General features: G+C 44.4%; 2 protein-coding genes across 3 annotated transcripts; both read right to left on the reverse strand.

The window, feature by feature from the left end:
• Positions 1–38,377: 38,377 nt before the first annotated feature.
• On the reverse strand, positions 38,378–40,514 carry LOC125513203 (glycine-rich RNA-binding, abscisic acid-inducible protein-like). 2 transcript variants are annotated; one of them, XR_007285744.1, is made up of 3 exons: positions 40,252–40,514; positions 39,695–40,167; positions 38,378–38,566 (listed from the first exon to the last, which is right to left on the reverse strand). XR_007285744.1 is itself a non-coding variant. In XM_048678235.1 (2 exons), exons 1-2 carry the CDS (start codon positions 40,366–40,368, stop codon positions 39,796–39,798), a joined length of 489 nt encoding a protein of 162 aa, XP_048534192.1. In that variant the 5' UTR covers positions 40,369–40,514; the 3' UTR covers positions 38,727–39,795. The 2 variants fall into 2 exon arrangements, 1 of the variants encoding a protein (XP_048534192.1); XM_048678235.1 differs by lacking the exon at positions 38,378–38,566 and having other exon boundaries at positions 38,727–40,167.
• A 3,351-nt stretch (positions 40,515–43,865) lies between these two features.
• LOC125513204 (tRNA (guanine(37)-N1)-methyltransferase) lies at positions 43,866–49,650 on the reverse strand. The gene is made up of 11 exons (XM_048678236.1): positions 49,438–49,650; positions 49,189–49,286; positions 47,919–48,023; positions 47,558–47,620; positions 47,388–47,461; positions 46,051–46,573; positions 45,872–45,958; positions 45,523–45,669; positions 44,932–45,038; positions 44,697–44,771; positions 43,866–44,314 (listed from the first exon to the last, which is right to left on the reverse strand). Exons 1-11 carry the CDS (start codon positions 49,539–49,541, stop codon positions 44,246–44,248), a joined length of 1,452 nt encoding a protein of 483 aa, XP_048534193.1. The 5' UTR covers positions 49,542–49,650; the 3' UTR covers positions 43,866–44,245.
• Positions 49,651–72,089: the final 22,439 nt, after the last annotated feature.

Genomic DNA, 72,089 nt, shown 5'->3' on the forward strand with positions numbered 1-72,089 from the left:
CGCCTGAAATGGTAGACTGACCCAAGTTAGGCGACTTGCAAAACAATATATGTTTTTACATAGCAAAAGATCCATAAAAACAACAACATAAAGAAAAACTATCACTGCTCGCGGAACGAGACAGCCTCGTCGTCTTTGTTTGCCGGCGCGAACCAGCCGTAGCTGCCGATGTGTGTCTCCGCACCGTGGTTGTCCTCGGCCTCCAGCAACTCGTTCACGCGGAGCGTGTGGGCGCTCTGCACGGACGAGAGCACCACCCGGTTCAAGTCGAGGACGTCCGGTTCTGCCTGCAGGAGGGCCTCGATGGCAGCGGCATCTGCACGCTCCGCGTCGAGTCGAGCCTCCGCCGCCCGGTTCAAGTCCAGGACGTCCAGTTCTGCCTGCAGGAGGGCCTCGTTGAGAGCGGCATCCGCGCGCTCCGCGTTGAGTTGAGCCTCTGCCGCCTGGTTCAAGTCCAGGACATCCAGTTCCGCCTGCAGGAGGGCCTCGATGGCAGTGGCATCCGCGCGCTCCGCCTCAAGCTGAGCCTCCGCCGCCCGGTTCACATCCACGACATCCGGTTCCGCCTGCAGGAGAACCTCGATGGTAGCAGCATGCATGCGCTCCGCGTCGAGTTGAGCCTCTGCCTCCCGGTCCTCCTTTAGTATCGCCAGGTTGAACCGCTAGTCCTCTTGCACCATGGGGGACTCGGACGCCGGCACGAAGTCGACGTCCATCGTCTCATACCCATCGGGGGCCTTCTGTGCCGCGACCTCCGTCATGAACATTGGATCGGCTTCCTCCTCCTCGTAGCTTGGCTCCAGAGAACGGAGGTCTGTGGCGCCGACCGCCGCTGCGATTTCTGCGCGGCGCTCCAGCGTCAGCATCTTGTAGTATGTGATCTTGCGGCACATCATGGCTTTCCGGTGAACTAGGGGATGCTTGATGCGGGCTAGGGGATCGAAAGGTGGGGAAAGGGGCTGGAGATTAGGTGTGGTTTTAGGGCAGTGGCTGGCGTAGGCCGAGCAGCGAAGGTTCTGGTGTGAATAGTGGTTCCGGTGACGACCGGTCAATCGGTTTTGACTGTACATCGCTCTTGTCGCGTTCGCGTTGCAGCCCGGCACGCTGGACCCCTCCACGTCGCTCACCAAATGGAACACACTTCGTCTTGCGTTTTCGCTCGCTTTGTGGGACCGCAGTTGAGAGCAAACCGACGTCCCTCCCCCTCCCCCTCCCGCGTCATTTATACTACCACTCCCTCTGTTTTATGCGTAGTAAATAAAAACAGAGGGAGTATACTACGGATGAGGATCCCCTGACGTGGCCGAACCCATTGAGTAACTGATGCGGGGCCTAGCGAGCATGGGGTCCACCGGTAAGTGACCGAAAGAGAGGGTAAGGCAGGGATACCTATGTCAGAGGATCCACTTCCACTACTACTCCCTCCTTCCATTTACTATACAGGGCCTAATGCGTTTTTCAAGGCTAACTTTGACCAAATGTTAGAGTAATAATATATGACATGCAACTTACACAAAGCATACGGTCAAATTCGTATGTGAAAGGAGCTTCCAATGATATAATTTTCACATTATACATCTCATGTACTATTAATCTTGTCAATAGTCAAATGCGGTTTTGAAAAACGCATTAGAGCATGGTTAATAATATACCCAGTCGATGGCTATAAGGAACTGCCATGTCATCTATAGCCATCATCTATTATATGCACTCATACAGTAGTGTGGGCTATAAGGTTGGCTATTTCCCGCAAAAAAAATTATAAGGTTGGCTATTGTATTAGTACTTTTTTCCATCTCCTCTCCATCTCTTTCTTCATATTTATTGTATTTAACTAGGAATGTGTATATAGCTAGGCTCTTGCATGAGAGATCACTCCCCTTACTTTTTCACATCTCTCTCCTCCACATAGGCCCTATATAAATGGAAGGAGGGAGTACTACTATGAGCACTGCATACTCTAGTACAGATGTTGTCAGTACTCCACTAGTACTATTGGACAGGAGCTTAAAAAAGTTACTATTGGACTGGCTATACGTGGCGAAATCCTAGTAGGAAGAGCATGCGCGAGAACAAGCACATTCATGTGGTTGAAAACAAATTGGAAACCATCTCGAGTACAAATCTAGGAGTACGTACGAATCTAACAATATTGATTGGGTGTTGTTGAATGTTGATACTTTTTTTATCAAAGTAGAGATACTTTGACTACACATAAAACTTATATGTAAACTAGAAAGGATAGGAGGGAGTATATTGTACGTTCAAAAACGAAACGAACATTGAATACCCTTTATATATGATTTGCGGATGCTATGATCACCAGTTCAAAATTTTGAATCTGCCTTAGGTATCACACATGCCCCCACTCGTTCTCTCTCGATTTCATCTCGGGGCGAAGATCGATTGAAAGAGGACTAGGGTGGGTACAATACCTTTGTTTCGCTTATGAACGTACAATATACTCCCTCTGATCCCCCCAGACCCCCCCCCCCCCCCGCAGGTCATTTCTATCATAGAAATGGACCAAACCTTTATCTCCTTGAATGACACGCAATTGATCTCTGAACATCAGTCGATCTCGTCAACATGTGTCGGGGCAAGAACCGAATGGGATGTCAAAACTAAGACGCGAAGCGACACATAGTGGAGGCAAAGTGAAACTTTAAACGAACTGTTTGTTTGTATGCATGTCGGACAAATTACAAGACATTGGAAATACAAGCATGGTCTAGGTCCACATGCAAATGATACTCGGCGGAATGTTCAAATGAGGCATGCGGGAGGATGGACTCGACCGGAGGGCGACATGATCGATGGAGAAGAGGGTTGGAGAGGAATGAGAAATAAGCAAACGCCACATGATTATACTTGAACGACTCAAATAAACAATAAGTTGTCTCGCTTGGCCTACATAGTGAAAGGCCTAATGCGCAACGCGGAGCACTGACGCTCGAATATGGTCGGGAAAACGGGGAAACCGACATGTGGGGCACACCTATCGGGACAACGTAGCGTAGACTAGTCCAATGGAGGAGCTGCCCCATGACCTCCTCGCCACCGGCAACCGTTCATGTGGGTCGTGGGGGCCAACAACGTGGCGCAGCTCCAGCACCGCCTCTGGACACGGCGACACGCTCATCGTCGCTAGACACGGTCGGTTTCAGTGTGCCGAGGGTGGCGTTAGTGTTGTGGCACGACCAACAGTATGTTTGGTTTGTGCCCAAGGTTGCCCCATCAAAGCATTGGGTAGCCAAAACTTTGGTTGAGGTTTTGGTTGCCCATGATTTGGCCAACATTGGCAAGAAAAATGAACTAGAGTTGGCTAGAGTTCATTGGCATGCCAAAAAAATGGCAACCATCCAAACAAAGACCAATCTTTGGGTCATGACCAAAATTTTGGTAAGGTGCACTTTGGCCACAATCCAAACACACCCCAACACCCGGCTCGTTGGGGATGCACGAGGCGCCGGGACACGTCCGCGGAGTGGTGTAGCGTGGCCAACTGCATCCTCAGGACCTGAGGCCATGTCGGGTCGTCTTGCTTTTTCAATGACATGCGTCGATCGCATGTGAGCAAAGGGCATATCCAACGTTGCCACGACCGCAGCTGACTACCCTGGCACACCAAAAACCCTCGTCCCTCATGCCGTCGTGCGGTGCGTTCCCAGCCGGCGCCAGCTGCCCGCATTCATGCCATACGTCTGTATGCCGTCGTTGAGAGGCTAGGTGCCCGAGGAACCAACTCCGGCGACTTAATGATGCACCAGGACGCTTGGCCTCACCGGAATGTGCTACTTAAAGCGGCAACGCCCAGCTAACCTCCACACTATAGCGCATCATCCTCCTACCTGGCACCAAATCCGTCATGACCGCAAGCACGAACACTCTGCGGGAGAGCTTGTCTTCGAGGATGAAGCTTGAGGTCACCGCCCTCGTTCAAGTCGCCTCTCATGATGCAATAGCGGCGTAGCCGGACGCGGACGCGACCGCACAAGCGGTGGCCACGCTGGCGGCCGACGACGGGAGCACCTTCAGCCACGCATCCTACTTGCCACCGTCCAACGTCCGGCACCACCAAGGTCGGGGACTCCTCCGAGGATGAGTGGGGCATGGGAGGCGGTAGGGCTTGGTGTGCCAACTGGTCGGTCCGTATCCCGTGTTCTACTCTTTCTCGCCGGAGACCGCACCTTCACTTCACGGGTCTTGAACCCCGCCCCTGTACATAGAGATCGCAGATGGAGGACGTCGGTCGCCGCCGTAGAATAGGTTTAGGGTCAGGTTTCTTTTATTTTTCTGTCCTATAAAAGTTCGAAATGTAATGAAAATCTGCCGTGTTTGCATTAATCTCGGCCGGTGTATATGAACTTTCATGATAATATAGTATATTGTAGGAGTACTAGCAAGATGCCCGTGCGTTGCACGGAAGATCAAGATCTTGTGGGAGAAAAGGATGAACGAGGGAAGGCCTTATCTGCAAATGTGGAGAGGAGTGCGGGTAAATTGTCATAGTTTCCTTCCTATCCGTTAGATATAGATCGGACGGCCTATATTGCAGGATGACAGGCACACCATCATCACCAACTCTGCTTTTTATTGAACCGAGACAAAGCTAACATGTGAAGTAAAATAAACACATAGGGTATATACATACACAATTTATCTTAGGCCCTCCAATAGTACGTCCACTACACATTCACGCATTTCACATCTTTCTACATCTACGGGAACCTACAAAAGGGTTAATGTAAATTGCCTCTCTCTCTCCTTCCCTGATTTTTATGGTGGTGGGCCCCTCCCTCCCCCCAATCTACAATCAACAGCTCACACGTTTCACATTACGTTAATTACGTAACTGGGATTACATAGGTGTAGCATTACTCGTCCTAAAAAACCCAACTAAGCCAACCTCCCAGCATATCGCGCGGGAAAAGACCCGGCCGCGCCGTTTTAGTCGGGATTACCGGATTACTAGTAGTAGTATCGATGGATCACGCGAAGCAACAAGTTTTTTTAGGGTGTGAAGCACCTAGTTTAAAAGGAAAAAAGACGGTACACTCATAGCACCCCTGTCGCGGTCGCATTGCACCCCACACACGTTCGGTCCTGCACATGGCTCACGCAAACGGAACGCACTTCGGCTTGCCTCTTCACTGACACGTGGGACTGCACTTGGAGAAACCGACCATGCGCCAAACTCCCCCCACCCACCGCACGAAAATCCTCCCCCCCCCCACCCAAAAATCCCCCCCAAATCCTAGATTCAACCGCCCTTCGGCCAACTAGCCAATAATATTCCCCAAACCACCACCCCCCGGTCCCCCTCCACTCCATTCGCTCCGCAAAAGCTGCCCTCCCCGCCGCACCGATACGTCGGCGCCACAGTTCGTCGAGGGGGATGCATGGCGATCCTCTTGCTCCCACAGTATGCTCTCGTAGACTGCCGTCCTCTAGCCGCGCCGCCACCGCTGGCGACGTTCTTGTGGAGGCACACGGCGGTCAGCGCCGCCACCGCTGGCGATGTTCGTGTGGAGACGCACGGCGGTCAGCTTCTCCCACGGTACGCGCATTCTATACTGAGGCCCCGTGCATGTCGGTGTAGCACTGAATGTTAGTTGATAAACGCTGTTAATCTCACGGTTTGCCGAAGTAGTTTACAGTCAATATGCTCTGCTTAAGAAGCTTCCTTGCCCTATTCTGCACTCAATCTGCTTAGCTGAGATGGCATGCCAAGGCCGATTAGTTGCTAAAATATCCTGCCATATATTTATTGTGACGTAGATTGCCATGGTCTAGTAGCCAATATGTTAGGTGAAATAGCTCTACACCGTTTTATACTCGGTCTTTGTTGCTGCGATGGCCTTCGATAGTTCGATGGCTGTGTGCTTGTAAGTGCATCTAGTGCCCCTTAGTGATTTTGGTGTATTGAAGACTTATAGGTTAAGGGACTAATGCGTTTGTGAGTGTACACAGGTCTATAAGTCTATGAGGAGTTTGATATTTACAGAGAAAGTCGACCCCTAAAAATGAAGTTCTTCAACTGAAGACTTTGGATCTCTGAAGACTTTGAAAGTGAAGAAATTGGTGTGACCTTGAAGACTTGGTATTCATTCGATGAACATGAAGCGTGAAGACTTTTGTTTTCGTAGTTTCATTTTCTCTTTCTTGAGTCATAGGATACACCGTACTGTTAAAGGGGGTCAAGGAAATACTAAGGAAAAAATTTCCATGTGATGCTCAACTCAAAATCCTACACCTACCAATCCCTTCGAGTGAAGCCATTGGAAATCTCATACAATCCAGTCATATTCTTCAGTGACAGAGACGAAGTTCTTCTGGTCTCTGAGGAATTTGTTCTGACTGAGGAATTAGGAATTCGCAAGTGTGGATTACCTACACACTGAGGAACATGATAGCCCTGAGGATTTTGCTACTCAAAATTCCGACCGTTGTTGTGCTATGAGCCAGCTGTCCCAAAATATCTATCCACCTAACGGTCATATCATTGAAGGGCATTTATGTCTTATCATGTTGGGCTGCTCCCTAGGCTATAAATAGTCGCCCCCTACAACCACTAGCTGGTTGGCTGCTCCGAGAGAAACTGACACTTGTCATTTGAGAGCAACCCATCCTCCAAGGACTTTGAGCGAAAATCATCAAGTGAGGAAAAACCCAAACCCAAACACCTACAAACCCCAAGTGATTGAGCATCACTGAAGAGATTGATCCTGCGTGGATCCGACGCTTGTTACCTTTGAAGACTGTGCTTCTTCCAGACGGTTAGGCATCATGGTCTAGAGAATCCAAGAGGAATTGTGGATCGCCAAGTGACCAAGTTTGTGAAGGTTCGGAAGTCACCTGAAGACTTACCACGAGTGATTGGGCGAGGTCTGTGTGACCTTAGCTCAAGGGGAATACGGTGAGGACTGAGTGTCCTGAGCTGCGTGTTCAGGACCGGGTGTCCGGGACTGTGTGTCCTCAGGTTTAAATACCTAGCCGCCCTAACCAGACGTACAGCTGAGACAGCAGTTGGAACTGGTCTACAAAATCATTATCTTCACCAAGCTTACTGGTTCTATTTCCTCAACTCGTTCATTTCCTCATAACTGTGTTGTGTACCCGTTCATATCTGTGCTTGAAGGCTTTGACTGAAGTTTTTCTCAATTTCCTCAGTTCAATTTCTTCAGTCTATTTGTCTTCATCATGTGTTATCTTGTGCTTACGCTTCCTGTACTCTGTGCCTGTCTTCATTTCATCATGATGACTATGCTTGTGTTCTGTTATGTTTACTTTTGAGTACTTATTCCGCTGCTAGCAGTTCTTCGCTAAGGAATTTCCTCACCTGCAAATTCCTCAGTGAAGAATTCAAAAAAATCACCTATTCACCCCCCCTCTAGTCGATATAACGCACTTTCAGTGCTCGGCCTCATTGACTACTGAAATAGCCTTCCATAATTTAGCACTCAAATCTGTTTGCTGAATTAGCTTTATATATATTTCGTTACTTAGATCTGCTCGTCCAAATAGCTTGCCATAGCTTTAGACATCGACCTAGGTATTTTCTGGACTTCATAAAAAGTATATATGTTTTTCCCGTAATATCTAGTAGAAAAACTAATTTGTATGTCTAATAGATGGACAGGACTTGGATAACTTCTGCTCGAAGATTCTCCGTTGCATATGTCGAGGGGGTTGAAAACTTCATGAACTTTATCAGAGCTGAGTACGGTGGTCCGAAATCAGATGTGCTCTACCCGTGTAGAAGTTGTATGAATTCAGTTACAAGACCACAGTCAACTGTGCAAACTCATCTACACTTGTATGGGATGTCGGTCACATATACTAGGTGGGTTCATCATGGTGAAGCTGTGAACGTCAATGTTATTGACTACATGGAAGCAGCAGATCACCATCTTGATCTGCCTAATGCTCAGGTGGAAGAGGAGGAGGAGGAGGTGGTGGCGGAGCCAGTGAGTTTGACCAACATTGAAACAATGCTACGAAATGCTCGTGCATTCCGTGAACTTTCACCTGCAGAATAAAAACGGTGGGCCCGCATGTTGGAACAATGCAACGTGGGTGTCACCCGAGGAAATAAGTTGTCAGTATTATTAGCTATGGTCACCTTTCTTCAGGTGAAGACATCTGAGCGGATGACCAACAAATCATTCGATGCGATGTTGGCTGCTTTCCGCAAAGCTTTCCCAGATGCGTTTGAGCTGCCACACACCTACAGTAAAATGAAGAATTTCCTTCGTGCAATTGGAATTGGATATGATATGATCCATGTTTGTAAGAATAATTGTGTTCTGTTCCGGTAGGATTATGTCAACTTAAGTGAATCCCCAAAATGCAAATCATCAAGATGGAAAGATGGCGATGATGTGAAGAGGATTCCTCATAATGTTCTGAGACATTTTCCAATTACACCAAGATTGCGGAGGTTGTTTCATGATGCTGAAACAAGAGAGGATGTACTGTGGCATTCTAGGAACCAGGAGTACAGAGATCAGAATGTAATGAGCCATCCATCACATGGTAGTGAATGGAAAAGCTTCAACCAAAAACACGAAAAGTTTGATGCTGACCCGAGAAACATTAGAGTTGGCTTAGCTTCAGATGGATTTAACCCATTTGGCCACCAGAGCGCCACATATAGCATGTGGCCAGTGCTTGTTATCCCTTACAACATGCCTCCAAATGGCTGCACCAAAGAATCAAACTACAAGATGGCCTTGCTCATCCTAGGTCCAAAAAGTCCCGGAAAGGATTTTGATTTGTTCATGGAGCCTCTTGTGGAGGAACTTCAACAGCTCTGGAGGGGTGTTCTCACTCGAGACCTATATAGCAGCCCACCAGCTGATTTCTTTCTGCGCACTGTTATAATTTGGTGCATCCATGATTATCCGGCTTTGGGCATTATGTCAAGGCGAACGACACATGGTTACAATGCATGTGTTCGTTGTGACAGGAATTCGCTGTCATACGCAATACTTAGCAAGATCTGTTACATTGGACACCGTCGTTTCCTTGCCAAGGGCAGGACGCATCCTAGAAAATACCGAAGACATGTGTTCAATGCAAAGCGTGGAAACCGTGATGTTCCAAAGAGGCTCACTATCGATGAGTTGCAAGTGGAATTAGAGAAGGTCAGGCATATTACACCAGGAAACCATCCTGGTAATGGTAGCGGGAAAAGGAAGCGTGGCAGGGCAGAAGAGAGATTATTGTTTACCCGCAGGTCCACTTTGTGGGACTTGGAGTATTGTAAAGATTTGGATCTGTGGCATAATCTTGATGTGATGCACATCGAGAAAAATATATGTGACAACATTATCGGCACACTTCTTAATATTGAAGGCAAGACTAAAGATACCTTAAAATCTAGGATTGATTTGACACACCTGGGTATCAGACAGGATTTGCAGGTGCAAGATGAAGGTAAACCACAGGATATGGCACTAGCTGTGTACCTCTTGGACAAGGTAAAAAGAAAAGAATTCTGCAAGGTCCTGTCACGTGTGAGATTCCCACATGGATTTGCTTCCAACCCTGAAAGGAGAGTCAGTGCAGATGGAAACAAGGTACAAGGGTTGAAAACTCATGACTGTCACATCCTACTTCAAAGGGTTTTACCTGTTATCCTTAGAGGATTGGGCCGCCTTGACTTATACAGAGCAGTTGCAGAGTTGGGACAATTCTTCATGGAACTCTTCAGTAGAAATATCAGGATAGATGCTTTGGAGCGTCTTAGAGACAAGATACCAACTATCCTATGCGACCTTGAGAATATATATCCTCCAGCCTTCTTTGATGTGATGCTGCATTTGGTTGTTCATCTACCTGATGAGGCACTACTTAGAGGTCCAGTACAGTATGGCTGGATGTACCCTATTGAAAGGCGGCTAGGCACTTTCAAGGGCTATGTTAGGAACAGAGCTAGACCCGAGGGTTCCATTGCAGAGGCCTACATTGCTACAGAAGCGTTGACATTCTGCTCAAAATACATTGAAACAGCTGATCAGCTTAGCAAAGAGGTGGATGAAGACAATCCTGGGCTCAATGTTTTCGATTATTCTGTTCGAGTTACAGGGAAGAGTCGACAAGAGGACAAACCTAAAGATTTGGACAAAATGGTTTGGTATTTGTTGAATAACTGTCCTGAGATACTACCTTATATCAAGTAAGTGCTAACTACTACAGCTTATACATCATAATCTACTAAACTTGCAGCACATTCTTATATATTTAGATGTTTGACGCGATCACTATGTTGTGCAGCATCTACAAAAAGGAGTTACTGCCACAAAATCCAAGAAACATTGACAAACTGGTTATGGCAGGATTTGCGAAATGGTTCAAGAGCCATGTAAGCTTTTGAATTGCACTATCAGTTTTTTAATATATTGAGTACATAAGATGATCGGCTTGTCTATTTTCTAACCATAGGTTAAGAAGATGCGGGAGGATGGGCATGCAGTTGATGATGCCCTTTACTCACTAGCAATGGTTCCTGATACTCGGGTAAGACATTATGAATCTTGCGTTGTTGGAGATGTGCGCTACAACACCCTTGCACGAGACGAAGGCGGGAAGACACAAAACAGTCCCATCATGAGCACGGATATGTATGACAAAGAGACAACTGAAATGTATGCTAACATAAAAGATATTGTTCAGTTGCAGTATATCTCCAGTTTCGAGGATCATCGATGTGTGGTTCTGTTGTGTTGTCGTTGGTATAACCTGTTTTCCAGGATCGCAAAAGCCAGAGCTGATGATTATTTCAAATCCATCAATGTCAAGGCGGCGTACCAGACCAACGAGCCTTTTATTTTGGCAAATCAAGCAACACATATATTTTTCTTGGAAGACACATTTGCACGTAGCGATGACTGGAGAGTATTGCAAAGGTTTGAGCAGAGGAATTTGTTTAATAAAGTTGCACAACAAGATGATGCTTACACTGCTCCTGATGTACAAGATAACACAGATGTTCCTAATATCTTTGAGAACCACCACGTCAATGACGCCGGCAAAAATATTGCCTGTCGTGCTGTGGACATACAAGAGTTGATTAAGAAGAAGCCAACGTTCGAGGACGTTGAGGACGAAGAACAAGATGACACCGTGGGGAATTACGATTTCAGACTGATACACATGGCGAAGATGTTGACGCTGCTACTGCGGATGATGATTACATTGCTTTTGTCGTATTTACCTGCCAGAAGACGTTTTTTATCTACTATGTGAAATTGTGTTTGCTATGACAACTGAAACCTGATGAACATGTTGTTTAGTATTTTCCTATGAGAACATCACTTGTTATGTATGTTGGTTTGTGTTTGGTGATTATATGACGACTAAAGCATGATGACATTGTTGTTTAGTTGTACTCATATTTGGCTGTGAAACTTGAATTTGATGACATAGTTTGCTGTTGGACTGCAATTTGCTCGACGTCTTCGAATGAGAACAAAGCTGACCCGATAGGGCCTCTGCTAATTTATTTATTTATTACCAAAAGGACCTATGCTATTTATTTATTTATTAGCAAAAGGGGATACCCCATGATTTCCGTTAATAGAAATCATTAGATGTTCACAACACTACGCCCAGCCTGCTACACAAGTTTCATTCATTACTAGTTTCAGCAAAGTGCTCATGTCATAGCCACTGAATACATCATGAGTGTTACATACATTGCAAATAAAGAGACAATCATCCTATAGAGCACATCAATTTTGCCCATTATCTTCACAAGCTCTTTCATCTCCTCATTGCTATCAAGGCCATTCAGCAGCTGTTGCTTGGCCATGATCAGAGGAACTGCATCTTTAACCTTTTGCTCTGCATCTTCCTCTTCTGTCATTCCTTCAGTTACTTGTCCAACACCCCAACCTGCTGGTATTGGGATTCCTCAGCTAACCAAATAATCAGCGTAGTTGCACTCCCCCACATCAGCAACTTCCCAGAAATGCAAATCACATGAATCTTTCCTTTTCTGCACGAATCAAATTGGAAGATCATCAACCAAACTATTAAAAAAATCAGCAACTAAAAGCAGCAGAACAACACTTAAACATATTATTACCCCATGATTTGGGCATTTGTAGAAGACTCGGCCAGGGTTGAGGATTGTGGTTGAGACGCGACTGATGACTCTGCATGATCTGCAGCAGTGGCACCACACCAATGGCAGCGGGCTGCGGTGCGCGTGCCGGCGGGGGGGTGATGAGACCCACAGGCGATGGTATGGGTGGTGACTTGGCGCATATTTGGTTGTTGCCTGCTGAAGAGCAGGTGGACGAGCAGCCAGCGGACATGGTTACTGCGGCCAGAGCTTCTGATGCTAGGCAGAGTAAGTAGAGAAGAGGAGAAGGGAACGTTGGATATGTCAGTTTCATTACTTGTAGAGTAGCATAGCACCATATATATAGTCATAGTCTAGGTTTGGATTCGAACCAGCTACAGGAGCACGTCTCTCTTTTTTCTAAAACTCAGCAACGTCTCTTTACTGGTACACTAGCTTGTTCTGTATGTCTTCTCAAGTCTTTGATTCCTCCACCTGACATCTGGGACCCACCAGAAGGTCCTCTGTATTTCGAGAAAAAAACGTGCCCCCGCTGATAGGTCGGACCACCAGCAATCTTCGCACGCAAGGAAGTGCCTCCTTATTACGCACAAAAAAATGAATACTCCCCCTGCCAGCTGGAACCCAGCATAGTGGGAGGCTGACTTGTGGGCCTACCAAGTTGACGAGGACGGAGGGCTTTGTCAACTTAGTCAATATGAATGATTCTAGCTCCAGTTACCATACGATGTTCATCCAACGGCCGTAGTGCTTCTTCAACCTCTGGTCTTCTTGCTCCAGCCGCCCAAACCAGCGCCAGTAGTGTCGCGTGCCCCTGCCTCCCGTGGCCGGCTGTGATGCCGCGGAGGCCTCACCGCCCCCTACTACTCCCACCACTGGCCAGGGCATCCCTCTACTCAACCCACACCCCTTGTTATTCTGCGGCGATGGCAGCCTCACACCGCAGTCGAACCAGTGAACCCTCGTACTCCTCTCCGCGTGGGCATCCACTGCCGCGTCTTCCCCGGCTCCACGTTGTCCCTTCTTAGGCCTCAACATCGTCCACCGCCTTGGTGCTCTCGGCGCGGCATGGTCAATGTGGTTAACGACCGACTTCCATCGGAAGAGTATTGTACGTGGAGAGGCTGACAGCTGGGTCCACGGCCGCAGCTGGGTCCACGGCCACAGCTCAGTTTTTTGGCGATTTGCCAAGTAAGTCGCTTTGTCAGGCTTGTTGGGCTGCAAATCTTTCAAGACGAGGAGAGTTTCATTCGGCTGGCCGAGAAAATGGCCTATCAGTAATGAGAAATGGGTTGTACATTTTTAAAACACATCAAACCGGCAATTAGTTTCAAATTTCTTTTTTTCATTTCGAGATTTTAAATTACATTGATTTTTATGCATGGACAATTTGTTGGATTTTATATTGATATACATTTATTTTCAAAATTAGTTTGAATGTGACTCGAAATTTCAGGATTAAAAATAGTTCGGATCGCACCGAAATATGCAAAATTTCGTACAATTTTTTAACTGTGGCCACAATATGGGCTGTAATGCTAACAAAAAGAATATGGGCTCCAAAAAAAACCTTAAGAATTAGCAAATGGGCTGTAAATTATTAGAAATAATGGTAGATCGGATGTATGTTGTTTTCCACAGATTTGAGGCTTTCCTAAAAAAGGTTGACGCACAAGTAGTGACTGTTGGATGTCCATCCAACGGCTGTCGTGCTTCTTCAATCTCTGCTCCATCCGCTCAAACAAGCGCTGGCAGGACTGCCTGCTCCCTCCTCCCCGCGGCCGACTATGCTGCCGCGCAGGCCTCACCACCCCATCATACTCCCATCGCTGGCCTAGCCATCCCTCTACTCACCCACACTAGTTGTTATTCTCCGGTGATGGTAGACGAACCAGTAAACCCTCGTATAGTCGTACTCCCCTCTACGTGGAAAACAACTGCTGAGTCTTCCCTGCCTCCGTGTCATTCCCTTCCTAGGCCTCACCGTCGTCCACCGCCCTGGTGCTCTCGGCGCGGCCTTGTCAACGTGGTCAAACGACCGACATGCATCTGAAGTGGACTCTACGTGGAGAGGCTGACAGTTGGGTCCATGGCCGCACGCAGGGAAATGCCTCCTTATTACGCGCAAAATAATGATTCCTCCACCTGACATCTAGGACCCACCGAAAGGGCCTCTGTATTTCGCGAAAAAAATGTTACCGCCGCTGACAGCTCAGACCCACCAGCTACATCTTCGTACATCAGGAAGTGCCTCCTTATTACGCACAAAAAAATGAATACTCCCCCTGCTAGCTGGAACCCACAATAGTGGGAGGCTGACTTGTGGGCCAACTAAGTTGACGGGGATGGAGGGCTTTGTCAACTTAGTCAATATGAACGATTCTAGCTCCAGTGACTGTACGATGTCCATCCAACGGCCGTAGTGCTTCTTCAACCTCTGGTCTTCTTGCCCCAGCCGCCCAAAGCAGCGCCGGTCATGCCTCGTGCTCCTGCCTCCCGTGGCCGGTTGCGATGCCGCAGAGGCCTCACCGCCGCCTACTACTCCCACTGCTGGCCAGGCCATCCCTCTACTCACCCACACCCCCTGTTATTCTGCAGCGACGGCAGCCTCACACCGCAGTGAACCCTCATACTCCTCTATGCGTGGGCATCCACTGCCACATCTTCCCCGGCTCCGCGTCGTCCCCTTCCTAGGCCTCGCCGTCGTCCACCGCCCTGGTGCTCTCGGCACGGCGTGGTCAACGTGGTCAAGGAACGGCTTCCATCGGACGTGGACTATATGTGGAGAGGCTGACAGCTGGGTCCACGGCCGCAGCAAGGAAGTGCCTCCTTATTACGCGCAAAATAATTATTCCTCCACCTGACAGCGGGGACCCACCGGACGGGCCACCGTATTTCGTGAAAAAACGTTTCCCCTGACTACTGGAACCCACTAGCTACATCTTCGCATGCAAGGAAGTGCGTCCGGGCAAAAAAAAACGATTCGCCCCCGTGACTGCTGGGACCCACCAGCTACTTCTTCGCACGTAAGGAAGTGCCTGACAGTCGGGACCTGCTACCTCTTGAGCACTGCGTTGGTTTTCCCTTGAAGAGGAAAGGGTGATGCAGTAGAGCAGCGTAAGTATTTCCCTCAGTTTTTGAGAACCAAGGTATCAATCCAGTAGGAGGCCACGCACGAGTCCCTCGCACCTACACAAATAAATAAACTCCTCGCAACCAACGCGATAAATGGGTTGTCAATCCCTTCACGGTCACCTACGAGAGTGAGATGTGATAGATATGATAAGATAATATTTTTGGTATTTTTATGATAAAGAGAAATAAAGATGCAAGTAAAATAAATGGCAAAGGAAATAACTAAGTAATGGAAGATTAATATGATGGAAAATAGACCCGGGGGCCATAGGTTTCACTAGAGGCTTCTCTCGAGAGCATAAGTATTACGGTGGGTGAACAAATTACTGTTGAGCAATTGACAGAATTGAGCATAGTTATGAGAATATCTAGGTATGATCATGTATATAGGCATCACGTCCAAAACAAGTAGACCGACTCCTGCCTGCATCTACTACTATTACTCCACACATCGATCGCTATCCAGCATGCATCTAGAGTATAAAGTTCAAGAGAACAGAGTAACGCTTTAAGCAAGATGACATGATGTAGAGGGATAAACTCATGCAATATGATATAAACCCCATCTTGTTATCTTCGATGGCAACAATACAATACGTGCCTTGCTGCCCCTGCTGTCACTGGGAAAGGACACCACAAGATTGAACCCAAAGCTAAGCACTTCTCCCATTGCAAGAAAGATCAATCTAGTAGGCCAAACCAAACTAATAATTCGAAGAGAGTTGCAAAGATAAGCAATCATACATAAAAGAATTCAGAGAAGATTCAAATATTGTTCATAGATAAACTTGATCATAAACCCACAATTCATCGATCTCAACAAACACACCGCAAAAGAAGATTACATCGAATAGATCTCCACAAGAGAGGGGGAGAACTTTGTATTGAGATCCAAAAATAGAGAAGAATCCATCTAGCTAATAACTATGGACCCGTAGGTCTGAAGTAAACTACTCACACTTCATTGGAGAGGCTATGGTGTTGATGTAGAAGCCCTCCGTGATCGATACCCCCTCCGGCGGAGCTCCGGAAAAGGCCCCAAGATGGGATCTCGTGGATACAGAAAGTTACGGTGGTGGAATTAGGGTTTTGGCTCCGTATCTGGTAGTTTGGGGGTACGTAGGTATATATAGGAGGAAGGAGTATGTCGGTGGAGCAACGTGGACCCCATGAGGGTGGAGGGCACGCCTGGGGGGGGGGGTAGACGCGCCCCCCTACCTCGTGCCTTCCTCGTTGATTGCTTGACGTAGGGTCCAAGTCCTCTGGATCATGTTCATTCCAAAAATCACGTTCCCGAATGTTTCATTCCGTTTGGATTCCGTTTGGACTCCGTTTGACATTCTTTTTCTGCGAAACCCTAAAATAGGCAAAAAAAACAGCAATTCTGGGATGGGCCTCCGGTTAATAGGTTAGTCCCAAAAATAATATAAAAGTGTATAGTAAAGCCCAATAATGTCCAAAACAGGATATAATATAGCATGGAACAATCAAAAATTATAGATACATTGGAGACGTATCAGGACCCACCTGGTCGAAGCGTACGTAGCGTTGTCATTATGGTCGTGAACGTGTACGTACATACTGGTCAATGAAGAGGCGCGCATGTGTCGTAGTAGAGGCGCGCACATAGCATGTACACGTACGTACAGCGGCCAGTGTGCAAGAAAGAAAATACGGCCACGTACGTACATACGGGCGGGGTCTCGAACGCCTACTCGCGCATACGTACGGCCAGGGCTCGTGTACATGGCTGGGTCGGAACGAAGAAACTGCATCGTCGTCATGTTCATGGGGAGCCAACCGGCTGGGTCGGAATGAAATGCGTCGTCGTGTTCGTCAGGAGGGCTTGGATGGAACAACCGATGGAAACGAGGCCTGGCATACCGCAGAATGGAGGAAACGGCCTTGTGTTCGACCGGCCACGTTCAAAACGGGATCCTGTTCATCGGGAGGGGTCTGGCGTATCGCAAAACGGAGGAAATGGACCTCCTATGATCAAAACGGGGTTCTGTTGATCGGGAGGGGTGTGGCGTGCCGCAAAACGGAGGAAAGGGACTTGTGTTGGATCGCTACGGTTGAAATGGGGGTCCTGTTCATCGGGAGGGGTGTGGCGTACCGCAAAACGGGAGTCCACGAGATACTGTTCATCTCCACCGTCGACCCCCTCCAGCCTCCACGGGCTACTGTTCATCCACCGTCGACCTCCTCCAGCCTCCACCTGTGACTGTTCATCCACGAGCTCATGTTCATCCAGCCTCCACCGCGCGCTACTCCACCGGCTACTGTTCAACCAGCCCTCTCCACGGGCTCCTGTTCAACCACCCCTCCACGGGCTACTGTTCATCCAGCCCTCCAGCGTCTACTATTCATCCTGCCCTCCACGGGGTGGTCCTGTTCATCCATCCCTCCACGGGGTCCTGTTCATCCAGCCCCAACCGGCTCGATCGATCGGGGTCCTATTCATCTAGAGGCAACACCACGGGGTCTTGTTCATCCACCCCCACCGGAAATTGTTCATCCAACCCCCCCCCCAGCAACGCTCACTGTTCATCCAGAGGCAGCATCGATCGGCTTTAGTTAGCAGCCATAGCGAAGGAATCGTTCGATCGGGTTCAGTTAACAGCCATCGATCGATCGCTCGGGTTCAGTAACGCATAGCCTGCAGTGCAATCGCTCGGGTTCAGTAGGCGAACGCCTCGCTGGGGTTCAGTTAGAGCCTAATGCCTCGCATAGACGCGTGTGCGTGTACGAGAGAAACGTGCATCGCTCGGCCCCGACCACCCAGCGTAACCAGGAACACCCCGATATTTTCCTAGACCTTGCGTCTACCACGGTTTTTTCCGTTATGGACGGCCCAAAGAATGTCATGCAACTGCGTCTCCGGCCCGCCCAGGACAAAAAGCCCATTTTTTGTCATGATTTTTTGTCATAGAAGTAGGAGCCCACCACATCTTTGATGATACCGGGTTTTGTCACAATTATCGTCATAGAAGTGTCATAAGTATGACAGAAAAAATTTCGTTAGGCCCAAAATGTCACGGATGTGTCTTTTTTGTAGTGTTTTCTCGCACTACATGGTGTTTGAGAAACGGATGACCAAGACACAGTCTTTCAGAAGCATTAACTCTTTACTCTAGGTAGACAGTTACACCTACTTTCCCCTACATCTGCTAGCCTACCACTGAAAGAGGTCACGCAACATACTCAACTATGCCAGAGCCCATAATGGCTTGTGGCTGCACACGGAAGTTTCTAGCATGAATAATCTTATGATCCCTTTGAGCCTGGGTGCCGAACCATAGGATGATCACACGGGTACTCGGGGATATCCTAGGACAACACTGGATTCTCCAGGTACCCGCAACCAATCCACCCAGATGTGTATTTAAGTAGCCACCCTAAGTTAACCGTTAATTTACAACTCTCACATTTGTCATGGATACACTCAACTAATCCACATCTACGAGCATAGCATAGTAGTATACGCATAATGTAGAAGTAACTCCCAGGGTTTGATAATAAAAGGTAATAGGTTCTACCTCATCATCTACTTCCCAATACCCACATGTTAAGATATCCTACTCAAGCAATGTTTGAGGATTGAAACTAATGCATAAAAACTGGGTGATAAGGAGGTATGATCAAAGTGTTACTTGCCTTGCTGACGCTTTGCAAACCCTAGAGACTAGTAGTAGCACGCTTCGCACTTCAGAAATTCTATCGCAAACAAACAATAGCATACATAAGCACTCAAGCATAGATGCAAGGGTAAAACTCAGATAAGAAAGTCCAAACTAAAAATTCAACTGAAGAGCTTCGATTTGCAAAAAGAATCAATCGAATCGTAGCTACGGAACTGAAACTATGATCAAAAGAACTTCGAATTATAATCTGTTTGAAACCCAATTTTAAATTGTCAAAATCGTGTTCAAGTTGACTAACTAGAAAGAGGGCTTCGAGACGAAGATTTTGGCGTTGGTTTCACTGGATTTGGACGAACGATTGAAAAGTTGCGAGGGTTTGAAGATCAGGGGCTAATCTATGATAAAAGTAATCACGGATAGGTCCCTGGCTGAAAATAAAATAAAAAGAAAGGACTACCGAACGAACGTTCATTAGCATAGACGAAAAAACGAACATGTTCACGAATAGGGTCGTTCGGGCGAACGTCCGCTAACTAACAAAACTGGAGAAAACCCTAATACTAAAAAAACTGAACTAGATCTAAACCGGAAAAAAACGGCGGCGGTTTTCTTTACCGAATCGCGGTGGCAGGTCAACGGCGGCGAGCGGCGAGGCTGCGGCGGGGCGAGGCGAGGCGGCGCGGGACGGCGGGGCTGCGGCGGTCAGCGGCGTGGCAGGCAGCGACGGCGGTGGTGGTGAGAGGCGGCGAGGGGCAACTTATAAAGGCCTTGGGGGAGGCTCCGACTTGCGGGCGAAGTCGAGCGGCGGCGGCGGCGCGCAGGACTCCTCGGAGTCCGTGCCAACCACAGCGACGGAGGCGGTTGGCGGCGTGGGCTTCGGCCCGCTTGGCTGGGTCGTTGGCCCAGTCGGGCAAAACTTTTTTTTAATAATTCTGCCGAAGAAAATCCTAAATAAATATAAAAAATTCCAAAAACAATTTTCACCGTCTAAATAAAATATTTAGAATAAAGTGAACATTTTTCTGGCGTAAAAATGCAATTTTGGAAAATGCATATTTTTCTAATTCAAATAAAATATTTATTTAATTTTAACATTTTTCCTCCAATATTTCTTTTATTTTGGAGAAGTCCTTTTATCTCCTCTTTTTTATTTTTATATTGGAAATATTTCGGAGAGAAAAATATTAAAACAAAAGTGATCCTCTTTTCAAATTTGAAAAAATTCAAATATGACAATAGTGAAATCCCCAACTCTCTCCGTGGGTCCTTGAGTTGCTTAGGATTTCTAGGATCGCAAACGAGATGCAAATAAAATATGATATGCATATGATGACCTATGTATAACATTCCAAATTGAAAATTTGGGATGTTACAAATAAAGTACGGTTACGACGTTCAGACACATATTAATTACGTTGTGGTGTTTCAGGTGGCGTGAGTTGTGAAACTATTCCACATTGTTTTAAATGAAGGCCAAACTCGCAACTCAAATATTTGCCTCCGCGATCAAATTGTAGAAACTTTATTTTCTTGTTACGATGATTCTCCACTTCACTCTGAAATTCTTTGAACTTTTCAAGTGTTTTAGACTTGTGTTTCATTAAGTAGATATACCCATATCTACTCAAATCATCTGTGAAGATCAGAAAATAACGATACCCGCCGCGTGCGTCAACACTCATTAGACCGCATACATCAATATGTATTATATCCAATAGGTCATGAGCTCGCTCCATTGTTCCGGAGAACGGAGTTTTAGTCATCTTGCCTATGAGGCATGGTTCGCAAGTATCAAATGATTCATAATCAAGTGATTCCAAAAATCCATCTGCATGGAGTTTCTTCATGCGCTTTACACCAATATGACCAAAATGTTAGTGCCACAAGTATGTTGCACTATCATTATCAGCTTTGCATCTTTTGGCATCAATATTATGAATATGTGTATTACTACGATCGAGATTCAATAAACCATTTACATTGGGTGTATGACCATAGAAGGTTTTATTCATGTAAACAGAACTACAATTATTCTCTGACTTTAAATGAATAGCCGCATTGCAATAAACATGATCCAATCATACTCATGCTCAACGCAAACACCAAATAACATTTACTTAGGTGCAATACTAATCCCAAAGGTAGAGGGAGTATGTGATGGTGATCTTATCAACCTTGGAATCACTTCCAACACACATCGTTACCTCGCCCTCAACTACTCTCTTTTCATTTTGTAACTCCTGTTTCAAGTTACTAATCTTAGCAACTGAACCGGTATCAAATACCCAGGGGCTACTATGAACACTAGTAAAGTACACATCAATAACATGTATATCAAATATACCTTTGTTCACTTTGCCATCCTTCTTATTCGCCAAGTATTTCGGGCAGTTCCGCTTTTAGTGATCATTTCCTTTGAAGTAGAAGCACTCAGTTTCAGGCTTGGGTCTAGCTTTGGGCTTCTTCATGGGAGTGACAACTTGTTTGCTGTTCTTCTTGAAGTTCCCTTTCCATACCTGTTGACACACGAACACGTCACGTGTACCCTCGACGCCGGGGGTGATGCACCGCAGCTCACATCGAAGGAGACCCGACCGACAGCGCGATACTCAAGACAGTCGACAGGCGCTTTTGCAGACCCGAAAATCCCACACCCCCGGGAGGGACCCCGTCAGGGAGTGCGGCGGCTATGAGCTGCCCTAGGTCGATTCGCTCGCAACTAGAGCCTCGGGATTCGCAGCTCTCAAACACGAAGAACAGCGAAGAACGAGATAGAAAAACGATGGAGAGATAAAACGTAGATGAAAAAGTAGTATATTGATTTGTTCGATTGTGTGTTGTTCAATCGGCCATCACCCCCAACATATATAAGAGCGGCTGGACTTCCCATCCAAGCAAAGGATTCATCTAGGCTTTCCTTATAAAAAATTACATCAATTCACGTCCTAGAGTCCTAGTTCTATTCCAACTCGGATTCAGTCTGAATCTGGCCCAACTTCTGTCTTCCTCCTTGCGCGGGCCGCCGAGCTTGCATATGACCTCCGATTAAGACAGCCCAAATATGAAACTTGTGCACCTCGACGAGACGAACAATCCTTATGTTGAACACTTTTCCAAATAAGACAATCTTGAATATTCTACGAAGCCATCTTTCATATCCAGTCAGACTCGGTCATGTAACGGACTGGATTGTCCAAGTCTCGTAGTGAACTTACAGGCCGTATACTATCTCATATGATAATGAATCCAAAACCAAAGTTCACCATTTTGATGATGCGCACAACTTCCGTGTTGATCACTTTTCCATCCGAGGTCATCTGGATTACCTTTCGGGCACATCTTTGGTTTCACTCGGATCCGAGCTCATCCACTCGGATATTAGAGTTTTTCGTCCGACTGGACCTTTTCACTCGGATGTTAGAGTCTTTCACTCGGAAGACAATCTTTCACTCGGATGACTATAATTTCACTCGGAAGACAATCTTTCACTCGGATGACTATATTTCGCTCGGAAGGCAATATCTTACTCGAACGTCAAGTTTTCATCCCGATGGTAATCTTTTCACTCGGAATAACTTCACTCGGATGATAATTTCACTCGGATTACTATATTTTCACTCGAAAGCCAATCTTTTACTCGATCGATAAGTTTTTGACTCGACCTTTTACTCGATCGGTAGGTTTTCACTCGGATGGTAAACTTTTCACTCGGATTTCCCGACTGAAAACACAGCCTGATCTTGATTTGCCTATCCAGGTTGCATACGACCTCGGATTGAGACAAATTTTATATGAAAAACGATCGGCTCAACGAGACAAAACTTTTTCGTGTTGAAGGTTTTTCGATTCAAGGCCGTCTTGATGTCCGAATTACTTGCGCAACCTATCAGACAAGTGTCTGGCACCTCGCGCCATATTTCCGTTGAGCTTCGGTCTGCAGTGTATTGCCTCTAACTTTTGCATATGAACTCGGATTGAGATGATTTATATATCAAAATCGATTGCCTCGACGAGACGAAGACAATTCCTTAAGAGTGATCCTTCATCCGAGGTCATCTTGAAGACGTGATTGGCCAAAAACCACTCGGAACATTGAATTATGCCACTCGGAGTATAGTTTCGGTCCGTAAGATAGTCAAATGAATATAACCGAAACATCAAAGTGGTTCCACTCGGCGACGTGAATCTTTTCATGCTGAAAACCCGTTCACTCGAGACCATCTTCATTGCAATCTGTATCTTGCCAAAATCAGGTGTCAACATATGCCCCCTGTTTTTCGGCAAAGCTTGCACGCCGAAAAATAATATGCATAGTGTTTGTTCTAAGGACGATATCAACACTCCATCGGGCATTTATTTTTCTCAGGGCGATAATTATGTATCGGCCATGTTTGTGCTAAGGGCGATAATCGTATATCGGCCATTGCCTACTTAGGCTTCCTGCCACACACTCGGGTGGTACTTCTTCAAATATTTGCCATTGAGAGCTCGAGGTGACAATGCCCCTTGTATTGATTCCACCAAATATGAATTTCCGGGAACAACTCTTGTAATTCTAAAAGGACCTTCCCAACTTGGAGACCACTTCCCAAATTTTCTATCTCTTGAACCAATCGGCAGAATCACTTTCCAGACGAGATCACCAACTTGAAAATTCTTCAACTTAACCTTTTTATTGTAAGCTCTTGCAACCCTCAACTTGTCTCTCTCTATGAACTTCAAAGCAACCAAACATTTATCAGCAACCTCATCAATATTGTCCATCATCAAGTTATAAAATTCTACTGCCGATAAATCATTTTGTTTGGCTATTCTCAAAGCATTCAAATTTACTTCCACTGGTAAAACGGCCTCTTGACCATATACTAACTCATATGGGGTCACCTTCGTAGCACCATGCCTTGAAATTCTATGTGCCCATAAAGCTTCAGACAACAACTCATGCCATCTCCTTGGATTATCTTCAATCTTTTTCTTGATGAGTTTGATTAAAATTTTATTGCTAGACTCAGCTTGTCCATTAGCTTGGGCATAATATGGAGAGGAATTGAGCAACTTTATGTTATAAGATCCGGCAAACTCTCTGACTTGGTGTGACATGAAAGATGAACCTTGATATGTTGTTAACATTTGAGGAATACCGAATCTATGAATAATGTGCTCGGTTATGAATTGAATTACCTCTGTATGTGTCATGTTCTTGAGAGGTATTTCTTCAGACCATTTAGTGAAATAATCAGTTGCCACCAATACGAACCGATGCCCCTTTGAGGAAGATGGATGAATTTGCCCAATAAAGTCTAAACCCCATCCTCTGAAAGGCCACAGCTTGATAATAGGATGCAACATAGCAGCAGGAGCCAATTGAATATCACCAAATTTTTGACAAGCTTCGCACCCTTTATAATATCTGAAGCAATCATTAATCATAGTCGGCCAATAAAACCCAGCACGTCACAATAACCATTTCATCTTGGGAGCCGACTGGTGAGTGCCACAAATGCCTTCATGTACCTCTCCCATAGCAACTCTTGCCTGGTCCTCATCCAAACACTTTAGAAGAACATCATCGACTGTTCGGCGATAAAAACCATCATCTCTCATTGTATACTTGAAAGCCATACGCCGAACAGCCCTGTCCACCCTTTCACTCGGATTGCACAAGTAATCAACAATGGGATTCCTCCAGTCGGGATTGTCACCTGCACTAGACTTTTTGTTAATGGCCGAATCAGTGGGTTCAGGTTCGGCCTCTCCCATATTGGCAAGTCAAGACATCGGTCTTTGAGTGATATGAAACATGCCATGATCAACATGATATCCGGATGCTTGTTGTGCCAATTTATTTGCTTTCCAATTGTCATGTCTAGATATATGAGCAATGCTAAAACAATCCAAAGTAGAAATTATATCTAGACATTTATCAAGATAAACATTAAGTGATTCGTCCAAACACTGAAAGACTTTGGATATTTGCTGCACCACTAGTAACGAATCACCATAAGCCTCAATATGTGTAACACCTATAGCAAGTAACATCTCTAGGCCGAATAATAATGCTTCATATTCGGCTTGATTGTTTGTACAAAAATATTCTAAGCGGCATGAGGCTTCAAAAACAGCACCATGAGGAGATATGTAAACAATACCAACACCTTGGCCATTGGTACAAACACAAACTGAACCATCAAAATATAATCTCCATGGTACTATTGAGACAAGGTTTATATCAACATCATGCTTGTCATCAATCCGATGTTCAACAATAAAATTAGCAACGATTTGGCCTTTCATGGATTTTAGAGATTCATAGGCCAAATCATATTCAATCAAAGCATAAGCCCACTTGCCAATTCTACCACTAAGAATTGGTCTATGCAACATGTATTTAATGACATCGGTCTGACAAGCTACTATGCAAGCACTCGGTACTAGATAATGTCTCAATTTTGTGCAAGCATAATATAAACATAGACATAAATTTTCAATAAATGTATACCTTGTCTCTGCGTCCAATACGCGGCGGCTCAAATAAGTGATGGCATGCTCTTTTCCTTCAGTCTCTTGAGTTAGAACAGCACCAATAACTCCTTCCTCTGCTGCAATGTAAAGTCTGAAGGGTTCCCTATGCTTGGGTGCTTTCATCACCGGAGGAGTGCACAAATAATTCTTGATCATATCAAATGCTTCTTGCTGTTTTGCCCCCCAAGTGAAATCAGCATCATTCTTTAACCGAAGGATAGGAGTAAATGCATCAACTTTCCCTGATAGATTAGCTATGAACCTTCTCAAATAATTGACCTTGCCAAGAAACTTTTGCATATCTGTCTTGCATGTTGGAGCCTCCACTTTATGTATGCCACTATCTTTTTGGGATCAATCTCTATGCCATCTTCATGAATAATAAAACCCAAAAACTTGCCAGCTGATACACCGAATGCACACTTTAAAGGATTCATCTTCAGTCCATACTTTTTCATTCTTTCGAAAGCTAAACGCAAATCGGCCAAGTGAGATTCAAAAGCATCCGATTTGACAACAATATCATCAATATAAACTTCAAGTATGACACCGAGTAAATCATGAAAAATTAAATTCATAGCCCTTTGATACGTGGCTCCAGCATTTTTTAATCCGAATGTCATCACTGTCCACTCAAATAAACCAAGGAAACCAGGACATCGGAAAGCCGTTTTGTACATGTCCTCTTCAGCCATAAAAATTTGATTGTATCCAGCATTACCATCTAGAAAGCTAATAACCTTATGTTCAGAAGCATCATTAATAAGCATATCGGCTATTGGCATAGGATACTCATCTTTGGGTGTATCCCTATTCAAATCTCTGAAATCAATGCACACCCTCAACTTGCCAGATCCTTTCTTCTCTACTGGGACAATGTTAGAAATCCACTCGGCATACTTGCAAGGTCGAATGAAATTAGCTTCAAGCAGTCGACCGATCTCTTCCTTGATCCGGTCATATGTTTTTGGATTAAATTTTCTGGTCGACTGTTTATAAGGTCTAAAACTGGCCTTTATAGGCAACCGATGTTCCACTAGCTCTCGGCTTAACCCTGGCATCTCATGATATTCCCATGCAAAGCAACAAACATATTCTTTCAATAGCTCGATTAACTTAGCCTTACAATCGTCTTTCAAATTTTTGTTTATAAATGTTGGTCGAGTGACTGAACCATCTCCAATATCTACCTCTTCTAACGGATCGGCTGATGTAAAACCTTGTCCAAGTTTATCCATGTCATCCAACTCCTCTATAGACTCATACATATCATTCTCATTGGACCGATACTTTACAAGATGTTTTTGTAACCACTCGGAATTAGGATCCATTTAAACATATCATACCTTGGAGCCGATTGCATTCACTCGGCTTTAAAGAGACGGGCACAAAACAATTCTTGGTCGCACTGAGAAAATCAAATTCTGATAAGTCACGTCCCGTCAAGCAAGTAGCATTGGGATGTTGCCAATCCACCGATGCATCGGCCAAAGCAACACAGGCCGAGTTATCCGCATGAATAACTTCCACTTCATCATCAACCCACTGAATCAAAAACTGGTGCATAGTGGATGGCACGCACTGGTTTGCATGAACCCAATCGCGGCCTAGTATGACGTTGTAGTTACCTTGCACCTCAGCGACAAAGAATGCAGTAGCCAAAGTTTTGCTTCCGACTGTAAGCTCCACATACATCACACCTTTGGCTTCAGTTTTCTCTTTGCCTTCAAATCCGTTGAGCACCATATTGGTCTTGATCAATTCTTCATCAGGCAAACCCAATTTCTTGAAGACCGAATAGGGCATAAGATTTACCACAGCACCACCATCAACAAGCATCCGAGTGAGCGGCGACCCATTGATATGACCTCTGAGATATAATGGTTTAAGATGCGTTACTGGTTCTTTTGGCTTCTCGAATATTGCGTTTTTAGGGCCAAAATCCAGCTGAGCTACCTCCCCTTCTTCATCTACAGCACGAAACTCAGCAGGTAAGTAATACACCATATTGATATCCATACCTTCATGAACCGGCATAGACTCATAGTCCAACATATCAGCCTCCTCCTCGAGTGCATGCACAGATTCTGAAATTTGTCTGAGTGAAGGAGAAGTAAGAAGTGTCGCAGACGATGTCATATATGTTGCATCGTCCTCCTTTGGTGATGTAGGTATTGCTGTGATAGATGTAGAAGTTACTGTATCTTGTATTTGTTTAGGCCTCCACACTTGTTTTGGTGGAATCATGGGTCGAGTGTCATTGAACAACTTATCCCTTTGTTTCTCGGCCTCCTGTTCTGCCATCTCCTGACTCCTTAACATCTGTAGTTTCCTCTTTTGTGTCTTTGTTAGCCCTAGAGGACACCACTTTGGCTGAGTGTATTTAGGATCTCTCGTTTTTACCTGGCTGGTGCTTGCCTCATGGTCATTAGCCGAGTGCTTTGGCGTGATAGCAAGTATCGGCTCAGTCGGATTGCTATGCACAATCGGCTAGTATATGGCGAATGTTTCGGCGCCCAAGATAAGTGAGTCGACATCCATTTTCTCCTTGCCTTTTCCCGACTCAACTGCTGCAATACTTGGTGATTTAACACGCCATTCTTTTCGACTTTCCAGATGCATGAAATTTCCACTCGGGCGCACCTTTTTACTCTGATGGAATCCACTCGGATGGATATCACTCGGATGGAATTCAGTTGGATGGAATCTACTCGACCACATTTTTTCACTCGGATAGGTTCCACCTGGGTGCATTCTTACACTCGGATAATTTCCATCCGGTCGCATGTTTTGACCAGCCAGCCGATAATTACCGATGTTCAGTCGGCCATTATATGAGTATTCAAGTCGACCCCAAACAGTTTGCCTTTGCTCTTCTGGAAACAACGCCTTTGGTCCACTCAGTTTCATATACTGACTGAACATATCATCTGATGGTGACCTTGGTCGCTTCAAGTATGATGGCCGGTTAGAGCTGGGACCAGCCGACTGATTAGCATATTTGGATAGCAACATATCAAAAGTTGGCTTGATCCGCTTGCGTTGCACTTTAGCTTCATTCCTCTTCCACTTGCCAACTTCTGGACTCTTGGGTTTGACAAATTTAACTCGAGTATTTTCTTGCACTTGCGGTTGCCCCTCGAGTGTAGGATTCTTGATGGTGATTTTGATTACTTCCTTGCCATCGGGCTACTTATCAATCACAACATGTCTCCCCAAGACCGTGCTGCCTTCCTTGTCTTTCCTGGGCTCACCAATAATGATATTAGCTTTATTAGCAGATTCGGCTACCTCAGGCCGAATGAGTAGCTTCTTCCCCTCCAAATCCATGGTATTCATTGGAAAAGGTTGTTTATCAACTTGCATCTCAGAAAAGTTCAATCGTCCGTCATTAATGGCCGATTGTATCTGTCGTCGAAAAACATTGCAATCATTAGTAGCATGAGAAAAAGAATTATGATACTTGCAATAAGCACGCCGTTTTAGCTCTTCAAACGGCGGTAAAGTATGAGATATTCTAATAATCTTAGCCTGCAGCAAAGCATCAAATATTCTATCACACTTAGCAATGTTAAAAGTAAACTTCATCTCTTCATCATGATTCTTATGAATCGGTTTCAGATCATTGCAAGTAAAGGGTTTGGCCTTAGATGGCCAAAAAAATTCAGTAGCAAAAACATCACCCTCATCGTCCGAGTGATCACTATCATATTCCACCATATTCATCTTTGGGCGGTCGGTTTTGTATCTATGCACTTCTTTGAGATCTTTGCTTCGGCTTTCCTGAGCCAAAGCCCTTTGTAAGACTTGGTTGATATTTAAGAACTCATAACCTTCTAGATTTTCTCTAATGGGAGTTCTCAAACCACTCAGCACTAGGTCTGCCAAGTCTCTCTCGGTTATCACCAAACTAGAACACCTGTTTTTTGTTTCTCTGAATCTCTTGACGTAATCGGAGACCGATTCATCATGCTTCTGTTTAACCGATGTTAGATGTGATAACTTGAGTTCATTGTCGCCGCTATAAAAGTGATCATGAAATTTCTGCTCTAGCTGCGACCAAACCCGAATGGAACCATGTGGTAAAGAAGAAAATCATGAAAATGCAGTACCAGTTAAAGATAAAGGAAACAAATGCACTTTCAACTCATTTAGTGAGCCTGCTTCACCTAGTTGTGATAAGTATTGACTAACATGCTCCCATGTGGTTTTTGTGCCCTCTCCATTGAACTTAACAAAATCTGGAATCTTATATCCCGGAGGGCACTGGATGGCATCAAAGTACTCGGGGTACGGCTTTTGGTAAATCCGATTCCGAGGTAACTCAACTCCAAAATTCTCTCTAAGCATCTTAGCCATCTCCTCTCTAAGATTAGCTCGACCATCACCCGTAGTGGACGATGAAGCTTGTGGCGGTGACATAGGAAGAGTATGGTTACTAGCTGTAGGTAGGAATTGTGGCATGTATGTCGACCCATAATTTGGTAGTGGTCGAGTGGTTGTAGCTATAGGTAGAGTTTGGTTCGGCGTTGCCACCGAACCTGTCATGCTCATAATAGGATTAATGGGTGTAGCCACAATCTGATTTGTTTGGGTAGGATAATGAGTCATCGGCACGGGAGGCGCCGATGCAATAGGTAAAGCTAGATTAGGGTTTTGCACACTAGCAGCTACACCATTATTACCACTAGACGATTGAGATATATTCTTCTGAGCATTAGTATTTTCTATAAAAGTTTGATAGACTAGATTGTTACCATCAGCAATACGACTTTCAATCTCAGCCCACTGCTCAGGAGAAAAGGCAGTACTTACAGAGGGTTTAACCTGTTCAGTTTGAAGAGGAGGGAACTTGATTTCTTCAATCGGAGTGATGTTGCCTTGGCGATCTTTCTTGAATTTTGCAAGGAACTCCTGCAGGTTCTTCTCCTCGCATGCCTTCTTGTACTCCTCATAGACTTGGCGATGATCGGCCGATATCTCATCAAGGCTGGGCTTAATGATGTTATTGGCGTCTACCTCACATGGCTTGGGAAGATCAGACATGGTGGATGATGATGATTGATCTTTGATCCCCAGCGGAGTCGCCAAAAAGTGTGTTGACACACGAACACGTCACGTGTACCCTCGACGCCAGGGGTGATACACCGCAGCTCACGTCGAAGGAGACCCGACCGACAGGACGATACGCAAGACAGTCGACAGGCGCTTTTGCAGACCCGAAAACCCCACACCCCCGGGAGGGACCCCGTCAGGGAGTGCGGCGGCTATGGGCTTCCCTAGGTCGATTCGCTCGCCCCTAGAGCCTCGGGATTCGCAGCTCTCAAACACGAAGAACAACGAAGAACGAGATAGAAAAACGGTGGAGAGATAAAACGTAGATGAAAAAGTAGTATATTGATTTGTTCGATTGTGTGTTGTTCAATCGGCCATCACCCCCAACATATATAAGAGGCGGCTGAACTTCCCGTACAAGCAAAGTATTCATCTAGGCTTTCCTTACAAAAAATTACATCAATTCACGTCCTAGAGTCCTAGTTCTATTCCAACTCGGATTCAGTCTGAATCTGACCCAACTTCTGTCTTCCTCCTTGCGCGGGCCGCCGAGCTTGCATATGACCTCCGATCAAGACGGCCCAAATATGAAACTTGTGCGCCTCGACGAGACGAACAATCCTTATGTTGAACACTTTTCCAAATAAGACCATCTTGAATATTCTACGAAGCCATCTTTAATATCCAGTCGGACTCGGTCATGTAACGGACTGGATTGTCCGAGTCTCGTAGTGAACTTATAGGCCGTATACTATCTCATATGATAATGACTCCAAAACCAAAGTTCACCGTTTTGATGATGCGCGCAACTTCCGTGTTGATCACTTTTCCATCCGAGGTCATCTGGATTACCTTTCGGGCACATCTTCAGTTTCACTCGGATCCAAGCTCATCCACTTGGATATTAGAGTTTTTCGTCCGACTGGACCTTTTCACTCGGAAGACAATCTTTCACTCGGATGACTATAATTTCACTTGGAATACAATCTTTCACTCGGATGACTATATTTCGCTCGGAAGGCAATATCTTACTCGAACGTCAAGTTTTCATCCCGATGGTAATCTTTTCACTCGGAATAACTTCACTTGGATGATAATTTCACTCGGATTACTATATTTTCACTCGGAAGCCAATCTTTTACTCGATCGGTAAGTTTTTCACTCGACCTTTTACTCGATCGGTAGGTTTTCACTCGGATGGTAAACTTTTCACTCGGACTTCCCGACTGAAAACACAGCCTGATCTTGATTTGCCTCTCCAGGTTGCATACGACCTCGGATTGAGACAAATTTTATATGAAAAACGATTGTCTCGACGAGAAAAAACTTTTTCATGTTGAAGGTTTTTCAATTCAAGGCCATCTTGATGGCCGAATTACTCGCGCAACCTATCAGACAAGTGCCTGGCACCTCGCGCCATATTTCCGTTGAGCTTCGGTCTGCAGTGTATTACCTCTAACTTTTGCATATGAACTCGGATTGAGATGATTTATATATCAAAATCAATTGCCTCGACGAGACGAAGACAATTCCTTAATAGTGCTCCTTCTTCCGAGGTCATCTTGAATACGTGATTGGCCAAAAACCACTCGGAGTATAGTTTCGGTCCGTAAGATAAAGTCGAATGAATATAACCGAAACATCAAAGTGGTTCCACTCAGTGACGTGAATCTTTTCATGCTGAAAACCCGTTCACTCGAGACCACCTTCATTGCAATCTGTATCTTGCCAAAATCAGGTATCAACAATACCTTGCACTTTTTTTCTTGAAACTAGTGGTTTTGTTAACCATCAACACTTGATGCTCTTTCTTGATTTCTACTTTCGTCGATTTTAGTATAGCGAAGAGCTTGGGAATTGTTTTCATCATCCCTTGCGTACTATAGTTCATCACAAAGTTCTAGTGGCTTGGTGATAGTGACTAGAGAACTATGTCAATCACTATGTTATGTGGAAGATTAACTCCCACTTGATTCAAGTGATTGTAGTACCCAGACATTCTAAGTACATGCTCACTAGCTGAGCTATTCTCTTCCATTTTGTAGGCAAAGTACTTGTCAGAGGTCTCATACCTCTCGACATGGCATGAGTTTGAAATACCAATTTTAACTCTTGGAACATCTCATATGCTCCGTGGGGTTCAAAACGTTTTTGAAGTTCCGGTTCTAAGCCGTAAAGCATGGCGCACTTAACTATCAAGTAGTCATTATATCGAGCTTGTCAAATGTTCATAACGTCTGCATCTACTCCTGCAATAGGTCTGTCACCTAGCGGTGCATCAAGACATCATTATTCTATGCAGCAATGAGGATAATCCTCACATCACGGACCCAGTCCGCGTCATTGCTATTATCATCTTTCAACTTTTCTCTAGGAACATATCAAAAATATATAGGAGCTATATCACGAGCTATTGATCTACAACATAGATATGCAAATATTATCAGGACTAAGTTCATGATAAATTAAGTTCAGTTAATCAAATTACTTAAGAACTCCCACTTAAATAGACATCCCTTAAGTCATCTAAGTGATACGTGATCCAAATCAACTAACTCATGTCCGATCATCATGTGAGATGGGGTAGTCATCAATGGTGAACATCTCTATGTTGATCATATCTACTATATGATTCACGTTCGACCTTTCGGTCTCTAGTGTTCCGAGGCCATGTTTGTACATGCCAGGCTCTCAAGTTTAACCCGAGTATTCTGCATGTACAAAACTGTCTTGCACCCGTTGTATGTGAACGTAGAGTCTATCACACCCGATCATCACGTGGTGTCTCAACACGACGAACTGTCAGAATGGTGCATACTCAGGGAGAACACTTATACCTTGAAATTTTAGTTAAGGGATCATCTTATAATGCTACCGGCATATTAAGCAAAATAAGATGCATAAAAGATAAACATCACATGCAATCAAAATATGTGACATGATATGGCCATCATCATCTTGTGTTTTTGATCTCCATCTCCAAAGCATCATCATGATCTTCATCGTCACCGGCTCGACACCTTGATCTCCATCGTAGCGTCGTGGTCGTCTTGCCAATTATTGCTTCTACAACTATTGCTAACGCATAGTGATAAAGTAAAGCAATTACATGGCGTTTGCATTTCATACAATAAAGAGACAACCATAAGGCTCCTGCCGGTTGTCAGATATCTTACAAAACATGATCATCTCATACAATAACGTTTATCACATCATGTCCTGACCATATCACATCACAACATGCCATGCAAAAACAAGTTAGATGCCACCTACTTTGTTGTCACAAGTTTTACGTGGCCGCTACGGGCTTCTAGCAAGAATTGTTCTTACCTACCCATCAAAACCAAAACGGTGTTTCGTCAAGTTTGCTGTTTTAACCTTCTTCAAGGATCGGCCATAGTCAAATTCGATTCAACTAAAGTAGGAGAAACAGACACCTGCCAGCCACCTTTATGCAAAACTAGTTGCATGTCAGTCGGTGGAACCGGTCTCATGTGCGTGGACATGTAAGGTTGGTCTGGGCCGCTTCATCCCACAATACCGCCGAATCAAAATAAGACGTTGGTGGTAAGTAGTATGACTATCACCGCCCACAATTGATTGTGTTCTACTCGTGCATATCATCTACACATAGACCTGGCTCGGATGCCACTGTTGGGAAACGTTGCATGGAAAACAAAAAATTTCTACGCACACGCAAGATCTATCCATGGAGATGCATAGCAACAATAAGGGAGAGTGTGTCTACGTACCCTCGTAGACCGTAAGTGGGAGCGTTTAACAACGCGGTTGATGTAGTCGTACTCTTCGCGATCCGATCATGATCCAACTGATCTAGTGTTGAATGAACGGCACCTCCGAGTTTAGGACACATGCGGCTTGATGACGTCTCCTCCTTCTTGATCCAGCAAGCGGGAGAGGAGAAGTAGATAATATCACAACCAACACGATGGCGTGGTGGTGATGGTGGTGGTGGAGTACGACAGCGCTTCGCTAAGCATCGCCGGGACGAGGCGGTGGAAGTACGGAGTAACGGGAGAGAGAGGGGCGCCAAGGGCTTGGTGTGTCCTCTTGGGGAGCCCCCTCCCCTCTATATATAGGTGGAGGGGGCGTGGGAAACAGCCCCTCAAAGCCCTAGGGCGCAGCTAAGGGGAAGAGGACTTGGACTCCAAGTCCAATCCTATTCCTAGTAGGACTCCTTTCTTTTTTGCATTCCCTAGCCACTTGGGATTTTGAGGACTTGGTGCGCCTAGCCCAATAAGGCCAGGGCACCTCCCCGCAGCCCGTTCTAGCCCTTGGGTCATGGTGGACCCACTTGTGGACTTCCGGACCCCTCCGGAATCCTCTAAAACCTTCTAGAAGCTTCCCAGCACAATACAAAAAAACTACACTTTTTTCGGAACCCAAAATATGACTTTCCATATATAAATCTTTACCTCTCGACCATTCCGAGACTCCTTGTGACGTCCGTGATCTCATCCGAGACTCCGAACAACATTTGATTACCACTCATTAAATATCCCAATACTAGTCTAGCATCAAAGAACGTTAAGCGTGTGACCCTGCGGGTTCGGGAATTATGTAGTCATGACCGAGACACCTCTCCGGTAAATAACCAATAGTGGGACCTAGATGCCCATATTTATTCTTACATATTCCACGGAGATCTTTATCGGTTGAATCGTTATGACAACATACGTAATTCCCTTTGTCCATCGGTATGTTACTAACCCGAGATTCGATTGTCGGTATCTTCATACCTAGTTCAATCTCATTACCGGTAAGTCTCTTTACTCGTTCCGTAATACATCACCTCGTGACTAACTCCTTAGTCATTTGCTTGCAAGCTTATGATGTGTATTACCGAGAGGGCCCAAAGATACCTCTCTGATACTCGGAGTGACAAATCCTAATCTCGATCTATACCAACTCACCAAACACCTTCGGAGATACCTGTAGAGCATCTTTATGATCACCCAGTCCAGTATCTGGGAGTTGCATAATCTCATAGTCGAAGGAATATGTATTTGACATGAAGAAAGCAATAGCAATAAACTGAACGATCAATATGCTAAGCTAACTGATGGGTCTTGTCCATCACATCATTCTCCTAATGATGTGATCCCGTTATCAAATGACAGCACATGTCTATGGTTAGGAAACCTTAACCATCTTTGATCAACAAGCTAGTCTAGTAGAGGCTTACTAAGGACACAGTATTTGTTTATGTATTCACACATGTATTTAGGTTTCTGATCAATACAATTCTAGCATGAATAATAAACCTTAATCATGAATAAGGAAATATAAAATAACAACTTTATTATTGCCTCTAGGGCATATTTCCTTCATTCACACCCCTATCCTCTTCTACAGACAGCAGATATAACCATTTGCTAAGTAGACACTTGTTCTTTACTTTGAGGTTTTCAATACCCAAGCCCCCTCGGTGTTTCAATCTACAAAGCATGTCCGACTTAGTCAGTAGGTATTTGGATTTATTCCTGTCACTTTGCAAAAAAATCACGCTCGATAAAAGTCAAACCTTTTTCATACCCCTACACATACCTCAAAGATGGATAGCAGAAATATCGACATGCTTGTAAACATGTAATTAATAAGAATTAACGACCCCCGTAAGACATAAGTTTGCCCTTCCAACGACTTAGGTTTTCTCAAATCAATTTTCAATGCACTTTCATTCTTTATTGATCAACTTTTGGTCATGGATTGGGATCCCTAGATAACTAAAAGGTAGGGCTCCAAGTCCACATCTGAACAATTGTCTATAGTTTACCGGTTCCTCCTTGGCGCGCTCAAAGCAGAACAATTCGCTTTTATGGAAATTTATTTCAACCTGGACAGTTGTTCAAAGAGACATAAAACCAACTTCATATTTTTAGCTTTTGCCATCCCATGTTTCATGAAAATAATTGTATCGTCAGCATATTGTAGTATTGACACACTTCATCCACAAGATGTGGAATGAGCCCACCTACCTGACCGCCCTTCTTGGCTATACCAATGAGGATCACCAGCATATCAGTAACAACATTGAACAGGATAGGAGACATTGGATCCCCCCTGCCGCGGTCCCTTCTGCATCTGAAATAATGACCTATATCATCAAATAACTTAATTATGAACAAAATTGCCCTGACAGATGCATACTTAAAAATTGCCATGGTATTGTAATTAATATTGCGATGTTTTTATGATAAAATTGCCATGTGTGTAAAATAACACAAATTATGAGCCAAAAATGTCATGGAAAATGCATATTAAAATTTGCCATGGTTATTTTAATTAAAATTGTCATGCTTTGTGTAAGAAAATTGCCATGGGCATAATTTTTTTTGATGAATATGCTTTTCATAAAGAAAGTACACATCATGGGAAATTTTAGGTTTTAGTTTCTTTCGAAAAAAAAACATGGCAAATTTTGGATGTTCCCGTGGGGCATTGTAATTTAGGCATTTGGTTCTCTAAAAAACATGGCTAATTTATGTATTCCAAAATATAGAAGATAAATTTGCCACATGATTAATAATTGATAATGTCATTGTAGAGACAATTTGCCATGGTATCTACATACAAAAGCCATGGTGAATGCAAAAAAAATTGTCGTGGTCAAATAAAAAAACAGAATACCTACATTTTTGCCCAATAGATGTGTAGATAAACGTACTTTCTCTCCATGGTTTGATCGGGTGAAGAATTTCAATTTGTCTGTTGGTGATGACTTACCAGTTTGGATGCTTGATCCTTCTGGCATCTACTCTCTTAAGTCTATCTATAAAATGATTAATTTTGGAGGTGTGACCTCTGACCTGAAAGATTGTATTTGGAAAATTAAAAGTTCCACCTAACATTCACATTTTTCTTTGACTTGTGGTGCATAGTAAGAGTTTAACCAGGGACAATCTTTGCTAAGCGTTGACATGTAGCTGATATTACGCGTCTTCTATAATGAACCCGAAACTATACAACATCTATTTTTCGACTGCATTGTTATAGGACATATCTGGTCTATAGTCCCTGATATCATTAACATACTTGTTCCTTGTTCTTTTTCCTCTTTGCATTCCATTTAGAAAGCAAATAAAATCGGTGATGTAGTTAATTTTGTCACATCTGCTACCTTGTGAGGTTTATGGATTTTCCGAAATGAATTTGTCTTTGAGGGTCGAAAATGGCGAAGCTTGCGTTGCATCTCGGACTGGCAGGTTCACTAATAAGCTAATGGGAGGTTTTGTGCTCCGACAGTCAAGTTGCGCTACGCCTTCAATGCATAAGGTTACTTGATCGTTGCCGAGGGGAGCTTCTGGGATTGTTTGGTCCAGTAATGTGTAGGGAGTTCGATAGGCTCTTTTTGCTGTGCCAAATGGTATTCATGTTGAATGCCTATCTATCTGGCTTTAAAACTCGGTAACTTGTAATAATCCATTGCAGCTACTTTCTGGTTTCGGCAGAGAGTTGTGAAACATTTTGATTGATATTGCCTTGGCTTTAGTAAAAGTTGTGATGGGGAGAGGGGAAACCCCTTTGATTTTCATTTTAAAAAGAGCAATGCTAGAGCTACGTAAAAAGTTCTATGTAATTAACATAACAAATCAGGTGGATGAATATGATTGGAGGTAAGAGGAAGGACGGGCCTACCTCTTGAAAATCAAGGAGGAAGAGGTTTAGTTGTCAGGTAGTTTACGTAAAATGGTACGTAGCTCTTCGTAAATGTAGGATTTCCATTTAAAAAATATGGATAATGGGTGATGGGAGACAGAGTTGAGGCGTTTACGACGGCTCACCTATATTTCACAGAAAAAATCATGCGTTGACGTGGCTAATTTGTGCTGACCCAAGACTCGTGCAAAATTCAATGGTTCACGGAACGTTTGCCCCAATTCCGTAAAATTTGGAAAAGCCGAGATAGATTGTTTTTTTCCTTATTTTTTGGTAACAGAGTTTAACATTAGCATCACATCCCCCCATTGGGATTGCGTTAAAATTGTAACAAGATAGCACGATACTGACTCCACTGCTTGATCGATTTTCTTCACCGGGACAGCTAACTAAATTTTCCATAACAGCCAACTACCGACGAGCTTGCGATCAAAAAACGAGTATAAAACTACTATAATTCGGGTTAGGGTTCCAAAAAACTACCGAATTTTATTTTTTCGCTGATAACTACCAAGTCCGAGGTCGGCTGTTTCAAAAAACCCAAAACACCGAGTCCTTATCAGTTGATCATGATTATGACAATTAGGGCTCACACGTAAGATAACCATTTGTTTGACCGTTTACTTTGACCGTTAACTTACATGTAGGTCCCATCTGTAAATTTTCTAAAAGTAATCGGGTCCCTGTAAGTTTTCTAAAAAAAAGCAATCAGGTCCCTATGAGTTTTCAATCAGGTCCCTACATGTTTTTGCAAAAAAAGCAATCAGGTCCCTCCTCCCGATCCAGAGGAGCCGCGTCGCCAGGACCTCGATCCCGAGCGCTCTGCCCGAACGCCGCCTCCCCCGGCCGGCAAGCCGTGCCTGCAGCGGCCGGATTGACGCCGTGCATCTCCTGCGCCGGCGAGCCGTGCCCGCAGCGCCGTTCCTCTCTTTCGGCCGCCGCCACGCCTTGCCTTGCATGCGACCGCCGCCTCACCCTGCCTCCCTGTGGCCGCCGTGCTTGCCTCCCCGCGGCCGCTGCCCTGCCTTGCCTCGAGTCACGCCTGCAGCGGCCGGATCCACTCCGTTCCTCGCCTGCGGCCACCGCCACGCCCTGCCTCGCCTGCGGTGGCAGAGGTGCGCACTCCAGCAGCGGGGCAGGTATGCCTCCTCGTCGCCAACTCCACCACCAAGCTTTGGCGAGCACCTCCCACGATCATGGGGAGGCTGGGGAGGGGAGGGAGTGTGGTCGCCGGCTCGGGAGGGGAGGGGAGGATCGCCGGCTCGAGAGACACCGGGGAGAGAAGAGAAGAGACAGAGAGGAAGAAGAAAGAGAAGAGGAAGAGGAAAATGACATGTGGGCCCCATATGTCAGTTAACAGTCAAACAAACGGTCAAACAGATGGTTGGTTTAGGTGCGGGCCCAACCTCTCGTAATCGTGATCAATTGTGAAACACTCGACATTTGGGGTTTTTTGAAACAACCGATCCCAGACTTGTTAGTTATCAGTAAAAAAATAAAATCCAGTAGTTTTTTAAACCTTAACCCGAATTGTAATAGTTTTATGCTATTTATTTTCAAAAAACACAAATGGGAAACCACACAACACAAGAGACAAGATAACTCGGGATCACGACCGCGAACTCGCAAGATGACTGGCCGCGTGGGGCCGTCCCCTCAGCTCCTTCAGTATCCGTCGGAGTTGCCTCCGCGGCAGTAGCCGCCGTCACGCCGCCCGCCGTACCCCCTGCCACCGCCGTAGCGTCCGCCTCCGTAACCGCGGCCACCGCCGTAGCCGTCATCCCCGTAGCCATCGTCGCGGCGCTGGCCATACCCGCCACCACCGCCGTACCTGCCACCGCCTCCGCCACCGCCGCCACCGTACCTGCCGCCACCCCCGCCGCCGTACCCGCGGGACTGGGCCTCGTTGACGACGATGCTGCGACCATCGAGCTCCTTACCGTTCATCCCCTCGATGGCGTCCTGCATCGCCTGCTCGCTGGAGAAGCTGACGAACCCGAAGCCGCGGGACCTCCCCGTCTCGCGATCGTTGATGATCTGCACGCGCCATGCATGGTCGAGTCAGAAAGCAAAGCAGCAAACAATATCGACAAGCGCGAGAAGGATGGGCGTGCGGCGGACCTTGGCGTCGAGGATCTCGCCGAAGGAGCTGAAAGCAGCCTCGAGGCCGCGGTCGTCGGTGTTCCAGGACAGGCTGCCGACGAAGCAGCGGTACTCGGCACCGTCCGCATCTGCCATTCCCGCGGGAACCTCACACGAACCAAGCGTACCGGATGGAGAGAAGAAGACAACCCACCACACTCTCCGAGAGCAATGAGAGGAAGGCGCCGCGCGCGGCCGAGCTTTATAGCGACGTTGACGCGCCCTCCGGATCGCGTCCAGCTGACACCGATCATATGGCAGAATACCAACATAGTGACGACATACATATAGCAAACTGAACCATGGTGTCGACATTGTAGATCGACAAATAAGAACGCTCTCTAAAACCAGCTCATATTGTGAGGCTACGTTCACACACTAACGTCACTACCCATGGAACCCATGGAAGGCGCAAGGAGGGTTCGCTACCATAGAGAGCAAAATGTCAATGGGCTCAAAGAGTTTCTCATGCCTGTTGTGCTCAAGGCGATGCATGTAAATCTCACAAGAAATCGACTTGTGGAAATTATCATAGTGGTGGAAGATAGCATAGATTTTTATGCGCTTGATATTCTGAAGAGCTTTATTCTCAAGTTCAACCATAAAGACTTGCATACCACCCCTTAGAAAACCAGTGCTTGCACAAGCAGTTAATTTTTTTTAACACAGTACCTCCTCCATTGCTAAATATATATTAAAAAAATAGAGATTTCAATGCAGACTGCTTTTTATTTGAAAAGGAGAATGTACCCTCGCCTTGGCCTCTACATCTGGAAGATGCATGCAGCTATTTTATTAATTATTCATAAAGACCTTACAAAGTAATACATCAGTACGTCTGAAGCCATCGTCTAGGCAACATCTGTTGCTACTCCTATCCCCTTGATGAAGGGGTGCCAAATGTCCGAGCCTAATACCAAACAGACATAGCACCAAAGTCTAACATCTAAAGCCGGATGCCCCAGCCTAGCAACATACCCGGACTGGGTCACACACCGGTCTAGCACACTCACAGTGGGCACCACATGCGCACATTGCAAGGCCCGTCACCACCGTCTTCCATCGATCTATCTTCAGAGCAGAAACTGACGCATCAATCGTGCCAGGCCTCTCTGCCATCGACGCCATCACAACGCCAGATAGTGTCATCCTCCTGCCCTCCTATCCACTCTTTAATATTTGCTGATGATTTGTTGGCTTGTGGAAAAGCTAATGTACATGAGGCATCTACTATCTCCAATATTTTACATCAGTTTTGTTAGCATTCGGGTCAGCTCCTCAATTGAAACAAATCTGCCATTCTTTTTAGTAAAAAATGTGTCTTTGCAGGCTAAACAAGATCTCAAGCAATTTTTTCAGGTGCCAGACTTGGATGCCAACATCATTCATCTTGGTCATCCACTCATCCTGCCTGCAAAAGAGAGATCTGCAGCCTACAACTTTGTTTATGATAAATTCAAATCCAAACTTTCAGCTTACAAGGCGAACAGACTCTCCCATGTTGCAAGACTCACTCTTATTAAATCTGTTTTTGCCTCCATACCTGTGTATTATATGTCTAATATTCTTTTTCCTAAGAAGTTCCTAGGAAAGCTCACTGCGATTATAAGAAACTTTTGGTGGACAGGTGTAAGAGATGAACCTACTACAAAAAGCTTGTGCCTAAGGGCATGGGCAGACATTTGCGTTGAGAAGAAAATTGGCGGCTTAGACATCAGGAACTTGCAGGCAATCAACCAAGGACTTATTCTTTCAACGGCATGGAGGTTGGCAAAAGAACCACATAGCCAGATGGCTTTGATCCTCAAGGCTAAGTATCACCATGAAACGTCCATTTGGAGAGTCAAAGCAAACAAGCCGAAATCAGCTTTCTAGGCTGCAATACTAAAGGTGAAGCCTCTCTTAATTTCAGCCTCTACCTATCAGATTATAGATGGTAATAGTTCTGTGTGGAGTTCTCCTTGGTTTTCGAGATGGAAAGGAATTTATGATCATCTAATTATACAAGAGCAATCTTTTGTCTATCCTGCTATTGTTAGAGATCTTTGGTTGCCAAATCAAAAAGCTTGAAATGCGGATCTAATTAATTCTTTGTTCTCTCCTAAGATAGCTAATGATATTCTTCAGACTCCTATAGTTGTTGCTGCTGGACAAGATGCCTTGATTTGGAAACTAACACCTGCAGGAAATTTCTCCTCCAAGAGTGCATATAAGCATTGCTTCAACAACCTTGACCTACCAGCTAGACAGCGACCGAAAGAGGTTCATCCTCAGATCGTTGCTCTTCTTAATCAAGTTTGGCAGGACAAACTCATGGCGCCGCGGGTACAGACATTTGCTTGGAGACTTCTTAGGAGAGCGCTTCCTACAGGTAAGAGAGCAAGTAAATTCTCTAAACACATAAATGAAAACTGCTCCAGGTGTGGCAAGACAGAGGATGAAATGCACATGTTTTTTCTTTGCCCTTTCTCTAAGGCAGCCTGGTTTTGCTCACCTTGGTTTATTAAAACGGAAATCCTTGCTGCTGTTAACCATTGTATTCCTATCATGATCCGAACTTTGCTTAACTCTGGCCATCCACAAATTAATCCTTCTAGCTTGTATACTTTTCTGTGGTGCCTGTTGAAATCTCGAAATGATGCTCTCTTTGCTAGGAAATTTTGCAGGCCCTTTCAGGTGTATGCAGCAGCAAACACAATCATACAAGGAACCAAATTAGGAGAAATCCCTGCTGAAGCTCATGCTATGCATTGCTTATAGGACCAACTGGTGCAGCCGACAATACAAAATCCACGCTCTTTTTCAGGCAACACAATCTTTTGTGATGCTGCGTGGGAAATACATCCAGCTCACACTCCTAAACAGGCAAGAATTGGAGTCTTCATTCAGGTTCAGAATAATGATCGAACCCATCAACTTCACATTGCAGCTATGTCTCCTATGGCTTCTTCTCCTCTTCAAGCTGAGACTTTTGGTCTCATGCTTGCAACCAGGCTGGTGGAAATACTCAATGTTTAGGAACCACATTTCTTTACGGATTGTTCAGTGCTAGTTTCGGCAGTAAAATCGACGGACATTCTCTCTGCTCCAGGTCCATGGGACAACAGACCACTGCTTGCACAGATACAAAACAGTCCTTCTTTTCAGAGTGGCAAAGTTGCTCACATTAGCAGGGGAAACAATGTCAAGGCGCATCATCTTGCACGCCTAGCTTTGAAAGTTCAAAACAGCCATGTACTGTTTCGTTGCTTATGTCTTCATGCAGGACTTTGTTCAACTAGGGATTCCCTCTCTGTATCCAGCGTGCTTCCTTTCACGCTTGTCTCTGTAAAATGCTCCTAAGTTAATGAAATCTTTATGTTCGAAAAAAAGGGGCCCTAAGCCGGACTGTTAACTTGAGGGGTGTTGGTATCTTTTAATGCTCCAGGCAGTTTGAACTGCCGTGGTTTAGCTAACAAAAAATAAACTGACGTAGTTACCCAAACAAGACACAGCCTCGCATAAAATTGCATTTCTATTTTTTATTCTTTTTTGCAGGCAGCGTTGCCATTGTATTGCTTGCGTGACCAACATTGAAGATATGAAACAGATAATGTTCGAACTGCTAATATTTCGGATTTCATCACGATTCAATCACATGGTAAAAAATCTGGAAACAGCAAACCAATCTCTCTCTCTGTACTTACGTGAAGCCTTACAAAACCACCTAACAAACACTTCACTGTTTGCTCATGTAAGCAGAACTCAAGTCAGTGCTAAATTTCAGCCCCGAACAAGAAACCTCCCAGGTTAAATCTGACAAAACATCCTATTAATTCCCCTTCATCATGGAATGGTGATTCAGTTCAGACTGCACCGCATAGCTCGAAGATTGCTAGGAAGATAGACATTTCTTCAGAAAACCTCTTGGAAGTACCAGGAAACAGCCGTAGCTTCAGAAGCAACGCATGGAAGAAGACTAACCGTCAACTGATCAAATGTGATCTTCAGTTTCCTCCTTGAGACATTCCACGGGTAACCTAAAACTTAAGCAAAACATAGCCTGCAACAAAAATCGAACATCACAAAAAGTACAGGCAAGGTTTACCATGTGTCCATAATCAACGTAAAGTGGCAAAACTAGTACTGGTGGCCAAAAAGATAAAGTCGCACAGATGATTTTGGAACAATCTATCCATGCTTCATGTCTAAATAAAGCTCATCATCTCCTCCTATCCATGTATTCCATTCATCACAGAAATATATCATAGTACTGTTTAAAGACCATTCCTCATGAGCAGTTTTGGTCTGGGTCTTACCCTGTGCTCAAATTCGGAGAAAGGGGAAAAGAGGGGGAAATGCATGTGCTAAGATCAACAAAACAAAACAAAGCACACACAAAATTTTGCAGACAACTAGTATGAATCTTTTACTAGATAATCTACCTTGTTAGGTGCAACATCACGAACCCTATGGAATATTGGTTCTGCTATCTTGGCATTCAGTTTATTTTGTGCTTCCTGCAAAGAGGGGAAGAGCTGTCAAAAATAATGCAGACACCTTGTAACACAGATATGAGCATATGGAAACTGTCAATACTGTTGTGCAGTATGGACCTATGGTACGATCAAATGGAAAATTTATCATTTACTGAGAAATAACCAACAAGGATAGACTTACACATAATATCGATTCTTCAGTTTCACTCGAACGGATGAAACAATAACAGTGGATCCAAGGTAATGACCCTTTCCAGTATCTCTTTTGAATAAGACCACTAAAACAATCTGCAGAATAGATATACAAATAATGAAACTAAAACATAGAGCAACTATGTCTGTAACTGTTAAATAATATAAAATCAATTCCACCAAATATTAACAATAGAACAGCTACATGCTTGTTACTTACAGGCAGCAAACAAAAGATATTTTACACAGGAGGGAAATCCTATCACAAGGGGGAAAAAACTTATGTTCCCAATGGGCTGAACTGGAATGTGCATACTGGGCAGGATCAGGATCTAAGAAGTGAATGTGGCTGGCAGGTTGAGAGATTTTCCAGAAGCAGATATGTTATGTTTATGTAGGGAGCCAATTTATCACAACCATATTCACAATGTACGATTATAGCGTTGGAGTTCAGAAGGCAGGGGAAAAGTTCATCTAAGAGGTGATATAATTTAAGTTTTTAGCAAAAGTGATTAATGCATACGAAACAAATAGTGCTGTGCAGAAATGCTACGATTTTTTTTACAAGAGAGAACATTACCGAGAAACTGCAGTGCAGAAGCAGGGAGATTCATTAATACATGGTCAATGTGCTCCCAAGGCTTGACAGGTAGTGGCCCTGAGCTTTTAACTTTCTTATTGTTCCTCTTTTTTGTTTGACTGGCATCTTCTTGGCCGGCAACATCACCTATAGGAAGCATAACACTGTAACTCTACCACAAGAAACATAATAGCTAAACTTGCCATACTTATCAAGCTGGTAACCTCACTCATACGGCAGTTTCAGTTAACATAAACTACCAGGCTATAAACACTTTGAGAAATAAGAAGGCAAATAGACTTCTAGCGACAATCTTACAGAGTACAGACATTACATACAATGAAGTTACCTTCGCTAGAGGTTTCTTGACGCCTTTTGGCACTAGTGCTTACCATGGAGGAGCCATCCAAACTCCCTTGCCAGGTCTCTTGTACATCTATTATACAGTAGCCTTATTGTGAGTTGAGCAAAAAAATCACCATAAACTACAGAGGGGGAGGGGGGGGGGGGGGAGGGTGTAGAAAGTACCATTATGATTTTCATTTGGTGTAGGGTGTTCATTACCAGAAACGATTTCTTCAGAACAACGATTAGCAGCAGCAAATTGACACTCGGACTTAGTTTCTGGGTCAGGTACTGCCATTAAACTTTGCATGAATACTCTAGCATCCATGTTATATGTGAAGATATAATCCTCCACCTTGTTAATCTTTGCATTTGTCTTCAGATAATGAATACTGTCTGGATTTAAATCATTTGCATATACAACACATCCTTTCTGTCCGGCTGGGATAGAAAATGGGCCAATACCAGCAAACATGTCACAGATAACATCTCCTTTCTTGAAAAGGGAAACCAATCTGATGTGTTCATGCTCAAGTCTCGAATTCCAGTAGACCAAACCATAGTCAAGTCTAAATGTAGCACCATACTGTTTAACTTCAGTCACCATATCCTTTTTCCCTGCTAGAATCTCAAACTTTGGGACTCTAAATTCATTTGAAATTGCCCCAACTTTATTAACCACTGTTTGAATCCTTGGATAATTTTTCTACATATAAGCATAACAGAAAATGTTAGCTGAATAATAGAAGTAGGCAGGCTATTCTAGAATGTTCTGAATCGTTCTAGATGACCACATGTTCATTACACTGTTTTTACAGTGCCTACTGCTTTACAGGTCTGGTGACAACCTTTTTAGCCTATTTATCGTGTGAAAGTTGCATCCTCAGCTCATATGCTGAAAATGAGTAAACATTTAAGAGCAGTATAGAGGTTAAAGAGGCCACTTATATGAAGTATATGCTGAAAATGAGTAAGCATTTAGGAGCAGTAAAGGTAAAAGTAAAGTATGAGCAGGACCTTCCACTTTGTGATCCCTCCGTTCCTTTATATAAGGTGTGTTTGTTTTTTCAAAAGTCAAACGAGCACATGTTTGACCGAGTTATTAGAAAAATATATCAATATCCACAACAGAAAATTTATATCATTTGATCAATCATGAAAAGTAGTTTCATATTTTACCTATTAGGTATTGCAGATGTTGTTGTTTTATTCTATAATCTTGGTCAAACATTAAATTGTTGAGTTGCACGGAAATCAATACACTTTATATTCTGGAACGGAGGAAGTATGAAGTAATAAAGTATGTAAATGCAACAGAATGCTAGGTCAATTTTTTTTGCACATTACAACTTTACAAGTAGTGCTACTCGAGATGTGTTGTCCTTATACAGTCAGAGGTAAATTCGAGCTGTAGTTCATGTACATGAATAAGCACTTTGCTCCAAATTAAGTGTCCCTGATTGTAGGAATTAGTATAAGAGCGAATTACTCAGGAATAAAAATAGGACAAGCAGGCTTACATCATAGATAACCTTTGCTATGACATCTTTGTATGCTAGCAAGTCATCAGGTATGTTTAAGTGAGCAACATGGCCTGCAAAATTCATACAAAGCACTATTAGTAACAAGATCAAACAAAAAATGAAACAACAGAAAGGAAGCATCATGAAGTAAAGTTTATTATACTTAACAATTGTTTCAAAAGAAGAGGGCACCTCTACTCCTTCAGGCAATATTTGCTTCAGAATATGGTCTGCGCAAAATAAAAAGATAAGCATCTAACCAAAGACATGAAGCACATTTACTGGGTAAATTAACTCTTGCAAGATTAAATCCTAAACTATAAAGAGTAGGGTTATTAGCAGTATTCCTGATTCTTGATGAGCAAGCCAGAATGTTCAAAAAGTGCTTGATTTCAATTAATAAGAAAATTAATTTACCATCTGCACTTGTAGAAAAATGACATGCAGGAACACAATAGATCACGACTAAGGAGCACACCACAACAAAATTATAGGTATCAGATGACCTAGAACAGAAGAGAAACTTACCAGCACTAAAGTAAGAATAACCAAGAGTCAACATGTAAGGTACAACATCAACGCTGCACAGTTGCTTCAAGGAATTGTGAACCTGCTCCGGAATGTCGGACAAATCTACATATACCAGATATAATGGACGTAAGATTCTTCGATGGAAGCATAAAAGAAGAGAAATGTTAATACATTTAGGACATGTTTGGTTACTGCTTTTGTAAGGTAATCTGATTACAGCATTATTAAGAGATACCGTGATATCATGTTTGGTTCGGTTGCTCTGTAATCTAATAACATGGTATCAATTCCCAGCCCAATACAAATCTGATTCCGCCAGAAATCCTCCGTAACAGAAAACGTTACAGGCTACAACTATCTCCTCTCCATATTCCCATCTCCTCACACATGAACAATGTCGCCATGGCCAAAGCGTGACTGGAGGATCAGGCCATCGGCGACTAGGCGCTCGAACCGATTCTCACCTCTGGACAGCCATGCATCACCACGCTCTGGGGTTCAGGAATTCGAGGCCCTGCGAGTGGCAGCCGGTCATGCTCCTGTTCAGCTGGCACAGCGCCCCTCTTCGACCACAACGTGATGCCCTCAGCTCAGCCATCAGCCTTGATGAAAGGCCGCGGTGTCGAGCATCACCGGTGGTGACTTCTCACCACCCCGGGCCAGCAGCCATATCACCAGCGTTCAACTCTGTATGGCCACCCCATCATCGCCACTAACGTCGAGTATGACCTCTACGTACTCATTCTCCTCCTCCCTCAACCGCATGCTCCACCTGCTCGCACTACTTCACTGCCACCTCCAGCAGATGAGTTTTTTTTTTCCGACCTGTCCAGCAGATGAGCTCATACACTGCAAACTCCGGTATTTATTGCCGTTACAGTAGGTTAGCAAACATATTTCGATTTTTGCCCATTACGTTTACATTAACAGTGTAAACTCATTGCGTTTACGTTAGAGTTACCAATCTGGAACCAAACATGTCCTTAAGTTTCTCGTTTGACAACAAGAACCCAACAAGCGCAACAAAGTTACAGCAGTAGCAATGGAGACATGGGCGACCAAACGGGTTTAACAAGTCGATTTTCTTTTAGGTATTAATTAACAAGTCGAAATACTTGCTATAGTATTGAAGCTTTGACGGTAACTAGAAGTTCTTGGTCAATTCACAGAAGCAGGTTTGATGTCATTTTTATAGTCTAACAAACAACAGACAAGCACCTCACAAGTTTAAAAATCTGCTTGGTTCCAGGTGGTGGTTAAGGCATACCTGGGTTCTGGATCTTCTGCGACAGCACCACGAGTCTGTTCTTGTCACTCCCAGGGTCCTCAACTACAGGCTTGACCCGCGGCATGTCCAGTAGGGACCTGGAAGCAGGGGGGCAAAGAAAATTCAGCTCTCCGCTACTGCTCCGATACGGCTACTGCTACTAAACACGACGGCTACTTGGATCCCTCAAGATGCTGTGCTATCCTCCAGCTGGGATCATTAGATTATAGAGTGAGCGGCGGGTGTTACCCGGAGCGAAGCAGGCGGGTGACGGCGGAGGCGAGCTCGCGGGGGATGCGGAGCGCCCAGAGCTGCAGCTGCTGCTCGAACTTGCTCTCGTCCAGCTTCTCCATTGCCGCCCACCCAGACACGCGCCCTCCTTTCCCTGAGGTTTCTAGGGTTTTGGACGCGGGGTGGGGGGATGAGAGACGGCGGTCGGTGGGACTGAAGGCAGAACTCGCTCTCGACCGGAGTCGTGTGGGTTAGGAAGCTTAATGGGCTGGATGAAGCATTACTCGGCCCAACGCATTTTTAGTTTTTGTTTTTTTAGACAAACATTTTTAGTTCGCCACTTCGGCGGACGCATGACGCGGTGGTTGCCAACCACGCGTTTTTGGACCAGCTCGTTGGGCCAGTCCTGCGTCGGTTCCCACAGTTTTCGGTTTTGGGAAGGTCCTATTCCTATAACTTTCCCTGGACAGGTTTCCATTTTTTTATCTTTTTTCCTTTTTATTGAATTCCCCGTGATTCTTTCTGATTTTTTACTATTTTCCATTTTTAAATTCGAGTATATTTTTAAAACTTTTAAAAAAATAGTTAGGTTCGCAAATAATTTTGAATTTGTGAATATTTCGCAAATCCATTAGCTTTTTTATATGCAAACGTTTTTGGAAATCACGAATATTTTTTCAAATTAGTTAATTGTTAGAAGTTGAAGACATTCCTAAAAATAGGAAACATTATTTTAAATTAAAAATATATAATAGATTTTCTAAATTCAGAGACATTTTTTAATTAGTGAATATTTATCAAATCAACTATTATTTTTGAACTCATAAACATTTCTTACATTTTGAGAATTTTTAAAATTTGGGGATATTTTCAAATTCAAGAATGTTTTTAAATTCAAAAACACATATTCAAATTCGTTATTTTTTGAATTAGCAAACATATTTTAGCTTAATTATATATATACTTTGAATTCACAATAGATTTTTCGAATTTGTGAAGATCTTTTCAAATTCATGAACATTTAAAAACTTGTTTTTTAATTAAAAATATTTTTCAAATTCATGAACATTTTCTAAAAATCATGAGTGCTTTCTAAAACCATGTACTTTTTCCTTCAAAAAGGAACTTTTGAAAATAATAATATTGCACATTTTAAATACTTTTTGAAAATAAAACCTATTTTTATACTTTTTCCATGAAATTAAAAAAGGGGGCAAAAAAGACGAGGATAATATCTAAGCTTTTTTAGACAATCTCGCAAAGCTTTATTAAATCGTCTCAATGGTTATGATACGTCTGCAACGTATCTATAATTTTTTATTGTTCCATGCTATTATATTATCTGTTTTGGATATTTAATGGGCTTTAATATGTTTTTTTATATTTTTGGGGGACTAACCTATTAACCGGAGGCCCAGTGCCAGTTTCTGTTTTTTTCCTATTTTAGTGTTTCGCAGAAAAGGAATATCAAACGGAATTCAAACGGAACGAAACCTTCGCGAGGATCTTTCTTGGAACAAACGCAAATCAGGAGAATTGGAGTGGAAGTCTGGAAGTCCGCGAGGCGGCCACGAGATAGGAGGGCGAGTCCCCCATCCTTGTGGGCCCCACGGAGCTCCACCGACGTATTTATTTCGCCTATATATACTCTTATACCCTAAAAACATCAGGGGAAGCCACGGAACCACCTTTCCACCGCCGCAACCTTCCGTACGCGTGAGATCCCATCTGAGGCCTTTTCCGGCGATCTGCCGGAGGGGGAATCGATCACGGAGGGCTTCTACATCAACATCATAGCCTTTCTGATAATGTGTCAGTAGTTTACCACAGACCTTCGGGTCCATAGTTATTAGTTAGATGGCTTATGTTCTCTCTTTGGTTCTCAATACAAAGTTCTCCTCGATGTTCTTGGAGATCTATTCGATGTAATACTTTTTGCGGTGTTTGTCGAGATCCGATGAATTGTGGATTTATGATCAAGTTTATCTATGAATAATATTTGGTTCTTCTCTGAATTTTTATATGCATGATTTGATATCTTTGCAAGTCTCTTCGAATTACCGGTTTAGTTTGGCCCACTAGATTGATCTTTCTTGCAATGGGAGAAGTGTTTAGCTTTGGGTTCAATCTTGCGGTGTCCTTTCCCAGTGATAGTAGGGGCAGCAAGGCACGTATTGTACTGTTGCCATCGAGGATGAAAAGATGGGGTTTATATCATATTGCTTGAGTTTATCCCTCTACATCATGTCATCTTGCTTAAAGCGTTACTCTATTGTTATGAACTTAATACTCTAGATGCATGCTGGATAGCGGGCGATGTGTGGAGTAATAGTAGTAGATGTAGAATCGTTTCGGTCTACTTAACACGGACGTGATGCCTATATTCATAATCATTGCCTAGATATTCTCATAACTATGCGCTCTTTTATCAATTGCTCGGCAATAATTTGTTCACCCACCGTAATACATGCTATCATGAGAGAAGCCACTAGTGAAACCTATGGCCCCTGGGTCTCTTTCTTATTATAGTGCATCTCTTTTTATTTACATTGCATCTCATTTGCTATTTTGCAATCTTTACTTTTCAATCTATACAACAAAAATATCAAAAATATTTATCTTATTATCTTTATCAGATCTCACTTCTGTGAGTGACCGTGAAGGGATTGACAACCCCTTTATCGCATTGGTTGCAAGGTTCTTGATTGTTTGTGTAGGTACTAGGTAACTTGCGTGTTATCTCCTACTGGATTGATACCTTGGTTCTCAAAAACTGAGGGAAATACTTATGCTACTTTGCTGCATCACCATTTCCTCTTCAAGGGAAAACCAACGCATGCTCAAGAGGTAGCAAGAAGGATTTATGACGCCGTTGCCGGGAAGATCTACGCTCAAGTTGTTGGAAATATGCCCTAGAGGCAATAATAAATTAGTTATTATTATATTTCCTTGTTCATGATAATCGTTTATTATCCATGCTAGAATTGTATTGATAGGAAAACTCAGATACATGTGTGGATACATAGACAACACCATGTCCCTAGTAAGCCTCTAGTTGACTAGCTCGTTGATTAATAGATGGTTACGGTTTCCTGACCATGGACATTGGATGTCGTTGATGATGGGATCACATCATTAGGAGAATGATGTGATGGACAAGACCCAATCCTAAGCCTAGCACAAGATCGTGTAGTTTGTATGCTAAAGCTTTTCTAATGTCAAGTATCATTTCCTTGGACCATGAGATTGTGCAACTCCCGGATACCGTAGGAATGCTTTGGGTGTACCATGTTGGGTAACGTAGTAATTTCAAAATTTTCCTACGCACACGCAAGATCATGGTGATGCATAGCAACGAGGGAAGAGTGTGATCTACGTACCCTTGTAGATCAACAACGGAAGCGTTTGGTTGATGTAGTCGTACGTCTTCACGGCCCGACCGATCAAGCACCGAAACTACGGCACCTCCGAGTTTTAGCACACGTTCAGCTCGATGACGATCCCCGGACTCCGATCCAGCAAAGTGTCGGGGAAGAGTTCCGTCAGCACGACGGCGTGGTGACGATCTTGATGTACTACTGTCGCAGGGCTTCGCCTAAGCACCGCTACAATATTATCGAGGACTATGGTGGCAGGGGGCGCCGCACACGGCTAAGAATAAGATCACGTGGATCAACTTGTGTCTCTGGGGTGCCCCTGCCTCCGTATATAAAAGCTCAAGAGGGGGAGGCCGGCCGGCCATCATAGGGCGCGCTAGGAGGAGTCCTACTCCCTCCGGGAGTAGGACTTCTCCCCCAATCCTAGTTGGAATAGGATTCGCGAGGTGGGAAAAGAGAGAGAGAGAGAGGAGGAGGAGGGCGCCGGCCCCCTCTCTCCTTGTCCTACTCGGACTAGGGGGGAGGGGCGCGCGGCCCAGCCCCGGCTGCCTCTCCTCTTCTTCCACTAAGGCCCATTAAGGCCCATATAGCTCCCGGGGGGTTCCGGTAACCTCCCGGTACTCCGGTAAAATCCCGATTTCACCCGGAACATTTCCGATATCCAAACATAGGTTTCCAATATATCAATCTTTATGTCTCGACCATTTCGAGACTCCTCGTCATGTCCGTGATCACATCCGGGACTCCGAACAACCTTCGGTACATCAAAATGCATAAACTCATAATATAACTGTCATCGTAACCTTAAGCGTGCGGACCCTACGGGTTCGAGAACAATGTAGACATGACCGAGACACGTCTCCGGTCAATAACCAATAGCGGAACCTGGATGCTCATATTGGCTCCTACATATTCTACGAAGATCTTTATCGGTCAGACCGCATAACAACATACGTTGTTCCCTTTGTCATCGGTATGTTACTTGCCCGAGATTTGATCGTCGGTATTCCAATACCTAGTTCAATCTCGTTACCGGCAAGTCTCTTTACTCGTTCTGTAATACATCATCCCGCAACTAACTCATTAGTTACAATGCTTGCAAGGCTTAAGTGATGTGCATTACCGAGAGGGCCCAGAGATACCTCTCCGACAATCGGAGTGACAAATCCTAATCTCGAAATACGCCAACCCAACATGTACCTTTGGAGACACCTGTAGAGCTCCTTTATAATCACCCAGTTACGTTGTGACGTTTGGTAGCACATAAAGTGTTCCTCTGGTAAACGGGAGTTGCATAATCTCATAGTCATAGGAACATGTATAAGTCATGAAGAAAGCAATAGCAACATACTAAACGATCGGGTGCTAAGCTAATGGAATGGGTCATGTCAATCAGATCATTCACTTAATGATGTGATCCCGTTAATCAAATAACAACTCCTTGTTCATGGTTAGGAAACATAACCATCTTTGATTAACGAGCTAGTCAAGTAGAGGCATACTAGTGACACTTTGTTTGTCTATGTATTCACACATGTATTATGTTTCCGGTTAATACAATTCTAGCATGAATAATAAACATTTATCATGATATAAGGAAATAAATAATAACTTTATTATTGCCTCTAGGGCATATTTCCTTCAGTCTCCCACTTGCACTAGAGTTAGTAATCTAGATTACACAGTAATGATTCTAACACCCATGGAGTCTTGGTGCTGATCATGTTTTGCTCGTGGAAGAGGCTTAGTCAATGGGTCTGCAACATTCAGATCCGTATGTATCTTGCAAATCTCTATGTCTCCCACCTGGACTAGATCCCGGATGGAATTGAAGCGTCTCTTGATGTGCTTGGTTCTCTTGTGAAATCTGGATTCCTTTGCCAAGGCAATTGCACCAATATTGTCACAAAAGATTTTCATTGGACCCGATGCACTAGGTATGACACCTAGATCGGATATGAACTCCTTCATCCAGACTCCTTCATTTGCTGCTTTCGAAGCAGCTATGTACTCCGCTTCATATGTAGATCCTGCTACAACGCTTTGTTTAGAACTGCACCAACTGACAGCTCCACCGTTTAATGTAAACACGTATCCGGTTTGCGATTTAGAATCGTCCGGATCAGTGTCAAAGCTTGCATCAACGTAACCTTTTATGATGAGCTCTTTGTCACCTCCATATATGAGAAACATATCCTTAGTCCTTTTCAGGTATTTCAGGATGTTCTTGACCGTTGTCCAGTGATCCACTCCTGGATTACTTTGGTACCTCCCTGCTAGACTTATAGCAAGGCACACATCAGGTCTGGTACACAGCATTGCATACATGATAGAGCCTATGGCTGAAGCATAGGGAACATCTTTCATACTCTCTCTATCTTCTGTAGTGGTCGGGCATTGAGTCTTACTCAACTTCACACTTTGTAACACAGGCAAGAACCCTTTCTTTGCTTGATCCATTTTGAACTTTTTCAAAACTTTGTCAAGGTATGTGGTTTGTGAAAGTCCAATTAAGCGTCTTGATCTATCTCTATAGATTTTAATGCCTAATATGTAAGCAGCTTCACCGAGGTCTTTCATTGAAAAACTCTTATTCAAGTATCCCTTTATGCTATCCAGAAATTCTACATCATTCCAATTAGTAATATGTCATCCACATATAATATCAGAAATGCTATAGAGCTCCCACTCACTTTCTTGTAAATACAGGCTTCTCCAAAAGTCTGTAAAAAACCAAATGCTTTGATCACACTATCAAAATGTTTATTCCAACTCCGAGAGGCTTGCACCAGTCCATAAATGGATCGCTGGAGCTTGCACACTTTGTTAGCTCCCTTTGGATCGACAAAACCTTCTGGTTGCATCATATACAACTCTTCTTCCAGAAATCCATTCAGGAATGCAGTTTTGACATCCATCTGCCAAATTTCATAATCATAAAATGCGGCAATTGCTAACATGATTCGGACAGACTTAAGCATCGCTACGGGTGAGAAGGTCTCATCGTAGTCAATCCCTTGAACTTGCCGAAAACCTTTTGCGACAAGTTGAGCTTTGTAGACAGTAATATTACCGTCAGCATCAGTCTTCTTCTTGAAGATCCATTTATTTTCAATTGCTTGCCGATCATCGGGCAAGTCAACCAAAGTCCATACTTTGTTCTCATACATGGATCCCATCTCAGATTTCATGGCTTCAAGCCATTTTGCGGAATCTGGGCTCACCATCGCTTCTTCATAGTTCGTAGGTTCATCATGATCTAGTAGCATGACTTCCAGAACAGGATTACCGTACCACTCTGGCGCGGATATCACTCTGGTTGATCTACGAGGTTCAGTAGTATCTTGTTCTGAAGTTTCATGATCATCATCATTAGCTTCCTCACTAACTGGTGTAGGTGTCACTGAAACAGTTTTCTGTGATGCACTACTTTCCAATAAGGGAGCAGGTACAGTTACCTCGTCAAGTTCTACTTTCCTCCCACTCACTTCTTTTGAGAGAAACTCCTTCTCCAGAAAGTTTCTGAATTTAGCAACAAAAGTCTTGCCTTCGGATCTGTGATAGAAGGTGTATCCAATAGTCTCCTTTGGATATCCTATGAAGACACATTTCTCCGATTTGGGTTCGAGCTTATCACTTTGAAGGTTTTTCACATAAGCATCGCATCCCCAAACTTTCAGAAACGACAACTTTGGTTTCTTGCCAAACCATAGTTCATAAGGCGTCGTCTCAACGGATTTTGATGGTGCCCTATTTAACGTGAATGCGGCTGTCTCTAGAGCGTATCCCCAAAACGATAGCGGTAAATCAGTAAGAGACATCATAGATCGCACCATATCTAGTAAAGTACGATTACGACGTTTGGACACACCATTACGCTGTGGTGTTCCGGGTGGCGTGAGTTGCAAAACTATTCTGCATTGTTTCAAATGTACACCAAACTCGTAACTCAAATATTCTCCTCCATGATCAGATCGTAGAAATTTTATTTTCTTGTTACGATGATTTTCAGCTTCACTCTGAAATTCTTTGAACTTTTCAAACGTTTCAGACTTATGTTTCATTAAGTAGATATACCCATATCTGCTTAAGTCATCTATGAAGGTGAGAAAATAACGATATCCGCCACGAGCCTCAATATTCATCGGGCCACATACATCTGTATGTATGATTTCCAACAAATCTGTTGCTCTCTCCATAGTACCGGAGAACGGTGTTTTAGTCATCTTGCCCATGAGGCACGGTTCGCAAGTACCAAGTGATTCATAATCAAGTGGTTCCAAAAGTCCATCAGTATGGAGTTTCTTCATGCGCTTTACACCGATATGACCTAAATGGCAGTGCCACAAATAAGTTGCACTATCATTATCAACTCTGCATCTTTTGGCTTCAACACTATGAATATGTGTGTTACTACTATCGAGATTTAATAAAAATAGACCACTCTTTAAGGGTGCATGACCATAAAAGATATTACTCATATAAATAGAACAACCATTATTCTCAGATTTAAATGAATAACCGTCTCGCATTAAACAAGATCCAGGTATAATGTTCATTCTTAACGCTGGCACCAAATAACAATTATTTAGGTCTAATATTAATCCCGAAGGTAGATGTAGAGGTAGCGTGCCGACTGCGATCACATCGACTTTGGAACCGTTTCCCACGCGCATCGTCACCTCGTCCTTAGCCAATCTTCGCTTAATCCGTAGTCCCTGTTTCGAGTTGCAAATATTAGCAACAGAACCAGTATCAAATACCCAGGTGCTACTGCGAGCATTAGTAAGGTACACATCAATAACATGTATATCACATATACCTTTGTTCACCTTGCCATCCTTCTTATCCGCCAAACACTTGGGGCAGTTCCGCTTCCAGTGACCAGTCTGCTTGCAGTAGAAGCACTCAGTTTCAGGCTTAGGTCCAGGTTTGGGTTTCTTCTCTTGAGTAGCAACTTGCTTGCCGTTCTTTTTGAAGTTCCCCTTCTTCTTCCCTTTGCCCTTTTCTTGAAACTAGTGGTCTTGTTGACCATCAACACTTGATGCTCCTTCTTGATTTCTACCTCCGCAGCTTTTAGCATTGCGAAGAGCTCGGGAATAGTCTTGTTCATCCCTTGCATATTATAGTTCATCACGAAGCTCTTGTAGCTTGGTGGCAGTGATTGGAGAATTCTGTCAATGACGCAATCATCTGGAAGATTAACTCCCAATTGAATCAAGTGATTATTATACCCAGACATTTTGAGTATATGCTCACTGACAGAACTGTTCTCCTCCATCTTGCAGCTATAGAACTTATTGGAGACTTCATATCTCTCAATCCGGGCATTTGCTTGAAATATTAACTTCAACTCCTGGAACATCTCATATGCTCCATGACGTTCAAAACGTCGTTGAAGTCCCGATTCTAAGCCGTAAAGCATGGCACACTGAACTATTGAGTAGTCATCAGCTTTGCTCTGCCAGACGTTCATAACATCCGGCGTTGCTCCAGCAGCAGGCCTGGCACCCAGCGGTGCTTCCATGATGTAATTCTTCTGTGCAGCAATGAGGATAATCCTCAAGTTACGGACCCAGTCCGTGTAATTGCAACCATCATCTTTCAACTTTGCTTTCTCAAGGAACACATTAAAATTCAACGGAACAACAGCACGAGCCATCTATCTACAAACAAGCATAAACAAGCAAGATACTTATCAGGTACTAAGTTTCATGATAAATTTAAGTTCAGTTAATTTACTTAAAGAACTCCCACTTAGATAGACATCCCTCTAACCCTCTAAGTGATTACGTGATCCAAATCAACTAAACCATGTCCGATCATCACGTGAGATGGAGTAGTTTCATTGGTGAACATCACTATGTTGATCATATCTACTATATGATTCACGCTCGACCTTTCGGTCTCCGTGTTCCGAGGCCATATTTGTATATGCTTGGCTCGTCAAGTTTAACCTGAGTATTCCGTGTGTGCAACTATTTTGCACCCGTTGTATTTGAACATAGAGCCTATCACACCCGATCATCACGTGGTGTCTCAGCACGAAGAACTTTCTCAACGGTGCATACTCAGGGAGAACACTTCTTGATAATTAGTGAGAGATCATCTTATAATGCTACCGTCAATCAAAGCAAGATAAGACGCATAAAAGATAAACATCACATGCAATCAATATAAGTGATATGATATGGCCATCATCATCTTGTGCTTGTGATCTCCATCTCCGAAGCACCGTTGTGATCACCATCGTCACCGACGCGACACCTTGATCTCCATTGTAGCATCGTCGTCGTCTCGCCAAGCTTGTGCTTCCACGACTATCGTTACCGTTTAGTGATAAAGTAAAGCATTACAGCGCGATTGCATTGCATACAATAAAGCGACAACCATATGGCTCCTGCCAGTTGCCGGTAACTCGGTTACAAAACATGATCATCTCATACAATAAAATTTAGCATCATGTCTTGACCATATCACATCACAACATGCCCTGCAAAAACAAGTTAGACGTCCTCTACTTTGTTGTTGCAAGTTTTACGTGGCTGCTACGGGCTTAAACAAGAACCAATCTTACCTACGCATCAAAACCACAACGATAGTTTGTCAAGTTGGTGCTGTTTTAACCTTCGCAAGGACCGGGCGTAGCCACACTCGATTCAACTAAAGTTGGAGAAACTGTCACCCGCAAGCCACCTCTGTGCAAAGCACGTCGGGAGAACCGGTCTCGCGTAAGCGTACGCGTAATGTTGGTCTGGGCCGCTTCGTCCAACAATACCGCCGAACCAAAGTATGACATGCTGGTAAGCAGTATGACTTATATCGCCCACAACTCATTTGTGTTCTACTCGTGCATATAACATCAACATATAAAACCTAGGCTCGGATGCCACTGTTGGGTAACGTAGTAATTTCAAAATTTTCCTACGCACACGCAAGATCATGGTGATGCATAGCAACGAGGGAAGAGTGTGATCTACGTACCCTTGTAGATCGACAACGGAAGCGTTTGGTTGATGTAGTCGTACGTCTTCACGGCCCGACCGATCAAGCACCGAAACTACGGCACCTCTGAGTTTTAGCACACGTTCAGCTCGATGACGATCCCCGGACTCTGATCCAGCAAAGTGTCGGGGAAGAGTTCCGTCAGCACGACGGCGTGGTGACGATCTTGATGTACTACTGTCGCAGGGCTTCGCCTAAGCACCGCTACAATATTATCGAGGACTATGGTGGCAGGGGGCGCCGCACACGGCTAAGAATAAGATCACGTGGATCAACTTGTGTCTCTGGGGTGCCCCTGCCTCCGTATATAAAGGCTCAAGAGGGGGAGGCCGGCCGGCCATCATAGGGCGCGCCAGGAGGAGTCCTACTCCCTCCGGGAGTAGGACTTCTCCCCCAATCCTAGTTGGAATAGGATTCGCGAGGTGGGAAAAGAGAGAGAGAGAAGGAGGAGGGCGCCGGCCCCCTCTCTCCTTGTCCTATTCGGACTAGGGGGGAGGGGCGCGCGGCCCAGCCCTGGCTGCCTCTCCTCTTCTTCCACTAAGGCCCATTAAGGCCCATATAGCTCCCGGGGGGTTCCGGTAACCTCCCGGTACTCCGGTAAAATCCCGATTTCACCCGGAACACTTCCGATATCCAAACATAGGCTTCCAATATATCAATCTTTATGTCTCAACCATTTCGAGACTCCTCGTCATGTCCGTGATCACATCCGGGACTCCGAACAACCTTCGGTACATCAAAATGCATAAACTCATAATATAACTGTCATCGTAACCTTAAGCGTGCGGACCCTACGGGTTCGAGAACAATGTAGACATGATCGAGACACGTCTCCGGTCAATAACCAATAGCAGAACCTGGATGCTCATACTGGCTCCTACATATTCTACGAAGATCTTTATCGGTCAGACCGCATAACAACATACGTTGTTCCCTTTGTCATCGGTATGTTACTTGCCCGAGATTCGATCGTCGGTATTCCAATACCTAGTTCAATCTCGTCACCGGCAAGTCTCTTTACTCGTTCTGTAATACATCATCCCGCAACTAACTCATTAGTTACAATGCTTGCAAGGCTTAAGTGATGTGCATTACCGAGAGGGCCCAGAGATACCTCTCCGACAATCGGAGTGACAAATCCTAATCTCGAAATACGCCAACCCAACATGTACCTTTGGAGACACCTGTAGAGCTCCTTTATAATCACCCAGTTACGTTGTGACGTTTGGTAGCACATAAAGTGTTCCTCTGGTAAACGGGAGTTGCATAATCTCATAGTCATAGGAACATGTATAAGTCATGAAGAAAGCAATAGCAACATACTAAACGATCGGGTGCTAAGCTAATGGAATGGGTCATGTCAATCAGATCATTCACTTAATGATGTGATCCCGTTAATCAAATAACAACTCCTTGTTCATGGTTAGGAAACATAATCATCTTTGATTAACGAGCTAGTCAAGTAGAGGCATACTAGTGACACTTTGTTTGTCTATGTATTCACACATGTATTATGTTTCCGGTTAATACAATTCTAGCATGAATAATAAACATTTATCATGATATAAGGAAATAAATAATAACTTTATTATTGCCTCTAGGGCATATTTCCTTCAAAACGTCACAACGTAACTGGGTGGCTATAAAGGTGCACTGCGGGTATCTCCGAAAGTGTCTGTTGGGTTGGCACTAATCGAGACTGGGATTTGTCACTCCGTGTAACGGAGAGGTATCTCTAGGCCCACTCGGTAGGACATCATCATAATGTGCACAATGTGACCAAGGAGTTGATCACGGGATGATGTGTTACGGAACGAGTAAAGAGACTTGCCGGTAACGAGATTGAACGAGGTATCGGGATACCGACGATCGAATCTTGGGCAAGTATCATACCGATAGACAAAGGGAATTGAATACGGGATTGATTGAATCCTCGACATCGTGGTTCATCCGATGTGATCATCGTGGAGCATGTGGGAGCCAACATGGGTATCCAGATCCCGCTATTGGTTATCGACCGGAGAGTTGTCTCGGTCATGTCTACGTGTCTCCCGAACCCGTAGGGTCTACACACTTAAGGTTCGGTGACGCTAGAGTTGTAGAGATATTAGTATGCGGTTAATCGAAAGTTGTTCGGAGTCCCGGATGAGATCCCGGACGTCACGAGGAGTTCCGGAATGGTCCGGAGGTAAAGATTTATATATAGGAAGTCCAGTTTCGGCAACCGGGAGAGTTTCGGGAGTCATCGGTATTGTACCGGGACCACCGGAAGGGTCCCGGGGGTCCACCAGGTGGGGCCACCTATCCCGGAGGGCCCCATGGGCTGAAGGGGCGTGGGAACCAGCCCCTGGTGGGCTGGTGCGCCCCCCCCTTGGGCCTCCCATGCGCCTAGGGTTGGAAACCCTAAGGGGTGGGGGCGCCTCCACTTGGCTTGGAGGCCAAGCCACCCCTAGGGCTGCCGCCCCCTCCCTAGACGGGATCTACAAGGGGCCGGCGCCCCCTAGCCTCCTATATATAGTGGAGGGGAGGGAGGGCAGCCACACCTGAAGCCCTGGTGCCTCCCTCCCTCCTGTGACACCTCTTCCTCCCCGCTTGTGCTTGGCGAAGCCCTGCCGGCATCCCGCTACTTCCACCACCACGCTGTCGTGCTGCTGGATCTCCGTCAACTTCTCCTTCCCCCTTGCTGGATCAAGAAGGAGGAGACATCTCCACTCCGTACATGTGTTGAACGCGGAGGTGCCGTCTGTTCGGCGCTAGGATCATCGGTGATTCGGATCACAACGAGTACGACTCCATCAACCCCGTTCTCTTGAACGCTTCCGCTTAGCGATCTTCAAGGGTATGAAGATGCACTCCCTCTCTCTCGTTGCTAGATGACTCCATAGATTGATCTTGGTGATGCGTAGAAAAATTTTAAATTTCTGCTACGTTCCCCAACAGTGGCATCATGAGCTAGGTCTATGCGTAGTTTCTATGCACGAGTAGAACACAAGTTGTTGTGGGCGTCGATTTTGTAATTTACTTGCCGTTAATAGTCTTATATTGATTCGGCGGCATCGTGGGATGAAGCGGCCCTGACCGACCTTACACGTACGCTTACGTGAGACTGGTTCCACCGACTGACATGCACTAATTACATAAGGTGGCTAGCGGGTGTCTGTCTCTCTCACTTTAGTCGGATCGGATTCGATGAAAAGGGTCCTTATTAAGGGTAAATATAAATTGGCATATCACGTTGTGGTTTTGACGTAGGTAAGAAATGTTCTTGCTAGAAACCTATGGCAGCCACGTAAAAACTTGCAACAACAATTAGAGGACGTCTAACTTATTTTTGCAGCATATGCCGTGTGATGTGATATGGCCAAAAGGATGTGATGAATGATATATGTGATGTATGAGATTGATCATGTTCTTGTAATAGGAATCACGACTTGCATGTCGATGAGTATGACAACTGGCAGGAGCCATAGGAGTTGTATTAATTTATTTATGACCTGTGTGCCAACATAAACGTCACGTAATTACTTTACTTTATTGCTAACCGTTAGCCATAGTAGTAGAAGTAATAGTTGGCGAGACAACTTCATGAAGACACGATGATGGAGATCATGGTGTCATGCCGGTGATAATGATGATCATGGCGCCCCGAAGATGGAGATCAAAAGGAGCAAAATGATATTGGCCATATCATGTCACTATTTGATTGCATGTGATGTTTATCATGTTTTACATATTATTTGCTTAGAATGACGGTAGCATAAATAAGATGATCCCTCACTAAAATTTCAAGAAAGTGTCCCCCCTAACTGTGCACCGTTGCTAAGGTCCGTTGTTCCGAAGCACCACGTGATGATCGGGTGTGATAGGTTCTAACGTTTGCATACAACGGGTGTAAACCAGATTTACACACGCGATACACTTAGGTTAACTTGACGAGCCTAGCATGTACAAACATGGCCTCGGAATACGGAAGACCGAAAGGTCGAACATGAGTCGTATAGAAGATACGATCAACATGAAGATGTTCACCGATGATGACTGGTCCGTCTCACGTGATGATCGGACACGGCCTAGTTGACTCGGATCATGTATCACTTAGATGACTAGAGGGATGTCTATCTGAGTGGGAGTTCATTAAATAATTTGATTAGATGAACTTAATTATCATGAACATAGTCAAAAGGTCTTTGCATATTATGTCGTAGCTTGCGCTATAGTTCTACTGTTTTAGATATGTTCCTAGAGAAAATTTAGTTGAGAGTTGACAGTAGCAACTATGCGGACTGGGTCCGTAAACTGAGGATTGTCCTCATTGCTGCACAGAAGGATTATGTCCTTAATGCACCGCTCAGTGTGCTGATCCTCGAGCATTGTTTGTAGATGTTGGGAAACATCTGACATACACGTTTTGATGACTACGTGATAGTTCAGTACGTAATACTAACGGTTTAGAATTGTGGCACCAGTGACGTTTTGAAACGTCGCAGAACATATGAGATGTTCCAAAGACTGAAATTGGAATTTCAGACTAGTGCCCACGTCAAGAGGTATGAGACCTCTGACAAGTTTCTTGAGCCTGCAAACTAAGGGAGAAAAACTCAATCGTTGAGCATGTGCTCAAATTGTCTGAGTACTGCAATCGCCTGAATCAAGTGGGAGTTAATCTTCCAGATGAGATAGTGATAGTTCTCCATAGTCACTGCCACCAAGCTATTAGAGCTTAGTGATGAACTATAACATATCAGGGATAGACATGATGATCCTTGAGCAACTCGCGATGTTTGACACAGCGAAAGTAGAAATCAAGTAGGAGCATTAATTGTTGATGGTTAAACCACTAGTTTCAAGAAGTGCAAGGGGTAGAAGGGATACTTCATGAGACGGCAAATCAGTTGCTACTCTGGTGAAGAAACCCAAGGTTGAACCAAACCCGAGACTAAGTGCTTCTATAATGAGGGGAACGGTCACTGAAGCAGAACTACCCTAGATACTTGGTAGATGAGAAGGTTGGCAAGGTCGACAGAAGTATTTTGAATATACGTTATATTATTGTGTACTTTACTAGTACTCCTAGTAGCACCAGGGTAATAAATACCGGTTCGGTTGCTAAGTGTTAGTAACTCGAAATAAAATGCTACGGAGACTAGCTAAAGGTGAGATGACGATATGTTGGAAGTGTTTCCAAGGTTGATGTGATCAAACATCGCACGCTCCCTCTACCATCGAGATTGCTGTTAAACCTAAATAATTGTTATTTGGTGTTTGCGATGAGCATAGACATGATTGGATTATGTTTATCGCCATACCGTTATTCATTTAAGGAGAATAATGGTTACTCTGTTTACTTGAATAATACCTTCAATGGTCTTGCACCTAAAATAGATGGTTTATTGAATCTCGATCATAGTGATACACATGTTCATGCCAAAAGATATAAGATAGTAATGATAGTACCACATACTTGTGGCACTGCCATTTGAGTCATGTTGGTGTAAAACGCATGAAGAATCTCCATGTTGATGGATCTTTGGACTCACTCGTTTTTGAAAAGATTGAGACATGCGAACCATGTCTATTGGTAGATATGCATGAAGAAACTCCATACAGATGGATCGTTTGGACTCACTTGATTTTGAATCACTTGAGACATGCAAATCATACCACATGGGCAAGATGACTGAAAGGCATCGTTTTCAGTAAGATGGAACAAGAAAGCAACTTGTTGGAAGTAATACATTTTGATGTGTGCAGTCCAATGAGTGCTGAGGCACGCAGTGGATATCGTTATGTTCTTACTTCACAGATGATTTGAGTAGATGCTAAGTATATTTACTTGATGAAACACAAGTCTGAATTATTGAAAGGTTCAAGTAATTTCAGAGTGAAGTTGAAGATCGTCGTGACAAGATGATGAAATGTCTATGATATGATCATAGAGATGAATATCTGAGTTACGAGTTTGGCACATAATTAAGACATTGTGGAAATTGTTTCACAACTAATACCGCCTGGACCACCATGGTGTGATGGTGTGTCCGAACATCACAACTGCACCCTATTGGATATGGTGCATACCATGATGTCTCTTATCGAATTTCCACTATCGTTTATGGGTTAGGCATTAGGGACAACCGCATTCACTTTAAATAGGGCACCACACAATTCCGCTGAGACGACACCATGTGAACTATGGTTTAGAGAAACCTAAGCTGTCGTTTCTTGAAAGTTTGGGGCTGCGATGCTTATGTGAAAAGGTTTCAGGCTGATAAGCTCGAATCCAAAGCAGATGAATGCATCTTCATAGAATACCCGAAAACAGTTGGGTATACCTCCTATTTCAGATCCGGAAGCAAAAGTGATTGTTTCTAGAAACGGTCCTTTCTCGAGGAAAAGTTTTTCTCGAAAGAATTGAGTGGGAGGATGGTGGAGACTTGATGAGGTTATTGAACCGTCACTTCAACTGGTGTGTAGCAGGGCACAGAAAGTTGTGCCTGTGGCACCTACACCAATTGAAGTGGAAGCTTATGATAGTGATCATGAAACTTCGGATCAAGTCACTACCAAACCTCATAGGTCGACAAGGATGTGTACTACATCAGAGTGGTATGTAATCCTGTCTTGGAAGTCATGTTGCTAGACAACAATGAACCTACGAGCTATGGAGAAGCGATGGTGGGCCCGAATTCCGATGAATGGCTCGAGGCCATAAAATCCGAGAGAGGATCCATGTATAAAACAAAGTATAGACTTTGAAAAGAACTACTTGATGGTCGTAAGGCTGTTGGGTGCAGATGGATTTTAAAAGGAAGACGGATAATGATGGTAAGTGTCACCATTAAGAAAGCTCGACTTGTCGTTAAGATGTTTCCCAACAAGTTCAAGGAGTTGACTACGATGAGACTTTCTCACTCGTAGCGATGCTAAGAGTCTGTTGGAATTATGTTAGCAGTTACTGCATTATTTATGAAATCTTGCAGACAGGATGTCAAAACATTGTTTCCTCGACGTTTTCTTGAGGAAAGGTTGTATGTGATACAACCAGAAGGTTTTTGTCAATCCTGAAAGATGCTAACAAGTATGCAAAGCTCCAGCAATCCTTCTAAGGACTAGAGTAAGCATCTCAGAATTGGAATGTACGCTTTGATGAGATGATCAAAGATTTTGGGTTTATACAAAGTTTATGAGAAACTTGTATTTCCAAAGAAGTGAGTGGGAGCACTACAGAATTTTTGATGAGTATATGTTGTTAACATATTGTTGATCAAAAATGATGTAGAATTTCTCGAAAGCATGCAGGGTTATTTGAAAAGTGTTTTTCGATGGAAAACCTGGATTAGACTACTTGAATATTGAGCATCAAGATCTATAAGGATAGATCAAAAATGCTTAATAGTACTTCCAAGTGAATACATACCGTGACAAGATTTTGAAGGAGTTCAAAATAGATCAGCAAAGAAGGAGTTCTTGGCTGTGTTACAAGGTGTGAGTATTGAGTAAGACTCAAGACCTGACCACGGCAGAAGAGAGAGAAAGGACGAAGGTCGTCCCCTATGCTTTAGACGTAGGCTCTATAGTATTCTATGCTGTGTACCGCACCTGAAGTGTGCCAAGCCATGAGTCAGTCAAGGGGTACAAGTGTGATCTAGGAATGGATCACAGGACAATGGTCAAGGTTATCCTTAGTAACTAGTGGACTAAGGAAGTTTCTCGATTATGGAGGTGATAAAAGAGTTCGTCATAAAGGGTTACGCCGATGCAATCTTTGACACTAATCTGGATGATTCTGAGTAGTAATCCGGATTCGTATAGTAGAACAGTTATTTGGAATAGCTCCAAATAGAGTGTGGTAGCTGCATCTACAAGATGACATAGAGATTTGTAAAGCACACACGGATCTGAAAGGTTTAGACCCGTTGACTATAACATCTCTCACAAGCATAACATGATCAAACCCAGAACTCATTGAGTGTTAATCACATGGTAATGTGAACTAGATTATTGACTCTAGTAAACTCTTTGGGTGTTAGTCACATGGGGATGTGACCTTGAGTGTTAATCACATAGCGATGTGAACTGGATTATTGACTCTAGTGCAAGTGGGAGACTGTTGGAAATATGCCCTAGAGGCAATAATAAATTAGTTATTATTATATTGCCTTGTTCATGATAATCGTTTATTATCCATGCTAGAATTGTATTGATAGGAAACTCAGATACATGTGTGGATACATAGACAACACCATGTCCCTAGTAAGCCTCTAGTTGACTAGCTCGTTGATCAATAGATGGTTACGGTTTCCTGACCATGGACATTGGATGTCGTTGATGACGGGATCACATCATTAGGAGAATGATGTGATGGACAAGACCCAATCCTAAGCCTAGCACAAGATCGTGTAGTTCGTATGCTAAAGCTTTTCTAATGTCAAGTATCATTTCCTTAGACCATGAGATTGTGCAACTCCCGGATACCGTAGGAATGCTTTGGGTGTACCAAACGTCACAACGTAACTGGGTGGCTATAAAGGTGCACTGCGGGTATCTCCGAAAGTGGCTGTTGGGTTGGCACGAATCGAGACTGGGATTTGTCACTCCGTGTAACGGAGAGGTATCTTTGGGCCCACTCGGTAGGACATCATCATAATGTGCACAATGTGACCAAGGAGTTGATCACGGGATGATGTGTTACGGAACGAGTAAAGAGACTTGCCGGGAACGAGATTGAACGAGGTATCGGGATACCGACGATCGAATCTCGGGCAAGTATCGTGCCGATAGACAAAGGGATTTGAATACGGGATTGATTGAATCCTCGACATCGTGGTTCATCCAATGAGATCATCGTGGAGCATGTGGGAGCCAACATGGGTATCCAGATCCCTCTATTGGTTATTGACCGGAGAGTTGTCTCGGTCATGTCTACGTGTCTCCCGAACCCGTAGGGTCTACACACTTAAGGTTCGGTGACGCTAGAGTTGTAGAGATATTAGTATGCGGTTAACTGAAAGTTGTTCGGAGTCCCGGATGAGATCCCGGACGTCACGAGGAGTTTCGGAATGGTCCGGAGGTAAAGATTTATATATAGGAAGTCCAGTTTCGGCCACCGGGAGAGTTTCGGGAGTCATCGATATTGTACCGGGACCACCGGAAGGGCCCCGGGGGTCCACCGGGTGGGGCCACCTATCCTGGAGGGCCCCATGGGCTGAAGGGGCGTGGGAACCAGCCCCTGGTGGGCTGGTGCGCCCCCCTTGGGCCTCCCATGCGCCTAGGGTTGGAAACCCTAAGGGGTGGGGGCGCCTCCACTTGGCTTGGAGGCCAAGCCACCCCTAGGGCTGCCCCCCTCCCTAGATGGGATCTACAAGGGGCCGGCGCCCCCTAGGCCCCTATATATAGTGGAGGGGAGGGAGGGCAGACACACCTAAAGCCCTGGCGCCTCCCTCCCTCCCGTGACACCTCTTTCTCCCCGCTTGTGCTTGGCGAAGCCCTGCCGGCATCCCGCTACTTCCACCACCACGTCGTCGTGCTGCTGGATCTCCATCAACTTCTCCTCCCCCCTTGCTAGATCAAGAAGGAGGAGACGTCTCCACTCTGTACGTGTGTTGAACGTGGAGGTGCCGTCCGTTCAGCGCTAGGATCATCGGTGATTTGGATCACGACGAGTACGACTCCATCAAACCCGTTCTCTTGAACGATTCCGCTTAGCGATCTTCAAGGGTATGAAGATGCACTCCCTCTCTCTCGTTGCTAGATGACTCCATAGATTGATCCTGGTGATGCGTAGAAAAAATTTAAATTTCTGCTACGTTCCCCAACACAAGTCAAGACAAACCAATTACCCACCATAAACTCTTCTCCCTCGCATTACATTATTTGCCATTCGCCTCTCGTTTTCCTCTCCCCCACTTCACCTTTGCTGTTTTATTCGTCATTTTCTGTTCGCCTTCTTTCGCTTACTTCTTGTGCGTCCGTGTGTTAGATCGTTTGTTTCGCCTTCATGGCTAGTCCTTCTATCATTGTTAGTACTCCCGATAATGAAGTTCTTAATTTTAAACAAAGGGAGGGAGAAAATCTAAAAGATGCTTGGTATAGAATTTGCAATGCTCAAATAGATCCACTAGAAAGCAATCTACTTCTGTTCTTCTTCGCAATTTTTATGTTGGCATCACCCCTTGGAATAGATATATTCTTGATACCATTACCGGAGGGAATTTCTTGGATAGCCATACTTTTGATTCTTATAATGCTATGATAGATTTATTAGGCCCACCACCTCTTTTGGTCAATGGAACTATTTTAACATTGGAACATGTGATGCAAAGGCTTGATATTATTGAAAATAAAATTGCCACCATAGAGTTGATCGAGAATTTGGATAAAAAGATTCACAACCTAATTACCCAATATGGATCTAAGGTAGGAGTTACTCTGAATTTTTTTAGGGAAAAGGAACCCATAGTTAATGAAAAGATAGATCAAGATTCCACTAGAATTGATAAACTTGAGGATATTATTACCAACTTGGGGTCTGCTCTTTTGGCCATTAGAAACACCTCAAACCCTCCTCCTACCAAAGTTGCCAAGTTTATGTATGTTCCTAAAAATAAGGGTGAATCTTCTAGTAAGGAGAATGAAGTGTTGGGGATCATAGCAGAAATTTAAAATTGTCTACGCATCACCAAGATCAATCTATGGAGTCATCTAGCAACAAGGGGAAGATGAGTGCATCTACATACCCTTGTAGATCGCGAGCGGAAGCGTTCAAGAGAACGGGGATGATGGAGTCGTACTCATCGTGATCCAAATCACCGATGATCCTAGCGCCAAACGGACGGCACCTCCGCGTTCAACACACGTACGGAGCGAGGACGTCTCCCGTGCCTTGATCCAGCAAGTAGGAGGGAGAGGTTGAGGAAGAGGGCTCCAACAGCAGCACGGCGGCGTGGTGGTGGTGGAGCAGCAGTACTCCGGCAGGGCTTCGCCAAGCTCTTGCGGAGGAGGAGAGGTGTTGGGGAGGGGAGGGGCTGCGCCTTGGATGTGGTATGCAGCCCTCCCCTTGCCCCTCTATATATAGGGGAAGGAGGAAGGGGGTCGGCCCCCTCTAGATGAGATCTAGAGGGGGGGGCGGCCAAGGGGAGGGGGCTTACCCCCCAAGCAAGGGGGGCGCCCCCCTTAGGGTCCCCCCCAACCCTAGGCACATGGGCCCATGGGGGGATGCGCCCAGCCCATGTAGGGCTGGTTCCCTTTCCTTACGGCCCATTAGGCCCTCCGAGAGAGGTGGCCCCTCCCGATGGACCCCCGGAACCCCTCCGGTGGCCCCGGTACAATACCGATATGCCCCCGAACCTTTCCGGTGACCGTATGACAACTTCCTATATATAAATCTTCACCTCCGGACCATTCCGGAACTCCTCGTGACGTCCGGGATCTCATACGGGACTCCGAAAAACATTCGGTAATTACATACAAGTGTTCCTAATAACCCTAGCGTCATCGAACCTTAAGTGTGTAGACCCTACGGGTTCGGGAACCATGCAAACATGACCGAGACAACTCTCCGGCCAATAACCAACAGCGGGATCTGGATACCCATGTTGACTCCCACATGTTCCACGATGATCTCATCGGATGAACCTCGATGTCGAGGATTCAAGCAATCCCGTATACAATTCCCTTTGTCAATCGGTACGTTACGTGCCCAAGATTCGATCGTCGGTATCCCAATACCTCGTTCAATCTCGTTACCGGCAAGTCACTTTACTCATTCCGTAATGCATGATCCTATGACCAACTACTTAGTCACACTGAGCTCATTATGATGATGCATTACGGAGTGGGCCCAGAGATACCTCTCCGTCATACGGAGTGACAAATCCTAGTCTCGATTCATGCCAACCCAACAGACACTTTTAGAGATACCTATAGTGTACCTTTATAGCCACACAGTTACTTGTGACGTTTGGTACACCCAAAGCACTCCTACGGTATCCGGGAGTTGCACAATCTCATGGTCTAAGGAAATGATACTTGACACTTAGAAAAGCTCTAGCAGACGAACTACACGATCTTGTGCTATGCTTAGGATTGGGTCTTGTCCATCACATCATTCTCCTAATGATGTGATCCCGTTATCAATGACATCTAATGTCCATGGTCAGGAAATCGTAACCATCTATTGATCAACGAGCTAGTCAACTAGAGGCTCACTAGGGACATGTTGTGGTCTATGTATTCACACATGTATTACGATTTCCGGATAACACAATTATAGCATGAACAATAGACAATTAT

The sequence above is a fragment of the Triticum urartu genome, chromosome 6, assembly GCF_003073215.2.
Source record: "Triticum urartu cultivar G1812 chromosome 6, Tu2.1, whole genome shotgun sequence".
Classification (NCBI taxonomy): Eukaryota; Viridiplantae; Streptophyta; class Magnoliopsida; order Poales; family Poaceae; genus Triticum; species Triticum urartu.

What these genes read in the sequence shown, in the direction of transcription:
- LOC125513203 (XM_048678235.1), bottom strand. Translation starts at nt 40,368, where the DNA reads ATGGCAGATGCGGACGGTGCCGAGTACCGCTGCTTCGTCGGCAGCCTG. An exon ending in GCGAGATCCTCGACGCCAAG is followed by an intron (nt 40,168 to 40,251) that starts GTCCGCCGCACG and finishes TGGCGCGTGCAG; the next exon opens with ATCATCAACGATCGCGAGAC.
- LOC125513204 (XM_048678236.1), bottom strand. Translation starts at nt 49,541, where the DNA reads ATGGAGAAGCTGGACGAGAGCAAGTTCGAGCAGCAGCTGCAGCTCTGG. An exon ending in ACCCGCCTGCTTCGCTCCGG is followed by an intron (nt 49,287 to 49,437) that starts GTAACACCCGCC and finishes CCCTGCTTCCAG; the next exon opens with GTCCCTACTGGACATGCCGC. An exon ending in GTGATGTTGCACCTAACAAG is followed by an intron (nt 44,315 to 44,696) that starts GTAGATTATCTA and finishes TTTTTGTTGCAG; the next exon opens with GCTATGTTTTGCTTAAGTTT.